The sequence below is a fragment of the Engraulis encrasicolus genome, chromosome 22 (genome assembly GCF_034702125.1).
Source record: "Engraulis encrasicolus isolate BLACKSEA-1 chromosome 22, IST_EnEncr_1.0, whole genome shotgun sequence".
Lineage (NCBI taxonomy): Eukaryota > Metazoa > Chordata > Actinopteri > Clupeiformes > Engraulidae > Engraulis > Engraulis encrasicolus.
The window spans coordinates 18,098,789-18,170,877 of record NC_085878.1 but is presented as its reverse complement, the minus strand read 5'-3'; the positions used below and the strand labels follow the sequence as shown (position 1 = coordinate 18,170,877).

The 72,089-nt window shown below is 43.3% G+C and overlaps 3 protein-coding genes across 5 annotated transcripts in view; 1 reads left to right on the top strand and 2 right to left on the bottom strand.

The window, feature by feature from the left end:
• Positions 1-21,398: 21,398 nt before the first annotated feature.
• LOC134439137 (dysbindin domain-containing protein 1-like) lies at positions 21,399-52,140 on the top strand. The gene is made up of 4 exons (XM_063188993.1): positions 21,399-21,490; positions 25,830-25,985; positions 39,043-39,180; positions 50,641-52,140. The coding sequence occupies exons 1-4, from the start codon at positions 21,460-21,462 to the stop codon at positions 50,817-50,819; spliced, it is 504 nt and encodes a 167-aa protein (XP_063045063.1). The 5' UTR covers positions 21,399-21,459; the 3' UTR covers positions 50,820-52,140.
• Positions 52,141-53,230: 1,090 nt separating this feature from the next.
• Positions 53,231-66,249, bottom strand: LOC134439136 (AFG3-like protein 1). Of its 2 annotated transcripts, XM_063188991.1 has the most exons (17): positions 65,927-66,249; positions 65,488-65,572; positions 65,319-65,387; positions 65,056-65,207; positions 64,540-64,689; positions 63,807-63,881; positions 63,529-63,653; positions 62,836-63,118; positions 62,426-62,563; positions 61,890-62,043; positions 60,074-60,181; positions 58,514-58,639; positions 57,675-57,785; positions 57,031-57,146; positions 56,090-56,290; positions 55,101-55,295; positions 53,231-54,431 (listed from the first exon to the last, which is right to left on the bottom strand). In XM_063188991.1, the coding sequence occupies exons 1-17, from the start codon at positions 66,044-66,046 to the stop codon at positions 54,198-54,200; spliced, it is 2,442 nt and encodes an 813-aa protein (XP_063045061.1). In that variant the 5' UTR covers positions 66,047-66,249; the 3' UTR covers positions 53,231-54,197. The 2 variants fall into 2 exon arrangements, with proteins under 2 accessions (XP_063045061.1, XP_063045062.1); XM_063188992.1 differs by lacking the exon at positions 65,319-65,387.
• Positions 66,250-68,874: 2,625 nt separating this feature from the next.
• The window catches only part of def8 (differentially expressed in FDCP 8 homolog), a 19,169-nt gene continuing 15,954 nt past the window's right edge, over positions 68,875-72,089 (bottom strand). For both annotated transcript variants that reach the window (XM_063188413.1, XM_063188414.1), the window contains one exon: positions 68,875-70,297. In XM_063188413.1, coding sequence (XP_063044483.1) covers positions 70,207-70,297 — 91 coding nt within the window. In that variant the 3' untranslated portion in view covers positions 68,875-70,206. The remainder of the gene's footprint in view (positions 70,298-72,089) is intronic.

Here is a 72,089-nt window from a genome sequence, read left to right as displayed (position 1 = left end):
GTCAACCTGCAGTATGCCTGCTTCTGAGGTTGTGCCCTCCTTTCCTGCTAACACACCTTCTGTGTAAAAAGCGCCCTCTATTGATACACTTTGTACATATCAAGTATGTTTTAACTCGCGGTTACAGTAAAAAGACTATCTCTCTATTAGTGGCTATAGTGAGGAGGGAACTGCCAGCCCCACCCTTGGACTTTAAGATATTTTGGAAAATAAATAGAATTTGTATAACCCTGGCACAACCAACAAACCTAACATTTGTTTGGCCCCTATAAGAACAGAAGTTGGATCTGGTTTCATAGAAGATTTCTTCTGGTATATCTTCAATTGTTGGCTGACTAAACAATTATTTGGGATTCAATGTTTTTGGGGGGCGGTTTGAGTGGTTTTGTTGGCCTATACCAGGGGTATTCAATTAAATGTCAGTGAGGGCTAGCTGTTCAAATTCCTCCCAGTAAAGGGGCCGAACTATACGTATGTATTATGGTTGCTGACTGTCAATGAAAAAAAATATGGGAGACTTCATTGAAGTGGAGGGTCTGGGGGTCCTCCCCCAGAAAGTTTTGCATTTCTTAGATGTAATTTCCTGCATTTTAACGTCCCATGTCCCGTTTCAGCACGGTATTGGAACCCATACTTTTATCTCTAAATTCTGAAAAACGATTCTGTATTTCAAGGGGCTTGTGGGGGGGCAGAACCTTGCTGTCCAAGGGTCCCAGGGCCGCTATTTGAATAGCCCTGGCCTATACCATGTTGCTGGTTTGCATCTGTTTGGGTTATCCCCTTTAAATGTCAATAACGACATTTGTTACCATTCTAAAGGGCTGTTATCAGTAATGGAAAGTTTAGGTGTTGCAGCAGCAATGTGCAAAGCCTGCAGAGGATCCTGTCTGTGTGCTATGACCCCATTCTTGGTTGCTGCAGGCACCCACCACTCAGGAAACAACACCCCACGTAGACTAACCATGACACAACATTTCCCCATCTGTTTCACAGCCAACAGAATTTGGCCACACAACCTGAGAAATTACTTTAAAATGTTAAAAATGTATTGGCGATGTTTACATACATGCAAATGTATGGTATAGGTATGATCAGATTAATACTCTGGTAAAAAAAAAATCGAACTGGAAATGGTGGTTGGATCGACACCATAGATGAGATTAGCGTATTCAAACACAGTCAAGCTAACATTTTAAATGTTTTCTAATGCTTTCATTGTGTGATGCTGTAATTCAGTGGTTCCCAAACTGGGGGACAGGACCCCCAGGGGGGGCACAGAGGTCCTACATGGGGGTCGCTAAGTGAAGGGAATGCAAAAGGAGGTCCCAGGAGAAAAAGTTTGGGAACCACTGCTGTAATTTATACCTGAAGCTCAAGCCTGTCAACATAACCTGACGGTAGAAGAGTTAGTGTGCACATGGTAGCAGTAGCATTGCAGTAAGTTAACTGAGAATGCAGGATGGATAATTGGCAGGCGGCAAGCAGTTGCTAATTCAAGATCAGGGCTTGTAGCCAGAGCCGCTGACTGTTTTGGCTGGGCCCGCAACGCAGCCATCCGATAGGCACCCCCACTCAATAAATACAACGTAACATGTAATATGGCGGAGTCCATATATACAACAATTGATGTATATATGGACTCCGCCATATTACATGTTCGTTGAATTCAAAAAGGAAAAAGGCAAAACAGTCCGAATATGTCCCCAACAAAATCCAAGGATTTATTGTCTACAAAAAGTATATTTACAGCAGTAGTAACCGATGCTATCTAGAACACTGGATACTACACAAAAAGCATAAGGTACACAAGCATTCAGAGCTCTGGAGATTTCCTGACCTAAATACCCCTGACCGATAACAAACGTTAATGCAGTTTAGGAGAGGTTAGGTAAAAAGAAAACTGCCCTTCATTTCCCTGCATGTGTATTTTATTTGTTGTCTGTGGATGGGTGCGGTTGTGGGTGTGTGCCTATGTGCCAATCGGATGCTATGAGGGTGTGTTTTGTCAGTAGATGGGTGTGTTCGTGGGCGTGTGTCTATGTGCAGATAAGCCTAGTCTGGGATGTCGTGTGGTTCCGGGGCGGCCATTTTGACTCGTCGTTCTTGATGGGTCATCTTCATCCTGTGGTCTTCCTCTGTGTCATCTTCATCATGTGATCTCCCTCTGTCCCCCTTCAGCCTGTGAACAACTGGGCATAATCCCCCATCCCCAAACATCAACCATTTCTATAGGGATTAGGGCCCCGGGTGGGGCTGGGCCGTCCTGGAAACATTAGGATTAGCTTGCTGAACCAAAGACAGTTGTTAATGTGCCGTCTACGCGGTCTCCCCAGACCCTAGTTGGAGACACCCCTGACCGTTTTCTCTCTGGGGGTGATTGGTGGCACGTTGAGAGTCTATTGAAACAGACATTGGTAATCAGTATGTTGAGTTGGAGGTGAGGGGCTTACTGGTGCCGTCTTGCCCAGGACTGTCTTGGAGAACATTAACATGATTGCCTTTGAACGAGAACTTAATGGTTCTTGAGCCGTCGGCTCCTGCGTAACCATCTGTGGACAACCTTTATTTAGTTATTTAGCTGCAAAAATGTTCTGGGCCTATTTGTTCGCCATATCCTGTTAATCAAATCATGTTCAGTCATCCTTGCAATTTTTCATCCTCACAACACATATTAGTAAACATTCAATCTTTATTGTCAACACACATATTAGTAATCATTATTATCAAACATTCTTATTAAATCAACTAACAAACCAAAAGTATCTCTAGTTATCTAAAAGCTAGTTTCTACTATTGTACAATATCTAACAATATAGTACACATGCAGTATAGTGTACGCAGTCCGCCGACTGTACAGTTTTCAATTAGACCAATGACCTGAGGACATGAAATACACTACTGTTGCCCGCCTTTCACGACCCTCAATGAACCCTATAAATAATGTCCTGTTGACAGATGGGTGCAATTGCAGTGGGAGAGGCGGTGGGGAGACTGAGCCAGTGTGTGGCCCTAGAACTGGATACTACCAAAATTAACATGGTACTACACTGTATATTCCTTCACACTTGGCACAGAATTCTATCCAAAATCAGTCACACCTCGAAAATTGTAAAAAGTAACCTCACTGCATGTGTCCCTGGCTGACAAGGGTCAGTGGTCAGTGAGGGAACTAAAAACTTTGGGAGAGGAGAGATGTCTGTACCAGTAGCCGGACGGGGACAGGCCAAGATGAAACCAATCGAAAAGACAGATCATATGGTCGGGTCAGGACCTCGGCAACCTGCGTCTCCATAGGGAATGAACTAGCCTGATTATCATCGACTTTCAAATATCTTCGAGACTTGGTTTGACCAAGAGCATAACAATTAACATTTCCCAAACAGCATTTCCCAAATGGCCTCCCTTGGTTTGATAATGACTGTTTGCTTCCCATCAAAGTGATAGGAGTTCCCGTATTTGCGGGAACTCAGAAAGTACTTGCATTGACTCTTGACCTGACTGGTAGCAATGCTGAAGCTGTTACGTCACTAGGAGGGCACGGCCTGCCTGGAAATGGACCTATATTCTAATTTCTCTTGAATGGACAGCATTCTGCCCAGTGATGGTCCGTGACTGGAGCATAGCTGATGATGCCACGTTGGAAACCAGAGGGGTGTGAATGCACATTGGAAATATGAAAATGTGTGAATGCTCACCCATCCCTCCAGTCAAGTGTTTTCAATCTGCAGCCTGGTCCCTGACCCCCTGTGACCTTCAACTTGAAGCCTGGTCCCCGTGACCGTCAACTTGAAACCTCTCCCCTCATTGCTCGCCCTCGCTGTCTCTCTATCTCTGTCACACTTTCTCTCTCCCCCTCACTCTGTCTACTGCTCTCCTCCTCCTTCTCCCTTCTGCCCACTCCTTCGCTAATGGCCAGTAGATTCTACCTTATATGAAGTTGTACCTTATATGATGGTGGCTACAGTGTAGCAGGTGAGTTAGACATTGTAGTATCTCATATGAAGGTGTCTACTCCCCCATGTTCCAATGTGTGCCATTTGTTTAGGTTGACATGACCTGTTTTATTTTACTATGTACAGTATGTCACAGTGCAAGCGCACACTGCAACAACCACAACTTCTCAAAACACTTGTGTTAGAAGCCGGAAACTCAAGACCCCACGTGGTTTCCTGACAAGACGTCACAAATTCACTGTGAGAGACAGCCCTTTCTTTACAAACTCAATTCAACTATCAGACTGAGAAACATCCGACCTTCTTCTCTAGTGGAGGTTTCAAAGCAGCAATATGGCATATGAACTGAGCTATCCGCCACCATATACGCCGCCAAACCAAGAGGTGCCGATTCAAGTCGTTTCTTTTGTGGAGCAAAGACCGAATTTTGTGAACATCCAATTGCCAAAAGACCACACTGTCTGGTCTGCATTCCATCTCTTCTGCTGTAACCCATTCTGCTTGGGAATTCTAGCCTTCTCATACTCCATTAGGGTAAGTGTCACAGAATGTGTCTGTGATTAATTTGGGCACACTGCTATTTCAGGAATATACCTCATTTTGCCATATCAATATCTTAACATAAAAAGAAAAGGCCAGAAATATGGCTGTGAGTTCTTATTGAACAGTAAACAGAATACAATACCTATAGGCTATAATGACACGTTCAAACCAGCAACTGCATCTGGACATCTACAGTACTGTATTTTATTGTGTTTCATGAAAAGTGAGACTTCATATTCATGTAATCCATGTTTTTATGTATTATTTTTATTTTTACAGGCACGAGACAGCTTAATTGCAGGGGACTATGAAGGGGCCAGACAATATGGATCCACTGCTAAACTGATCAACAGTGTTTCTCTTGCCATACTTCTGATCATAATTGTTTTATGGCTAGTTTTCTGGACTTTTATTGGAAAACATTACCCCTTTTAGTTTTCACCAATTTTGTGTTGATTGGGCATTAAATCACTACATATACATATTATTTTGTCACTGTTTTAATTTTGCTGTTTTGAGAACAATTATATGAAGATCTGCAATGCTGTACGACAGTATATGGGGTTTCAAACTCTCAGGTGTAATATGTAGTTGGTGAATAAAATAAATACACAATTAGAGAACCTTGAATACACCTATGTTTGTAACAATTCTCTATTTGTGACACATTATAAAGTCCTTTCATGACTCATGGACAATCACGGATTTCCCCCTGGGGATCAATAAAGTCAATCTACTCTACTCTACTGTACTCTACAATTAGATAGACAGACAGCCTGTGATCTTGCTGCCAGATGAATGCTTAAGATGGTCGTCTGCAGGTAAAAATGGCATTTAGCAAAAAACAAAAAAAGGTCAATTTTTGGCCATATAAATCAATATAATTGGGCGGGATTTAGTGCTTCCAGGCGGGTTTTGAGCATTTTTTTTGGGCTGGAAATCATCAGCCTCATCTGGAAACCCTGCTTGCTACCCAGTGTGTCAGTGTGCCTTGAGAGACACTGGGCCTCATGTTCATGGTAATTCAGAATTGACTCAATTTAATTCTGAAGAAAGCTTAGTTCCGTTTTGAAAGCACTACATAAACACTTCACAATTCAAAATCAAATGAAAGTTCAATGTAAGCTCGACTAAACGATTTAATTCTGAATTTAAAATGTCACGTAAACGTGGCCACTGTAGCTCAAGTATAGCTTGAGCTGAAGAGCAGGACATGTAAATGGGAGTTTTGGAAGCCTACCATACTTATAGCCTATAGGCCTAGGTTGAGAGAGGGACATAGGATCAGCCAGACGAATGGGGACTGTTGCAAAGAATGTTTGACTCAGCTGTCAATTGTGGGTCACTAAGCAATGGAGACTTCAGACTGAATTACAAAAAATCACAAAAACATGGCGGACACTTGTGAGGCTTGCAATGTGATAGTTTTTACTTTATTTTCTAATTATTGTGGCCACCACAGATGGATGGACAAATGAAAATGAAGTCATATGCCATAGCAGCACTCAAGGCTCGAACCGGCAACCTACCAGTCAACGCTCCAGCTCAGGCATGGGAGAGTTCTAACCAGAATGCATTGAAATGGCTAAGTGCACATGCACACTGCACAGCAAAATCAATAATGTGCCATCATGAACGTAACCATTCTCTTGTATATCCATGTACAGTGGTGCTCATATGTTTACATACCCCGGCAGAATATACGCTTTCTTGGCGATTTCTCACAAAATATGAAGGATTACACAAAACCTTTTTTTTTTTAAAGTGAAACAGGGCTGCAGATTAGCTCTGATCTCCAAAAAGTTGCGAGCACTGCCGATTTGTACTGTGCATGAAGGCATTTGGGTACATTTTCTATAGATCAGCGCGCCGTTGTGACGTCATACGTAACGTCATGACGTCATCTAGCGACTTTTCAGCGAGCCAATAGCGACTTTGGCTGATTTTCTTTAGGCGGCACAGGTGGAAAGGAGGAGCAGAAGTGCGGAACAGTGGAAACTTGTATAGGGGCGTGAGATGAGATGCTTATACACAGGTGACGTGAGTGAGTTGTTACCCAACCAGTTCATGGGCGCCTAACCTCGGATGCAGTCTGCAGACGAGCATCACCAGGGATAAGCAACTGCAGGGGTTGCAAGGTCCAACTGCATTCAAATTTATCCCGCGATAGTTTGACACCATGTGACATGTCACCTGGTCGGCGCAACATGACTGAAATTTGGTAAGTTGGACAGGAAATCTAACCATCATGCAACATTTTAAGCTATAATGCATTACTGTCTACACACGCATGTAGCCATTGTGGTATCTCGGTCGTAACTATTTCTGACGGTGGCGGAGTTACAATTATGCTGAAAAACAATAATTTTGCATTGAAAATGCACGTTTAAAAGTTGCCCTAAAAAGTCGCTATATGAGGTTTTTAGTCGCCAGGGACGTCAAAAGGTCGCTAAATTGGCAACACTGCTATGTGTGAAAGCTAAAAGCGCTTAAAGTACTAGTTGCAATACATATGTGATTGTCGTTGATATCAATACAAACAGACGAAAAGACGGTCTTTGAATTTAGCTGTAAGTAAGTTTATTTGAAGTGTGAAAATTGACTGGTTGGAGTCTATGGGACTTTCAAGGTTCCGGACCCCGAAAGTCTACTGCCCCAGTCACAACGGGAAAAGACTGAGTAGGCTATTAAGGGAAAAATGGTTAAGAGGACAAGACCGTAGTCATTCAGAGTGCAGACAAGGGAGGGGGTATTGTTATACTGGACAGCCATGCATATGAGGGTGAATAGCCAGTCAGCTTGATAACACCAATTTCTCCTAAAAGTTGACATAAAAAGTTGACCACAGCGAAGTTGAAAAGAAACCATCAAAGTCCTTTCCCATAAGTCACTTCACTCTGCGGCCATCTCGGTGACGCCTCAGGGCAGCTTTTTCAGATTAATAAAACCATGGGCATCTCAGAATGAATGGGAGAAAAAGGAATGGGATAACTGAGCCATACACAAATGATATGGTTGGAATCGCAATGAAAACCAGAGTATAATTGCTATCTAGGGTTGGCCATAAATAAAAGAGTGAAAATGTCAATTTCTTACTGCTAATTTTGACCTGCGTGTGCGCAGCACTTCACAACAAAACTCTGCTTCATGGTCAGTATAGGATTCAAGTGGCGCGGACTCTGTAGATACTCCATGTGAGTAGGATGTGAATCACACATGTCGTCTGCCACCAACCGGCAGCAAATATTCCGAAGGCACACCGATTAGGTTTGAGCAGTCGTAAAAGTTCATGTGTCGATGCGGCGAGATGATAAGATAAATGACAGCGTAGCTCAGCAAGCAATTGGCTCTTGTTGCCCAGACAGGCCATGTTTGCATGGATTTCCATGGATGCTTTCTTAAGTGTTTTGTCTCCTCCTACATAAAAATTTATCTGAAAACATTCACACGCATTTCGATTTAATGTCTACACCACAACCACATCAGCAAAGGTGAACATGCATTCATGATTGTTAACGCCCCACTGATACCTAGTCTATATATCAGGGCTATTCAAATGGCGGGCCTGGGACGGCAAGGTTCTGGCCCCCCACAAGCCCCTTGAAATATGGAATCGTTTTTCAGAATTTAGAGATAAAGGTATGGGTTCTGTATTGACTGAACGGGACACGGGACGTTAAAATGCAGGAAATTACATCTAAGAAATGCAAAACTTTCTGGGGGAGGACCCCCACACCCCCCACCTCAAATGAGATTTTCGCATTTTTTTCATTGACAGCCGGCAACCATAATACCCCACTGATACCTAGTCTATATATCAGGGCTATTCAAATGGCTGGCCTGGGACGGCAAGGTTCTGGCCCCCCACAAGCCCCTTGAAATATGGAATCGTTTTTCAGAATTTAGAGATAAAGGTATGGGTTCTGTATTGACTGAACGGGACACGGGACGTTAAAATGCAGGAAATTACATCTAAGAAATGCAAAACTTTCTGGGGGAGGACCCCCACACCCCCCACCTCAAATGAGATATCCTGCATTTTTTTCATTGACAGCCGGCAACCATAATACATATGTACTGTATAGTTTGGCCCCTTTACTGGGAGGAATTTGAAAACTGGCCCTCGTTGACATTTAATTGAATACCCCTGCTATATACACTCCCAAAAATATACAAAACATACACAGAAGTACCACCTGGATGGCCAATTGTAGTTGCCATAGACTCACTCCCGGAAAACATTTCTGCCTTCGTCGACTGATTCCTTCAACTTCTGGTCACCTCCTTCCCATGTTACATTACAGGCACAGTGTTCCTGAATATTATCATGCCTGTGAAAGAGTTGTTTTAGTCACCATGGACATCGAGTCACTATAGCATACATCAGTGGTTCCCAACCTTTTTCTTCAGGGACCCATGTTTTACCATTGTAAGCTTTGGTGACCCAACTGCGCGAGCGCCTGCATGAGAGGGAGTCACATGATACCCTCTGTTTCCTGTGAAAACTCATTTTTGTCATTTTATTCCTCAATTCGTCTTCGGTGAAATATAGAATAAATGTTTAATAGCACTAACACTTGGTTGCTTCTATGCATATATTAGCTAAATGCATTGTCATTTATTCACAATGGGCTATATATGATATTTAAAATGAAACCCCTTAAAATCAAGAGGGCTTCGCGACCCCCTGTGGATCTTTGGCGACCCACTGGTTGGGTCCCGACCCATAGGTTGGGAACCACTGGTATACATAAATGTACTGGGTCATCCCTATGTTCCCCGGGTCCTATGTTCCCTGCAACCGGGGAACTTAGGACCCTTTTTTTCAGAAAAAAGTTCTATGTTCCCCGCTGCTTACAAATAGACTGCCGCATGGCAAAGCGCAGGTTGTTGCACCTCTTGACAGGTTAGGTTTAGGGATAGTTTTGGTCAGGGCACAAATTTACAATTCAGAAACATTGCATTACTGACAGGTTAGGTTTAGTGATGGTTTTGGTAAGGGCACAATTTGAAAACTAGGAACAATACAATGCGGGGAACATAGAACCCTTTTTTAGAAAAAGGGTCCTAAGTTCCCCGATCCCATACAAAGACAGGGGAACATAGGGTAGCATGTAATTTTTCCGACGCCTCTTTGGTCCAACGCTACAATATTCCGAAAATTTCCCATTGATCCTACAGCCCACTAACTCGAAATAATTAAATGAAACCCTTTGCTCCGACAGCTCAATGTTCCGACCAATGGCTGTTTGGGGTTGGTCATCATCCCAGGTCGTATGTCCTGCTTTTCCCGGTGCCAAGTAGCCTAGACTTCAGCTGCATGCGCTGCGACGAGCCCATAGATGCCGTCTGAGTCGGTCTAGCTGTGCCCTTACCAAAACCACCCCTAAACATAACCTGTCATTAATGCAATGTTGCCAAGTTTTACAATTGTGTCCTACCCAAAACCATTCCTAACCCTAACCTGTCAGTAGGCTATTGCAATGTTTCTGAGTTTTAAATTTGTGCCTTGACCAAAACTTTCCCTAAACCTAACCTGTCACAGACAGCATGACCACTGCGCAGGCTGTCAGACTCAGAGATGACGGTGATCTAAAGCAGCTTTTGGTCGGAACATTGGACTGTCGGGACAAAGGGTTTCATTTTATTGGTAAAAAGTTATCTGAGACTAAGTGCTGTAGGATCAATGGGAAATGTTCGGAACATTGACGCATAGGACCAATGGGGCGTCTGAAAAAACGAGCAGACCCCGGAACATAGAACCCCACAGCTCCCAAATGTACCAGCACTTTTAAAACCAGCATTCCAGATGCAACCCCCCCCTACACAATGCACTGTGGATCTACAGTAATTGAAATCATCCTCAAGTTCAATTACTTCATATTTGTGTCGGATTTTTATCTACAGATTTCAGGGAGTAGCATGGGGTCAAAGATGCCCCTGACCTTTGCCTTTCTTCTGTGGGTCGTTTGAGCAGGAATCAGAGATGAACGCAACCCCCATCTTCAACACATTACCAACTGGAAAAGGTATTCTGTATGACTCGGCTGATCAGTTTGTGCGGACTTCTGTGGTACCTGGAAGATGACAGGTATGTGCGCTGGTTCTAAAAGTGTCAAATGTCTGGTCATTTTTTTTCATTGTATGTGCCCACACAATAACGAAATTCACTCAAAGCATTTTGATACACGTTATGAGCTTCAGAAAAGGTTGAACACTTGCCCGATATCGCCCACTGTCATAGATATCAGAGTAATTGGCTAACTTTGCGCAGCCCGCATGAAAAATTCTCGGTTTTCCCTATTGTCAACTTTCATTGGTCTTATGCAATATGTTCCAGAATGGTCAGAATTCCCCTTGAAGTATCTTGCTCAAGGACACATCGATGTGGTCAGGCAGAGCAGGGCTCGAACCTACAACTTTCCGAATACAGAATGGCTCCTCTACCACCTTAGGGACCACCGCCTGGTATAGTAATACAAACACACTCAAGTATTGTGAGTGTATTTTGGAAATGTATATTTCTGTGTTCAGCCGGATCACACCGCACTCTCGATTAAAAGGTGCCAAACATAAACAAAAACTGTGTAAAATTGAAAGAAAAATGTCTGCACACTTAAATCCCCTTTGTGTTCTTTTTAATAGGCGAAGCTTTCGGTCTACTGACCTTCCTCAGGGCTCCATGAAATGTATATTTCTACCTGTATGCTTTATCTCAATGTGTTGCTTGATCATGTCCATGAGTGTGGCTGTGTGTGGTCAGTTTAAATTGCACATTTGATGTACCGTATGTTCAGTGGTGTAGTCTACGTAGTAGTCTATAGTCTATACGGAGTATACCCACTTCTAATTTTCAGGGATTTCAGTATACCCACTTAAAATTAATTGATCCATTGTTTTGAATAGCACAAATATATACAGTATACCCACTTCAAAAAATGCTCAAATATACAGTATACCCACCATAAAAAAGTAGACTACACCACTGCGTATGTTACATGGTGAATTGACAACACCACCCATTTAGGACCCCTTCCCTGTGACATTTTGTCTCTTGTGACAAATACCTGCCAGGTCCACATCTGTGATCATCATTTGATAATTTTATACATGATTTCATCTTACAACATTCACCTGATCACAAGCCTACAAAGATAACAGGGTATGGCGAAATTTGCAAGAGCACACTGCAACCACCACAGCTTCTCAAAACTCTTGTGGTAGAAGCCGGAATCTCAAGACCCCACGTGGTTTCCTGACAAGACTTCAAGCCCTCACTGTGAGACACTGTTCTTTTTCTCTTTACAAACTACAGTATCAAACTGAGAAACATCTGACCTTCTTCTCCAGTGGAGGTTTGAAAACAGCAATATGGCATATATACCGAGCTATCCGCCACCCTATACCCCGCCAACCCAAGACGTGCCGATTCAAGTTGTTTCTTTCGTGGAGCAAAGACAGAATTTTGTGAACATCCAAATGCCAAAGGACCACACTGTCTGGTCTGCATTCCATCTCTTCTGCTGTAACCCATTCTGCTTGGGGCTTCTTGCCTTCTCATACTCCATAAGGGTAAGTATTACAGAATGTGTCTGTGATTCATTTTTCTTAAACGCACACTGCTATTTTAGGAAAATACGTAATTTTGCTATGTGCCACCATCAATCCCTTAACAGTAAAAAATAGAAATATGGCTGTGTTCTTATTGAGCAGTACAACAAACTACAGTACCTAGGCTATAATGACACCATGTTGAAACCAGCAACTGCATCTGGATTCCTACAGTACTGTAGTGTTTTTTGATGTTTCATGAAAATTGAGAGTTGAGTAATGCTGTAATTAATATTTACTTCTTTATTCATTGACAGGCGCGAGACAGTTTAATCGCAGGGGACTATGAGGGAGCCAGACGTTTTGGATCCACTGCGAAACGGATCAACAATATTTCTTTACTTCTAATTGTGATTGCTATAGGCCTATTTTTCTTTATTGGAATACGTTTCAGATCATGAAACAAGCGAAAAGGGAGTTTTTCCTCACCCCTGTTGCCACCAGGGGTCCCAGCTGAGTGCCCTATTCACTGTGACTATTATCACGTATACTGGGACAAACCCACAATTCTGTCTTGTTTCCTCTCTTGCCTATTCGTTCTCGTTGCTGTCTCTCTTTTCTACCTCGCTCCATTATTTTTCTATTTTAACGTTGTTGTTCATCCATTTGTTAAGCACTTTGAGTGGTATTCCTTGTATGATACTCTGCTATACTAATACAGTTTATTATCATTATTGGTGTTATTTTTTTCCATTTTGACATCGTATTGATTGGGCATTGAATTACTGCATCTACATATTCTGTCACTGTATTTGTTTGTTTTCTAAATTCTATATACAGTATGGTGTTTCAAACTGGTAAATGTAACATGTGGTTAGTGAATGAAATAAATACATAATTAGATAACCTTTAGTATACTGTATAAGCAAAGCTTTTAACACATCAAAATAAACAACTCATAAGAAAGAAAACATTTTGAGGTTTCCTATAGATACCGGCACAATGGCTTACACCAGACACTCAACCTGACACCAAAAGTATAAAGGCCTCCTACACATTTAAACACACAACCCACCAACTCTGTCTCTCTCTGTCTCTCTCTCTCTCTCTCTGTCTCTGTCTCTCTCTCTCTCTCTCTCTGTCTCTCTCTCTCTCTCTCTGTCTCTGTCTCTCTCTCTCTCTCTCTCTCTCACACACACACACACACGCACAGGTCGGTACTGTCAGCCAGCCACACTCCAATAGTGTGTAAAATGTGGCAATGATGAAGATAAGAAATGGCAAAGTGTGTGTGATTATTGTTTTGTTCTGAATGACAACAACAAACATTTTTTATCGACATGCTCGAGTTAGGAATGGCATTTGTGTCACAAAAACAAACGAGAAAAAACAAAATGCATCATGATTAACAACAAAATGCCACAGCATGCACTCCATTGTGGGATGACAGTCTGAATAATGGTGCTGTTTATGTCCTCTAGTTGTTCAGAGAAGTCTCAATTTTGGATGCCTGGTGGCCCAGGTGCTGAGCTGCTAGGAACACCTGAGACTAGATAGAAGGAAAGTAAGAAAGATTATATAGCTGTGTGGATATTAATGTTTAGAAAACACCAAGTTTGATTTACCGATTACACTACTATAGAAAAGGCACATACACCCAATATGCTACATTTACAACAAATCTGTGATGACTCAAAAGCAGACTTTGCCATTGAGTTGAACAATGAATGAAAATGCTCTATTTTGGACAAGGTTAAATTAAAACTAGGGCTGGCACTCGATTAAAACATTTAATCGAATTGGCCACAGACTGCGTTTTAATCACATTTAAGTATCTGACTTGAGAACAGTGAAACGTTTTTTTTTTTTTTACATGGATTTTGAATAATGACAATAGGCTTAATCAACAATATATTGTTAATTTTTAAAAGAAGAGAGAAATCTTCTACACCATCAGGCGTAATGCTGCCCTCCACTGGTCTAATCCAAAACTATGTAACTATATCGTAGTGCGATTAAAATGAGTACCGGTAATTTTTTTAATCGTGCTAATGTTTGTGTAATTAATTAATCGAAATGAAAAGTCCCAGCCCTAATTAAACCACATGAAAAATGCTAAATGAAAATGAGTAGAGAATATTTTGCATGCAATTGAAAAAGATGAAGAATAAACATACGTTTCCTCCTGAAGAAATCCAGCACAGCTGATATCCCAGAGCATGCTCTCTGGTTGTGAGATAAGTGTGAGGAAGAGGTCATGTGGCAGTGACAAATGGAATATGCATTTGTGACCAGACCTGTCAAAAGAAAAAAGTAAGTGGTCTATATAACATACAGTATGTGCATGATATTGAGTAGGTGTTAAACCAGTTATTGCACTGTAGGCCTACCTAATGAGGCATGCTGCGCTGTTACTGAAAAAAAAACTAAAAACCCGCCAACTTGCTCAGAATCAGCTGAAAGGCAGGTACAGTGGTGTACAATATCTGTTAACTAATAGGCTACTCGATTAATAACAGTGTAACAGGAATCAGCAGGGTTTGTCTCTGTGAGACTGTGACCAAATACATTCACAAATACACTCAATGATTCAGAGTGCATGGTTTCCTGCCTTGGATGGCTAAATCCAATATTGGTCATCTGGGCACACAAATTCCCAAATAAACTTGGATTTGGGGTAATGTAAATGGTTGTGTGTGTCATGTCTCATTTGTGCCACTCATAATACACAATAAATGTAAGTTTGAAAAACTCACTCTAGTACGCCTTGAATATTGCAGTCTGGCTAAAGCCACTCTTGTCTGTAAAGAAAGAAAAAGCCTTAGCAGTATATCAGACAGCATAAGAATTATTATTTGGTAAAGTGTATATCAAAATGACGATGATAGAATTTAACATTAAAGCTTTATGCACTTACATTACTGTCCAACAATGTTCCAAACACCAAAATGAAAAGACCCTTAAACATGAAAATTCAGATGGTTATTTACAACTGAAGAGTTCAGATGCAAAACCCCCTAAGTGCCTTTTCAGAAAATAATCTTATTTCATTGTTATTTAATACAAAGCTAACAAAACTGCATATTTTTTTATTTTATTTATGTAATATAACTATTTATATGTATTATCAAGTACATGAATGTAAAACAAACCAACAACGTGGTTCTCTAAAAATATATAAGTGCAGGTCTTCAGAAATGGAGTTAGGGGGTTTTGCATCTGAGCTCTTCAACTGGACACATAAATCTGTGAAAATGGGGTAGGACATGGTACAGTGACGCTCTATTCAGAGTCTCCACTACAAATTAAACAAAGGTCTTTGAATAAATGCCTCTGAAAAATACCTTAGCATCTTTACCTTTTTGACTGGTCTCCAATATAATACAACACAAGATACGTTATAATATACTGTAGGAGTATTGGACAACTATCTATATAAAATATCAATTTCATTTCCATTATTGTGACGAGTGTGGGCGAGTGTAGATCAGGGGTGGGGAACCATTTTCATTTGAGGGGCCACTTCCAAGTCCTCCAAGGGCCGTACTATGAACACAAATCAGGATTTCCTCCTGCACTATAGGCCTATTGAGGGCGGCCACCTTTACATCAGACCCCACCCTCACTTGGTCCCCTGAAAGTATACGAAATGGCATTGGTATCAAAGTAGCCTCACAAATCAATGACGAATACAATTTCATAGTAAATGATCTATCCATCCAATTACTACTATCAATGCATTTTTGCCAACATTTATTTAGAAATGAAACAAAATAAATAGGATTCACACCATTAATAACACAAGTGTAAGTGTAGATTACTTTGGCAATTTGAAGGCTTGCACATCAGAACATGCCTATTCGTTTGCTAAACTGACTTCAAGTGACGTGTGAACAAGTGAGCAGCACACCAAAGACGTCAGTGGAACACAGATCTTGTGCTGTGCTCCCTCATCAAAGTCTTCCCATAGGAATAGCCAAACACAGGAACAAGTCAAGTTGCAGAAATGTATATGCAAAACGGATCTACGTTTGTACACTGTTTCTCCCCACAAAGTTAACAGGTTGATAATGTGGGGGACTGCTCGTTTTTCCGACGCCCCTTTGGTCCGATGTGTCAATATTCCGAAAATGTCCCAGTGATCCTACAGCACTTAGTCTTACAGACCTTTTACCCGATAAAATGAAACCCTTTGTCCCGACAGTCCAATGTTCTGACCAAACGCTGCTTTAGTTTAGATTACCGTCATCTCTGATATGCGCAGTGGTCATGCAGCTGTCTGTGACAGGTTAGGTTTAGGGAAAGTTTTGGTCAAGGCACAAATTTAAAACTCAGAAACATTGCAATACTGACAGGTTAGGCTTTGGAATGGTTTTGGATAGGGCACAATCGTACAACTTGGAAACATTGCATTAAGGTTAGGTTTAGGGGTGGTTTTGGTAAGGGCACAGCTTAACCAACCCAAGCAGCAAATTAACGTGCCCAACACGTTTTTTTAACGTTTATTTTTGGTGAGTGACACGTTCAGAATTGGTTCAGAATTGCGTTCAGATACGGTTAATTTATAGGTTCCCGATTATGTGCTCAGCACGTTCTGAAAAGGTTATTTTTTTGTGTCCAACACGTTCTCTAAACGTTTCAAAATGGTGTCAAACAACATGTTCGGAAAAACACGTCCACGGACGTACAAATAAGGTGTACATTTGGGTTTTATTACGTGTTCAACACCTATTTTTGACACCAAAAATAAAACCTGCCGCAGCGCCATATGGGCTTGCTTTTTCTGTTAGGGGCTTAAAATTTGGCCTATGCTTTATCCTATAGCATTTATGAGGCCATTACCATTATTACTACTGTTATTATTATAGCCTTAGTTAGCCTAGTTATGCAAAAGAAGAAAAGCACATGTGTAAGGCCGGCCGCACACTAGCTCCGACAGCACTGCGGCGCACTTTTGCTTCTGACANAATTCGGACCCCCAAACCCAATTTCACCCGAACATAGCATTGATAGGGCTTCCGCACACCGGCTCCGACAAGGTGCTGAGCACTGCTCAGCTAAAATTCGATTCCATTGTTTTCAATAGAACCACGCACACTGGCGCCGATGTCCGCGGACATTCGCGGATGTCGGATAGCAATTAGAGACAAGTTCTATTTTGTCGGCGCCGCCCATTGACTATCAATGCAATGTTCGTGTGAAATTGGGTTTGGGGGTCCGAATTCTGTCGGAAGCAAAAGTGCGCCGCAGTGCTGTCGGAGCTAGTGTGCGGCCGGCCTTACACATGTGCTTTTCTTCTTTTGCATAACTAGGCTAACTAAGGCTATAATAATAACAGTAGAACTTGTCTCTAATTGCTATCCGACATCCGCGAATGTCCGCGGACATCGGCGCCAGTGTGCGTGGTTCTATTGAAAACAATGGAATCGAATTTTAGCTGAGCAGTGCTCAGCACTTTGTCGGAGCCCGTGTGCGGAAGCCCTAATGCATGTATTTATTTAAAAAAACAAAAAAAAAAACAAGCTGCCACTTAGACTTAAGGGGCTGGAGTGCAGTCTGTGTCTGGACTTTCTGTTGTCAATGTTGAAGAGGACGCTAGCGTTGGCTTCACCTGAAACATGAAAAGAAGAACTTATTCAACAAGTGATGCTCATGACAAATATCGTAATGGGCCGCAGCTGCATGAGCCCACTCTAAAAATCATGCTTTACTGGTCGCGAGGATTTCACTGTAATGTTCGTTGGGTTCCAGGGATTTGTGTATGAAATATGAAACAAAATCTTACCAACATACTTCTATGTCTTCTCAACTTATTAATAAAATAATAGCCTACAGAGGTGGCACCTGTAGTAATCTTAAATAATAGTCTACAGTACAATACAATGTCCGTAACGGTAGGCTAGAAGTATGGAAACCACGTTTCATGAAGTCATTCATTCATTCATTTAGTCTAAAAGCCCCCATTGTTTTTTAATGAGTAAATGTTATTAGCGAAATGCTAATGACAACTCACCGGAGTTTCACGTTTGAAGTTTCACGTTTGAAGTTTCACGTCGTCGATCCAGAAAGAGAAAATGTCAAAAGGAGGGTTGATAGTTGGTAGTAAAGAGGATGCGGGTAAAGTCAAAGAACGTGAAAATATGAAAGATGAAGGATAAAATAGTTAAAATTTTACGGAGAAATCAAGAGGGTGAAGGTCTGTCAGGTCAGGGCGTCGGAAAAATGACATAAGGTGTTAGCATTTGCGCTAAGCGGGATGTATACACGCTAAGCGTTTATAGCGTTGCATATTAATAGCACTGTTTTAAAAGTTCTCCCTTGCCCTCTCCCTGCGCGCGACGCAACTTCTCATCATGTTATGATTGCGGGCTAATGTGCATATTCTTAGCTAAGGTCACAGATGGTCATATTTGAAACACAATTTTACTAACGGTAGGGACACATACACGCGAATTTGCGAACTTTGCCATTCATTCCTATGAGAGAGGCGAAGGCAAGCGATGGCAAGTGAAAGCAAGCGAACAGGAGCGAAGCGAAGCAAAATTATTAAAGAAAGTTTAATGTTATGCAAATGAGGAGCGAATTCGCCTGCCGCGGCCCAATCAATTCAACAACATAACTGTTCCATTCCATTTGGTTCGCCGCGACGACTTGATGACGGTTGGATTTCGCCTCTCTTCGCTTCGCTTGCTTCGCCTCCTGTGTCCCTACCGTAGAACTAATTATTCTGTTGTGGTTATAAAATGATGCCATGCCCGTTTTCTATTGTGTTTATCAGTGTGACTGATCATATTTTAAACATGAATGCTGCAGTGCAGTGCGTGTCTGTTTATGAAGGGAAACTTTTGCTTTGTTAGTGTCCTCTGCTATTGTTAGTACCTGCATCATCTGAAGAATATTTTACTGAATTCCTGGGGCTTCTGGTGTCTTCCTCTATTTTTCTCCTATCCTTCATTTTCTGCCCTCCTGGTTTGAACGACTGCTTCTTCAGACACCTTGGCAAATTGGCACGAGCTGCGTTAAGTTGAAGCCGTTTTTTTCTTTCTCGTAATGACCGACCAAACCATTTGTGCACTGGGGGTTGGGGAGGTGGGGGTTCTTGATCCTTTTTTAAGGGCAGGAAAGGCAAAATATCTGCATAATTTTTAAAAAGCCTTTAATTTAACATGGCAAATTCAGTTTAAAAGCACATGGGCCTACGCGTTGCGGCCATGTGCTTTTAAACTGAATTTGCCATGTTAAATTAAAGGCTTTTAAAATATTTTTCTCAAATCTCAGAGTGCCTCTGCTTTTTCTACACTTCACCTACACTTCACCCGGTACAGATGAGCACCTGAGTAATACTACCCTGCAAAGTCTCCTGAGCGCTTTAAGCCCTTTAGTGTCTTCTATCTGCATAATTTATTTAATGCAAATATAGTGCATTCTCCCTCTCTCAAAAAACAACATATTTTGAAATTAAATAGAACCATTAATCACAGACTTAATGAGGGCCCAGTTCTGGGCCCCCCTTATCCCAGGGCCCGGGCCTGGAAGCACCTTTTATCTCACTTGGCTGTCTTTCCTGAGAGATGTTTCTCGGCAGTGAGCAAAGATGTCCTTCATTGATTTGGAGAGCTATATCGTCATCGTATGAAAAGACTCCTGTGTTGACACACAATTACACCATCTACTGTAAATGTCACTTAAAGGGGGAATTCCAGCAAATATTAACATTCAGTATTGTTCACTCTATGATTCATCACTACCCGCAGATGCTTCTTTTTATCTGTCCGTTCCAAGATTCTGGCCAACTAATGGGTGCATGGGTTTATTTATATATTATTTTTCTGAATATTATTCAAAAGTTATGCAGTAGACACCTGCACATGCCAGGAGACTTTGCCATCCTAGAAAAAATCTTTGTGACAGAGGCTTGATTTCCTAATTCTCCTGAAGCAGCGTCATACATATGCTTGACACTTGCACTGTTATGTTGTGTTGTTAGCAGTATAGGCCTACCCTTGAGACCTTTGTGGTACCACAGTTAGCTGTCTACACTTCCATCTAGTTTTGAAAGATGTGACTGAGGGGGCCTGATGAGTTACTTGCAGTAACTGTCATGTTTTTATTTTCCACCAGAGGGCAGTATATACCAAATAAGGATTGACCACTGCTCCTCTTTTTTTTTAACTCCTAAGCAACCTGCAATGGAATTTGAACTTCTCCCATACGGGGCTTCTAATTTACAGCTACTTCTTTTGCTCGGCTGTACATTTCACTGCCCGTCTGTTGACTTATGACTTCAGCGCCATAATGGACTTTTCCATTTGATTGAACAGAGACCTATGAAATCAGTGTTGAGCGCCTTGAAACTGACTGACTGGCAGTTTATTGAGAGAAAACATGCAGAGGGTTGACAGTAGTGGATCCAAAGCACAGGCGTCTGTCTTTACCAAGAAACAGGGAACAAGCAGTAATAAGTCCTTCCATTGAGTTCCACTTCCCCTCTCCATTCTTTTCCCCAGTTTAATGCCCTAGTACCACCACCACCATCACCATCAGTTCCACTATCCAACCATCCATGCCCCCTCCCCTTCCTCACTCCATCTGGGCGTTGTGCCAGTGCACTCCCTCCGCGTGCTCCCCCTCTGTGTGTCTGCCTCTCTCCCCTTTCTCTAGAGCTCTCTGGATTCGGTATTCGCCAATCTCATTTACAATGCACTGCTTACCGAGCAAAGTAGCCCTGTACTACTATGTGTAGGCTAATGATGTCGCTCTGCCCCCCACCCCTTTCCCTGCCGCTCACACTAACACACAGCCTCCCCCTTTCTATTTTACAATCACTAGCATTCTCTCTCTCTCTCTCTCTCTCTCTCTCTCTCTCTCTCTCTCTCTCTCTCTCTCTCTCTCTCTCTCTCACACACACACACACACACACACACACACACACACACACACACACACACACACATCCCATACTCATGCTCTCACTTTTTCAGTCAGTCAGTCAGACAGCCGGGACACGGTGAGCGCAGCATGTTGAGGTAGATTGCATGAAGGAGGAGTGACTGTAAGGGATCATCAGCCAGTGAGGCAAGGCGGAAAAACACAACATAACACCAAACCAAAAGGAAACGGGGACAGTTGTGCTCTGTGTGTGGACCTACACTTCGCTGTGAAGAGGAGGAGGAGGGGAGAGGAAGGGAAGCTAGGGGGAGTTGATCCTTACACATACACTCACACAGAGACAAACAAGACACTCACACACTTTCTCTCTCTCTCTGTCTCCCCTTCTCTCCCTCTCTGTATTTCTCTCTCTCCCTCCCTCCCTATATTTTTTTCTCCTTCTCTCCCATCTGTGTGCGTTGTTCCTCCACTCCCATGCTGCTGCTCTAGCGAGCGACACAGCGCTCTCATCTCGCTCGTCTGGATGGAGGCACAGGGAGGGGCAGGCAGCCCAGGTAAGCAAGCAGCCGACACTCACCACTCACCATTCGCTATCTATACCCTGCAACCTGGCAACTGTTTCATAGTGTCATTTTTATTGTGTCTGTATATTTATGGCTTTGGTCACAAGAAGGTGCATGGATTTATTTTGACATTTTATTTGGAGTTAATATTGTGCAACCTGTCAGCTTTTTTATTATTTGTGTCTGTGGTCTCAAGATGGTGGATGAATTTCATGCAAGGAGCTCAATTTTCTTTTTACACTTTTAAATTTGACTTCCGTCATACATTTCATTAGATACAATTCCAATCATACAATGTAAAGGGCAAGGTTGATTTTGACATGTTAGGGGTTAGAATTGTGTTGGACAGTGAGACTTACAGTAGTTGTGACATGGTCATTCCGTGTCTTTGTGAAACTTGTGTTGGACAAAGATAAGCCTGGGAAGGCAGATTAAGGAGAGCACATGTGTGCAGGAGGAAGTACAAGAGTAATCTGTTTGCTGTATAAAAAGAAGGATGCATTTTAGTCATGGCTTTGATGTCACACATTTGTCCCAGCCAGCCGTCATATATTTATGCCATTGAAAACCATGTCCAAGACACGTCCTTAAGATATGATCATCTCCAGGTAGGCTAAAGTAGCTGTCCCCTTCCCCATGCAAAGCAGGGGTGCATTTCTCAAAACCATAGTTGCTCACTACATTACCTACTTTATTGTTTGCAATACAATTTCCCATTGGCAACCACTCAAGTTGCTAACTGGCTAACAACTACACTTTTGAGAAACACACCCCCAGGTCATTAAGCCAACACAAGTGTTTGTCACAGAGGCAGGCTAACTACAAATTGCTGTTGCTTCTGCCTGCGAGACTGCCATTGATTTTATTGAGCAGAGATGTTAAGTTTGTAGAAAGGCACGATGGTAAATGCAATTACTGTGATGGTCCTGACCAGAAAGGGCTGATTCAGAGAGAGAGAGAGAGAGAGAGAGAGAGAGAGAGAGAGAGAGAGAGAGAGAGAGAGATGCCGCAAGCAAACTAGTAGGGACTTTGGTGGTGCGTGCGCTGGCCTGAAAGGAAAGTCTCTGGAAGTTGAACTCAGTGTTTGTGTGCGTGCCTGTCATAACCATCTATCAATCGTACTTCAGAGTGGCATGCAATCATGCCCCATGCACGCACATCTTATCTGTTTCCCAGTCAGAAATACTTCTTGCAGAACTCTGGCAAGGTTGAGGCTTGACCCTTAGTTCAATGTGCCCGATTTCCCTTCTTCATACTTAACAGGCCGTCAAATTTGAAAGACTGATAATGTGATACTCATAGCTCTTGAGAGTTTTTCATGTGACAGCTAGGAAAAAATGAGAGATTCTGAAGTGTAGTGTACTCAGTACTGTGCATTCCTGATTGGTTAACATACTTCAGCAAGTCACAAGGGTAGATTGAAATTGATGAAGATGAACACTTATTATATTGTTTGACGTGAACATGCAACAAATGTTAAAACCAAAACCCTTAACAAGTATTGTATTGCGATCATACGCGGAAACATTTAGTACAGTAACACTAGTTTGATCAGGTCAAACATTGTTCCTGTATCATTGTACATTTTGGGTGTGTTTAATGTGTTTCCAAACCTATAGCCAACAAACGTGCTAGAATGTCGTGCAATCATTTGCTCCTGGACCAGCACAACAGACTGGGTGTGAAGTGCATAATACATAGTGCATAAAGCTTCATCAATGTACAGTCATCCATAACTGCACTGTTGATTGGAGGAGCAAGCAGGCCCTGCTTCTTCATTCTCCTGTTTTGATTGCTGCCCAATAAACAGATCAATACTTCCACAGTCAGCTGTGTAGTCAGTGTAGGCTACCCTCCGCGCCTGAACCCTCCTTTGTATTCACTATGTACACATTGCATTTAAAGGGCGTCACACATCAAATTTAAGACAATGCGAAAATTGATATTGATACACGCACGCATCTGTTCGCATGGCACTGACACGGGAATGAAATCTCTCTCTCTCTCTCTCTCTCTCTCTCTCTCTCTCTCTTTACACCTTACACCGGAATGGAATGAAATCTCTCTCTCTCTCTCGCACTCTCTCCTGTTTATCTCTGGAAAAAACATGCCTGGTTTTGTGAGAAAAAAGGACACTGTGATCTTTACGTGTCCATGTTTACACAGTGAATGTTTGAGCAGTTGATAAAGGCCGGGAATCTGTCCAGTCTGGCTTTTCACAGGCCCTTTATTATTACGCTATTGATCACAGCTGAGGGCAAGGCAACAATCACATCACATGCAGTTGGTTCGACTCCAAAATCATGGCCCTGTGTAATAGCTGAACCAGCTGTTCTCTGTATCTCTGCAACCCATGGTTGCCAAATCTGACCAGATAAACAGCACCCAGCCCCAGACCCGTCCAGCCTCTTCCAATTCACATCAATCAGTTGACTCGTCTCCCCATATAAAAACACACTAATAGATTTCATCCTGTGCGCTTCTAGGTTCAGAGACTATCTTTGATCTCATTTTGAAAGTGTTGTGGAGACCTTTAGGAATGTGTGATGTGCTGGCTGATTAATTTAATTAATTAATTAATTATTTTATTAATTAATGAAATTTGCCCTTTCATCTAAGTTCTTGCTAATTTATAAAAAGTACTGAGCAGTGGAAAGGCAATGAACTCGCCTGCAATGCGGCTGACCCGGGTTTGATTCCCAAGTCCTTTGCCGACCCCCCCAAAAAAAATAAAGTCGAAAAAGACCCCCCCAATTTTTTTTTTTTTTTAAGTATACGTGTAGATGTCCAATGAATGATATTACTGTAATCAGAATGAAATACCTTATGAAAGATGCTACAAAGCTCCAAAAGCTACAGAGCTACTTTTGAAAAACTAAAATGTCTGCAGGCAGTTTTATAGTGTGGTTTCAAACTGACGTCAGCAAATTAAGTCTATTCTGGGGAAGACCCTATGACCCAAGTCTCTTACCTCAACATAAACAAAGACATCCGTAGACAACACCCGCCTGTGGAATGCCTCAAGCATGACATTAAGTTATAGTTGCGCCTCAACAGCTACATAGCGTGATCCTCTAAATTTCTCAAAACAATGCTTTGCTGGACTTCATTGTAGCAGTCTGTAATGTAGCCCATTTTAGACCTGGCATTTGTTTGAGAGAGAGAGAGAGAGAGAGAGAGAGAGAGAGAGAGAGAGAGAGAGAGAGAGAGAGAGAGAGAGAGAGTGTGTGTGTGTGTGTATGTGTGTGTGCGTGCGTGCGTGCGTGCGTGCATGTGTGTGTGTGTGTCTGTGTGTGTGTGTGTGTGTGTGTGTGTGTGTGTGTGTGTGTGTGTGTGTGTGTGTGTGTGCGCGTGCATGTGTGTGTGTGTATGTGCCCTGTAAAACATAAAGTATGGTTTAAACTTACAAAAGTTAGTGTGCGTGCTGCCTGACTTTTGTAAGTTGAGCAAGTTTACTATTTGAACTTACAAGTGTCAGACAACAAGGACAGTACAATGTGTAAGTTTAAATCATGCTTCATGTTTTACAGTAAAATGTTTGTGTGTGTGTGTGTGTGTGTGTGTTTGTGTGCGTGTGCGTGTGCGTGTGCGTGTGCGTGTGTGTGTGTGTGTGTGTGTGTGTGTGTGTGTGTGTGTGTGTGTGTGTGTGTGTGTGTGTGTGTGTTCATTAGTGCCTGTGAGCCTGTGCAATGCTGGAAGAAAAAAACGTCACCGATATTACTTTGCATAATCTTCAGAGAGGCACATACTACAACTGCAAAAAATGTCCTCTATCCAAACGGAATGCAAAGGAGAAGAAAGACTTTCACGGGAAGGCACCATATGGTCCTCAGTGAACACACAACAATCCATACAGTACATCAATAATGTATAGCTGGTACTGTCCCTCGTGTTATGCAGACAGGGACAATGAGATATCTGTTTGTCTATCTCTTTAGCTTGCTAATTTCCCTTTTTGTAGACAATGGGTCAGAACAGGGTTGAAAAACAGCTGTTGAGACCAGGCCTATGACAATTACATCAGAATAGATGGTTGTAACTAAGGCATGTGTGTGGAAGATTGATAAAATCGTGGGGAAGGAAACACATTAAAGATTAGTTCAGCTATACAGCCCATGACAGACTACATATTTCCTTGTAAACCTTCAGCCATTTTCCACTTTGCGCCTCTGGCAGACTGTGGCCGTTAGAGCCTATGGCTTCAGTTATTTCAGGCTGAGGATTGAGCTGGCTAGATTTGTGATGGTCGTAGCTGTGACAGAAAACACAGAGACACATGCCAGTGGAGTACAGTATATCACTTGACACTTCCTCTTCATCCCACCAACAGAGCCAAACAAAGACATCCAAAAACTGCTGAAGCCCTCCTGCTCAGGGGAGCTGTCCAAAGAGCCTCCCCAGCACCCGCACCACCACGCTGGGGGAGAGGAGGGGAGCCTGCTCCTGGGGCACAACTCCAGCTTTCTGCACGTCACCGAGCGAAGACGTGAGTACACTGTGGTTTCCAGGAATTTGGGGTTGTTGGGAGGTTGCTTGGTGTAATGATGGGGAATGTGTAGCATCATGGCCTTGCCATATGTAAACTTCCGCTTCACATTTCCGTCCATGTTATGTTAGAGTCTTCATGGACAAGGTGATGTCATCAGACAACATTGGTCATCAGACCCATCAACAAAGGGGGGACGAGGGAGGGGTGGGAACAAGGACACATTACGTATGAGCAGATTACACGTCACGGCTGAACATTACTGATTGAATGAAATCACATGCATGTTTGAACCTCCAACATAATTCACCTTTCCCATCGATAGTCATTCCTCAATTCTGCTGCTCTCTTTATGAATTAAATTAGTATGAGGGGATGGACCTTGTAATGGTGGGAGCATGATGGGTTTTACTGTTGGCAGTGTGGTTGGGCAATGAGATGTTGGTGATGGGTATGGGCAGCATTGGTAAGGACAAAGTGGTGTCGAGAACGGATTTGTCACCTAAAGGTTCCTTGGACGGCTTTTATGTTCCTGGGATAACTTTAAGGGGTTCCTCCTCATTGGCAAACTGTAGGTCCTTTGAGGAACCTTTATTTTCTGTGTGGTTTGAATAGGGGGCTGAGTAAAGGTTGTTGAAATGGAGCTGGACCACAACGATGTCTCATATTGTATTTGTCGATGATTGATAGCCCACAGCACTCCAGGGTTTTCTGTGCTTAAACATGTTGCCGGCATTTTGTGGGAGATTTATTTCTGAACGTAGACGTCGTATTGTTTTATGATTTTCGGTATGAACACACACACACACACACACACACACACACACACACACACACACACACACACACACACACACACACACACACACACACACACACACACACACACACACACACACACACACACACACACACACCTGCAACTGTGGCAGCAAAGGACGTCATATGTCAACTTCATTATTTACGGGTCTGGAAGGGACACTCATTCAACCCTATAACATCAGCTGAGAAGATTATGGAACTAATAAACTACTATATGCAGACATTCCACTCGGTAACTTCTCCCTGTCCAGTCATGTCATGGTCATGATCTAGTCCTTTGGCCATCCAAGCATCTATCCTCTTCTCGTTTGTCCTCTCGGTGACATGGCGTATCTGGTACATGTTTGTCATGGCCAGCCAGGGATACAATGTTCTCTCCTCAAATTGGTCAATCTCCTGAGGGGTGAGTCATTCGAGGAGCGAAAAAAAAAAAATTGGTGCATCCAAAAAACCTGCTGGACAAATAGCACTGAGAGTGACTCTGTCTGTCTCTCTCTATCTCTATCTCTCTCTCTCTCTCTCTCTCTCTCTCTCTCTCTCTCTCTCTCTCTCTCTCTCTCTCTCTCTCTCTCTCTCTCTCTCTCCCCGTTCTCTCTCTCTGTCTCTCTCTCTCTGTCTCTCTCTATCTGTCTGTCTCTCTCTCTCCCCCGTGCTTCGTCTCTCGGCCCAGGGGCCTCAAAAGCGTGATTGTGTCCAGCAGCAGAGAAGCTCTCTCTTGTCACTGTGGCGCTGCCGAGACCAAAGGCTCCTGTCACACAAGGCCACCATTATCTCCCCGGGCCCTCTGAACACACAGCCAGGGCACAGACAAGACAAGACAAGGCAGAAGAGCCAGGGCCTGTGTTCATTGGCCAAGGCACAGAGCTCTGTGCTAGCACCCGCCGCCATCACCAGCTCCAGCTGAGGCAACACTTGTAGTCCGTTCAAGGTTCAGTGCATTAGTAAAAATCCCCATTTCTCAGCCTCATGTCTTGGTCTGAAGATTTCATTGTCACTATTGTAGTGGGATGTAATTCCTTGGGGACCGTACAGGCTGGGAGCCCACACGCAGTCGCATGTTTCCTTTTGATTAGCTGTAGTTGAACAAGAGTAGGCTACTTGTCAAACTCGTGCTCAAGAGAGAAGTGTTTTGAGAGTTGCTAGTGTAGCAGCGAGCTCATTATTACAGTTCACAATTATGGATGATGTATTTGTTCTTTTAAGTATTTTTGGGCCTTTGCCTTTATTTGGATGGGAGGGACAGTAGAGGGAGACAGGAAGCAGAGAAAGATTAGCCTGATTATCATGACTTTCAAATCTCTTCGAGACTTGGTCAGACCAAGAGCATGACAGCTAACGTTCTTAAACTTCATGGTTGACCCACCTCCCTTGGTTTGCTACTGGTCCAAGGCAGAAAAGGCTTAGCCAAAGAACCCCTTGGCTGTAAGGCGACCCGGGGGCGACCAGAATGACTTTGAACTTCAACTTGATCTTCATTCCGCAATTGTTTAAAATCCAGGTGGTGTAATAAACCCAGGAACATTATATATCATTGGAAAGCTTAGAACCTCAGGAACACACCTAGCACTACTATAAAGGGATTTGAACATATTTCATGTGCATTATTATCAATTTATTACACAATGTCACCTTTCAAATTTGAACCCCAAAGCACCCCCCGCCTGATGTCTCCCTACCTTCCTAGGATGAGTGGACATCCAAACATGAACATATCCTTATCATCATGGTCTCAAAATGTCTGTTACAATCCAAGGTTTATGAAAGTGTATTCTTTTTTACTCTATTTCAACCAGAAGTTGTACAACTCCACTCAAACTAAACCACTTTATTGTGGAAAAAACGATCATGTTTTTTTTCTCAAGAATTGTGCTGTTTTTGCCTACACTTCAATATATTTCATATGATCAATGGTATTCCACATGATCCCCAGACCCTGCTGATTACATGGGCACCACTGGAGTGGCTCTGTGACATTCCTACCCTGAAAGACAAGCCTTAGAAGAGAAGTAGGCAGGTCCTGTTTTATGCAGCTTTGTGTTGGCTCATTTGCTTTGAATGACTGCAGCTCCCTCAAAGCAAGAGCTAGAAACTCCATTCAAAGACTGAATGATAGTCTTGGGTCCACGTTTTCAAATGAGTCATATAGCTCTTCTGTGTTACACCCAGGGACAGAGGAATCTCAAATCTGCTCAAGAATGCCCCTTTCTTCCCATGTTTTACTGTACATAGTGCACAGTACTGTACAGCACTGTACAGTAACACCTCTGTAATACTACCCAAAAGGCATATCCAACTAAGTCCAAGTTCTAAGTCATGACTGTAGAACACCTCAAGTGGTAACCTTTCATTTGAGACCATCATGAGGCTTCTAGCTCAAACTGTTCTTGAACAATGAGACCTTATTTGTGGGGTGCATTTTGACTAATCAAAAGGTCTACAATAAAACATATGGCACAACGCATGTGCATATGCACACATAATTGTCTTGAGAAAGGTCATATATAGCTGTAACAAGATCCCCTTTGACAAACAGCTTCTGTAGACCTGTGAGTAAGTATCAAATGTGTTTCCAAGGCCAAATATATCAGCTAAACTGCTGAAATGTAGTAATTTCCAAGAGTTTCTAAATCCGCCTGTCAGAAGAAAAGACGTTCAAACCCCTGTAAGTCCTTGGCAAGTACATCACAACATGTTCCTGTCACTTCCTGTGGATTCTACAGTGTCTCTTCTTTCAAATGGTACCAGCCACTTCATGATAGGTCAAAGTATGCAGGAACAGGAACCATTTAAGTAGACATTGTGCAAAACCTAAAAAAAAAACTCAAAAATAGCCCCGAAGGTTAAGGGGATTTATATAATTATTAAACCAAACATTTTCTTAGTCCCAATAGAATGTCCCTGCTTAAACCACTTCACTGCCACCCAGGACCGTTGGAGATGCTCAAAGTTTGATTGATTCCTGACAAAGTAGGTGGAGTTCCCCTGCCAGGGGGGAATTCAGATTGTACCTGAACAAGCTCTTTTCCTGAGCAAGTGTAGCAGAGCCGAAGGTGTCAAGGCGTCATTACGGGGGGGCGGAACCTGAGTAGAGAAAGGTGGGGTAGGGCTGGAAAAGGATTAGTTAACAGTAGCTGATAACTGAGTGCTGAGATTGCCATGTGAGCGAGGTGCCCCCTGGCTTGGGCTAAAGAACACTGTACAGTATGTGTTTTGTGGATTTATGTCTTGGCCTGCTACCACACACGCACGCGCACACAAACACGCAAGCACGCACGCACGCACGCACGCACGCACGCACGCACGCATGCACGCACGCACGCACGCACGCACGCACGCACGCACGCACACAAACACACACACACACACACACACACACACACACACACACACACACACACACACACACACACACACACACACACACACACACACACACACACACAGGGCTGGGGGCGGTTGTTTGTGACCTCCTCATGAATCCTTTACTACTCTTCATGTTGGGTCGTCTTTTTTCCTGTGAGCCCATTTGCATCATTATTGGCCTATTACTGTACATCATTTAGGCCACGTTACTGATGATGATGAAATGACTCATGACTCCTTCATGACATTTATTGTTAGTTTGAAACTGCAGAACAACTCCCAATTGGAGCTATGGCTGCTAAAATAATTGTGCGTCAGCCATGTTAATGTTACAAAGCCCATTCCTGCTTTTTCTCCATCCACATCTCATTATACTAAAATGGAAGGATACAGTCACTACACCACAGACCCACATATACTGTACGCAACACACGCACGCACGCACGCACGCACGCACGCACGCAAACACACACGCAAACACACACGCAAACACACACGCAAACACACACACACACACACACACACACACACACACACACACACACACACACACACACACACACACACACACACACACACACACACACACACACACACACACAATCCCAGCATAGTCCAGCCTGCCTCTTGAACTGGCTCTTCAAGTCCATGAGCCTGTGGTTCTGGCAGACGTATAGCGGTGCCATATTTGACCCCTTCAGCTACTGATTTTTCTACTTGGTGAAAATCAGGCAAAATCATTCATTTACATTTCTGTCAATAATGCCATCTGTATATTTAGGCTAGACAGCTTTATGTTTGACACGACATTATCGCCATTTATTAATACCAATTTCCATAAAACAACTGATTCATTCATGCTCAGTTTAGAAACAGTTAAGCTGAGACAGACATAACAGAAGCTCACAAGACAGAGAGACGGTTTGTCACGCTTGCCCTGGGCAGGCATCATTTTGATATAAGCTTATCAGGCAAAAGAATAATAGACGCTATGAATTCAACATTTTAGTGTGGAAAATGTGTATTTCATTCAGTCCATTCGGTGTGCAGGTGGTATTTTAATGGGGGGAATAGCAGCCCCTCTGCATAACTTACAGATATAGCTTCAAGGGAAAAACGTGTTACCGATCAATAATTCAAAGAGCAGTGGCGTGTAGAGAGAGGAGGGGTGGTGGAAGGGTCAAACGATAATCAGAGTAAGGAGGGATGCGGGAGAGAGAGAGAAGGAGGGAAGGAAGGAAGGAGGAATGGATGGAAGAAAGGAGAGAAGGAGATATGTGGACGACATAGTTGTTTAGAGCCATGTATCTGAAGCACATGGTAAGATTTGGCCCTGATCCCTTATCGTGCAGATTTTCTGCCTTGCACAGCCCACCCCCCCCTCCACCAGCAGCAGCCCACCCCTTACACATTTGCATCCCAGCCTCCTGCACCTGCTCTCTCTCTCTCTTCCTCCCACTCCCCTCTCTGTCTCTTCCTCCCTCTCCCCCTCTCTCTCTTTCCCTTTTCCTCTCCTCTCCTCCTTTCCTCCCTATCTATCTCGCCTCACGCCTCTCTCCATTTTTCCTTCTCATTCCATGTCTCTCTCTCTCTCTTGCTCTCTCTCTTCTTTCTCACTCACTGTCTGTCTGCCTGTCTCTGTTCCTCTCTCCCTCTCCCTCTCTGTTTCAGTTTCTCTCTCTCTCTCTCCATCTCTCTCTCTCTCTCTCTCTCTCTCTCTCTGTCTCTCGCTCTCTCTCTCTCTGTCTCTCTCTTTCTATCTCTGTCTCTCTCTCTCTCTCTGTCTCTCTCTCTCTCTCTCTCTCTCTCTCTCCCCTTTCCCTCTGTTCCTGTCTCCCTTTCTTCCTCCCTCCTCCCACCCAGGCTGTCAGCTCGAGCCTCTGAGAGATGCGGAGACAGAGCCGTAGGCGAGTGTTTTCCTACCTCCCAGGGGGCTGGGAGTCACTAAGGAGCGTACTGATATACCTACTCCTCTCCTCTCCTCTCCTCTCCTCTCCTCTCCTCTCTTCTCTTCTCTTCTCCTCTCCTCTGTCCTCTCCTCTCCTCTGTCCTCTCCTCTCCTCTCCTCTCCTCTCCTTTCCACTCCTCTCCTCTCCTCTCCTCTCCCCTCATCTCCTCTCTTCTCTTCTCTTCTCTTCTCCTCTCCTCTCCCCTGTCCTCTCATCTCCTCTCCTCCTCCCCTCTCCTCTCCTCTCCTCTCCTCTCCCCTTCATCACACAGCTGCAGGCGTTCATGTGTAAGTCGGCGCAAAATCAGAAACAATAGTGGGAGCGGCCTAGTCCGTTGTTGGGTCCAAGTGGAGCATCTAATTTTCACAAATTTACACAGGGAGAGAGAGAGAGAGAGAGAGAGAGAGAGAGAGAGAGAGAGAGAGAGAGAGAGAGAGAGAGAGAGACAGAGACAGAGAGAGAGATTGGTTGAAAGACTCTTTCTCATTGGAGCTGTTGTTCCACCAGTATCCATTGGTGCATTGGTGTTTAACAAGAGAATTTTCTAAATGATGCATGTCTTGAAGACCTTTGACTTTGTTGCACACTACACATAGCCTGATAAACCAGACTAAATGTGGATGTCTAATTTAGTCTGGCCTCGATGCATAATACATCCGAAGATTGTTGATGAGAACAACCTTCCCTCAAAACCATGCCCGCTTTGATTCAAAACACATCTTTGCGTTGTAATTGGTTTGCCAGATTCATGGCATTCTGGCTTCATTGAATCATTATGCGAGGCCAGACCCACCCGTAGACAAAACATTTTGCCGTCCAGCGGGTGGCGCTGGTTCACCAGGCTACACTACACATGTACAATAGAATAACTGGTAACGATAGTCGAGTTTCCTCAGTACAAATGATAGTGGTGTCATTGATACAGCAGTCTTTGTAGGTCATCATTGATGCATTCGCTTGCACGCTGCGTTGTATGATTAAGATGCCAAGTGTGACAGAAATGACAGTGACAGTAACTGCAAATGTTTGTTGTATGTCCATAATTGATATGGTGGGTCAGTGACGCTTTTGCGACACTTGCATACCTATCCTATATGCTCTGCTATACTAGGAATATATCCGCCATTGTGGAAGCTCAATCTAGAGAATCGGATGAAGTGGTTGGGTAGCCCCCTTAATGTTCGCCGATCCACTAGTGGAGCGCTGTGATAGTCACAAAAAAACGTAACTACCACACCACCACTATGGTAATATGATGATATAATGGTAATACTGTACATTACAACTTGGTCATTGCCATTCTGGTAACAGCTAATTTATCACAAGGGCCATGCCTTACTGGGTTAATGAGCGAGACTGCGGGAGGCTCAGCCAGGGCTGTCAGGAAATCCACCAGCCAGCCTCCAGCAGAGAGCCAAAGAGCTTTCACGTCCTCATCACGGTAATTAATATCTAATCACCAAAAGCAGCCATAAGAGGGCTGCAATATTCACTAATCAGCCTTCCTGACCTTCAGTAATGCAGGGGATGACCACGGCTGCCTGCCCCAGGTGGAATTATGAGAGAGAGAGAGTGTGCGTGTGTGTGTGTGTGTGTGTGTGTGTGTGTGTGTGTGTGTGTGTGTGTGTGTGTGTGTGTGTGTGTGTGGGTGTGGGTGTGGGGGTGCATGTGTGCACCCGTGCATGCGTGTGTGTGTGTGTGTACAAAAAAACCAACAGTGTGTCTCTGCATGTGTGGTTTTTCTACATTGTCAGTTTGTTAGCAGAAGAGGCCATGTTTTAATGAAAGATAAAAGGAGGGGTTGTCACCGCATTAGCAACAGGGCACATCAGCGCAAGGGAAAAAGGTGAGCAAGTGTGCCTCAAGCCCTCCAACCTCATCACCACCACCCCTCACCCCACTCACTAACCCCCCTTCCCCCTGGGCGGAGACAGCTCATTAGGGCTGACTTCAAAAGACACCCAGCGCCACCACAGCAACAGTCTTGTCTGTCGCCCTGCCTACCTGTCTCTCCCTCCTTTCCCCAATGCAGAGGCAGAGGGTAACAGACTGACTGTCTGTGTGTCTTCAAAGCCTTCTCATATTAGCAAAAGAGGGCTAGAGGTGGGTGGGATGGCTCGTAGGTTGAAGTGAGATAAAGAGGAGAGAACCAAAGAGGGAGAGAGTCTGGTGACAGGTGTGGTGGCGTGAAAAAAAAACAGAAAACATTGAACCTGTTGTGGTTTCAAGCTTCCACTTCAAGCCACTTCACTTGTTGAATACACTGTGAGAAAAACACATTTTCTTTGTTGAGAATCATTTCCCACTCTGCATGTCAGTGGTAAGATTGTGTGTTTACCTCTCTTGTCATGACTTTACAGTCCAGTCCTGGGCATTGTAGGAACAGCTTCTAATGAACCCACACACGTCTTGGATAGTGTAATTCTTGAGTTAGAAACAAGCACAATTTCTTTGTTCAAAACCATCATTACACACTTTGTGTGTGGTTGTCAGATGGCACACTGAAATTACACACCCAATCTTGGATAGTCTAACTCTTGTATTAGACAAACACGATTTCTTTGTTGAAAAATCAACATTGCATGCAGACAGCGGTGTAGTCTACTTTTTTGAAGTGGGTATACTGTATATTCTATCATTTTTGGAAGTGGGTATGCTGTATATATTTATGCTATTCTAAATAATGGATCAATCAATTTTAAGTGGGTACGCTGAAGCCCCTAAAATTTAGAAGTGGGTATACTCCGTATACCTGCGTTCTATGTAGACTTACACCACTGCATGCAGACAAGTCAGTGGTAAGATTGAATACATTATTTCCTCCTCTCGTAATGACTCCGTAGTCCTGGGGCCTCATGTCCAAAGACTTCTGTAGATTTCCTACTGAATCTTTGCATAATTGAAAATCTGAAAGGATACATTTTCACCTAAAATTTAGAATGTACAGTATCAGTCCATGCAGAAACATGTTGATTCACGTGGTATGTCCAATTTCACATGAAATTTAGTAAATGTGCACTTTTCATGTTAAGTCAGAATTAGTACATCTGAAAATGTGTGTGAAAAGTTACTCACAAAGCATTTTTGTGCGTAAACAGAACACCCATGGGCATGGGATCAGCTTTCTGACAGCCCCGCGCAGTCTTGGATACAGTATACGGTAACTCACGAGCATTCTGCTGCTCAGCAGGTGGGACCTCTAATAATAACACACATGAATGTCTGTGCAGCCTGCTGTACCCTCTCTGCATGTACTCGGCACATTTTGCTGTGTTAATTGCTATGACCACTTGGCTCAACGTGGAGACGACATCAGGGAGGCCACCACACACCGAATGTCGTGTTTACGAAAAAATATTATTAACCCGTTAAGACACAGCATTACAAATTTGTTGTTTCTAGAATGGGCATGACCAAAGTCATGGTGCATTACTAAAGGTCCTGTGTTTGGTCATAGTAGTGTTGTACTGGTAATTTACTTTTAATCAGTGGCGGAACAATTGCACCCAGGGCCCCAGGGCAGAACACTTATAGGGGCCCCTACACGGCCTGCCAAAGTCACAATGGGGCCCCCACCACCAATGCAAAAGTGCCCTGGGCCCTGGGGCAAATGCCCTGCTCGCCCTCCCTATTGCTCCGCCTCTGCTTTTAATGGCTATTACAGCGTTCCACTAGTGGAATGGCGTGCATTATGGTGCTACGAATGCATGATCAAACACAGTCCGTAAGTCTGGCTAGCCGAATGCTTTGGAGCAAATTAGCATTGTCAAATTGAGGCTTTTTCTGTATTTACAGGTTAGGTTAGGGATGGCTTTGGTCTGGGCACAGCTTAGCCTTTGTTTGTTTTGTAGCTGAATTTGGTATGGACTGCGTGGAAATGGTATTTCGCCCCATAGAGCTGTGGGAACATTAGAAATGTGGTAAGATGAAGGGGAAATGGAGAGAGCAACAAAGAGAGACCCTGGCCAAGCCTGCTGTGGCCAAGCCAGAACCAGAATGAGAGAGGCACAACATAATTCAACTTCACTTTTCTCATGGGTCCTAATCTCCATAGTGTTGATTTAACACTTGTGTTCAGGATAGGAGCCAGCTTCACCTAAACAATTTTTACTTCTGTTAGAGCATTTACCAAAAGAAAGAAACTATAGCAAACTAAAATATAGAGAAAAAGGTAGCATCCACACAAAGAAAATGTACCGTGGTGTCATGTGGAAGCCCAGTCACTTTGCAGCACGACGCCTCAGAGAGGCAAGTAGTGAAGCTATCATCATCATCTCTCTGAGGCTGTGCCAGATGCCCTGCTAACCCCATTTCTGGCTGATGGAGCCGGTGCTGTAGTGGGGTGGTGTGTGGTGCGCAATGCCTGCCTGCCTGCCTGCCCCTCCTGCCTGCCTGCCCCTCCTGCCTGCCTGCCTGCCCCTCCTGCCTGCCTGCCCCTCCTGCCTGCCTGCCTGCCTGCCCCTCCTGCCTGCCTGCCCCTCCTGCCTGCCTGCCCCTCCTGCCTGCCTGCCTGCCTGCCTGCCCCTCCTGCCTGCCTGCCTGCCTGCCCCTCCTGCCTGCCTGCCCCTCCTGCCTGCCTGCCCCTCCTGCCTGCCTGCCTGCCTGCCTGCCCCTCCTGCCTGCCTGCCTGCCCCTCCTGCCTGCCTGCCTGCCCCTCCTGCCTGCCTGCCCCTCCTGCCTGCCTGCCTGCCCCTCCTGCCTGCCTGCCCCTCCTGCCTGCCTGCCTGCCTGCCCCTCCTGCCTGCCTGCCCCTCCTGCCTGCCTGCCTGCCTGCCTGCCTGCCTGCCTGCCCCTCCTGCCTGCCTGCCTGCCTGCGGCTATGGGAAACACTCGGCTCAGTGTGGTATGCATTGAAGGCAGCCCCGTCTCGGCCTCCATTGTCTGTGAGCTGAACTCACACGGGGAGGCTACAACTCAGACATGACATCTCTCTCTACCCCACGCACGCACGCACGCACGCACGCACGCACGCACGCACGCACGCACGCACGCACGCACGCACGCACGCACGCACGCACGCACACACACAGTATATGTACAGAACAGAGAGAAAAAGAGAGGCAGGGAGAGGCAGAGATACACACACACACACACACACACACACACACACACACACACACACAAATATACCGGTAATGCACGCAGACTCATAAGGTGCATGTTCACACACAGACAAAAATACAAAATACATTCTCTCTCTCTCTACCTCTCTCTTTCTCTTTCTCTCTCTCTCTCTCTCTCTCTCTCTCTCTCTCTCTCTCTCTTATGCGCACACGCACACACACACACAAATGATGGACACACACACACGCACAGTACAGTATAAGCGCACGCACACAAACTCACATTCATGCTTGGGCATGTGCGCACACACTCAAGCTGCCTCCCAGCTCTTCTAGCTTCTCTCTGTCTCTGTGTCGCAGCAGGGATCCAAAGCTTCAAATGAGTCCTGGAAATAGAAGGGAAGCAAATAACAAACAAATTTGTGACACTGATATGGTTGATGTTGAACTAACAGCAGAAAAAAATGTTTTTCTCTCCGGAAATGTAATATGAAGGAGATGATTGCATCAGGACGTTGAGTTCCCAAGCGTCACTAACATTCCCACTATTTAAACAAATTGTGGCAATTCTGCATAATAACAAATGATCAGATCATTATAAAATGTTTGAAGGCAACAGAAAGTAATCTTTAGATGTGAAACTAGATGATTCCTCTCTGCTCACAGTACAATCTGCAACAATATTAAGGGCTGCATTTCTCAATCGGAAACGAGGATAGCTTTATGATGCTTTATTGAACTGTATTGACTGCGAAACAGTGAGACGCTGAAGATGGGTTAGGCCGAACCATTTCTCTTGTCTCTTTGTCATGCTACCCCAATAAATAATTATAAGGACTGTCGTCGGGAGTGCAGCTTCCAGCAACTGTGCTGATCCAGTTGCCTCCGCCTGAGGACTTTTTAAATAAAAACAATTTTGAGTTGAGCACACTTCTTGTAAAAAAAAACAGTGAGACTTGTCTTTTGTGCTATATGAAACAGTGGCAACAGAGGTGTGAATCTCAGGTTCACGTCCCCGAAGTGCCAATCGGTCAGTTCCTTTTTTTGGAGTATTTGCACACGTCGTAGGTCTTTTGGCCTTGTCATTTTCAGAAGTGACAGTGACAGTGTCATTGCTGTAGTCTGTATTTGCAGTGTTTGACTTATTTCAGTAATGACCTTTGGTGTTGCCCTGTCCAGTCTTTTCACCTGTTTTACTCTGCACTTGTGTCCGAAATGATGTGCTACTAGACTCACCTTTGATTAGGGGTTAATCAGTGTGCAAACCTTTATTTTAATGTGTCTGCTTACGCAACGGAATTCTCTTTTCTAACTGGCTGATGGGGTGGCCATTAATCCCTGAGAACTAGTGTCAAGCGTGCAACGCGCATAGAACCTTCGCTTGGATTGCCGATGATATCTAAGGAAATCATGCACATCATCTATGGAAAATTAAATAATCACGTTGGGATACCAAACGAAGATTCTAGACGCATCTAAGTTAGATGCCTGCATAGCGACGTTCACTATCTTGCTCACAAAATGTTGGTGCAGTTGACATTGTTCCTACAACTTTACAGACAGTAAGAGAGTAAAAAAAGTACCGTACCATAACGGCATCTAAGTGGGATAACGGCCTTCGAGGTCGATCGGTCATAAGAGGTTAATGGCCGTTATCCCTTACATAATATAATATAATATAATATAATATAATATAATATAATATAATATAATATAATATAATATAATATAATGTCTTCTCTATATATTCCACAGAGCCACTCACATTTGTCACTACCCAGTCCATATTTGCGGAGTTGGATTTATTTCAGCAATGACCTTTGACCTTATCTCGTCTTGTCCTGTCTATTCCATCCACAGAGCCCCTCAGTAGCGTGTCCTCTCTGGAGGTGCACTTTGACCTCCTGGACCTGACCGAGCTCACAGACATGTCCGACCAGGAGCTGGCCGAGGTCTTTGCCGACTCTGATGAGGAGAACCACAACGAGTCACCAGGAAGTAAGTACAGCCATGCGGGCAGCTGTGGCCTAGTGGTTAGTAGTTCTCAACCTTTTTTGAACAAACGCCCCCTTGGCCTCATCACAAGTCTCTCAACGCCCCCTTGACCCCATCATAAGCCTGACAACGCCCCCCTTAGTATTCAAAAATGAAATGGACTAATGGACTAATGACAACTAAGCGCCTCCCCTCTCAGCTGTATCCTTCTCAACGCCCCCCTAGAGCTCCCCAACGCCCCCTGGGGGGGCTGCACTGCCCCCGTCGAGAAACACTAGGTTAGAGGATGGGTGTGTGAATCCCACCCTAACCAGTCTGATGACTTTCTGTGGTGTGTGCAGTGCCCTTGAGACACGCCTAACACACATGGCTCCAGCGACTGTAACCATTACCCTGTACAACAGTTGGAGTCGTTGCTTTGTATAAAAGTGTCATCTAAGTGTAAAGTGCATCCAGACAGACAGAAGAAAAGATTGCTTAAAGTGTGCATGAAATCATATGCTGTGTATCTACTATAGAAGTCAATGGACATTTCAGTTGAGGTTAAAACCATCTATTTACTACTCATACCACAAAGAGCAAGGATGGGTTGCATACTGAAAAACAAACACAAGGTCTAAAAGTATATATTTTTAATTTAGAACAGAGCAGATGTTTAGCTTGTGGCTTTTCTCAATGTTCTGTGCTGTGCTGTGACGTCCCCTCCCCATCTATTTACAGTACCACCACATGCTGCTCTACACTGTGTAGAGCAATGCATCTTTTTAATCAAATTGAACTTTAATTCGATTTCCCCGTATTTCTCAGGGTGTTTTGTAGAGTGTGGCTGTAAAGAGCACATTGGCAAGGAAAATTCAATCTTTGGCTTATCTTTCCCTAGTCCTATTTTAAAATAAGATGAAGCTTGGTGCAGAGTTATAGAAGATGGGGCTGTGAGGCCCAATGTATTATGTATAATGAGCAAACTAACAAACTGACCTTGAGCACACCAGTTCATAATACCCCTGATTTATTGGATTTGTTATGTGATGAACAGGATATACAGTATGTAATATGTTCACACGATGTATGGAATTCTTGGTGAGTGCCAGTAGGTGTTTACAGAGCAGGTATGTTGATGTGCACAGTGGCTACGTTTACATGACACAATTAATTCAGAATCAACTCACTTTAATTCTGACTTCACGTGAACACCTCACAATTTGGAATTAAATGAAAGATCAAAGTAAACTCAACGGAACTATTTAATTCGGAATTATTAATTCGGAATTAAAAATGTCATGTAAACGTAGCAAACATGGCAGCAGTGGCATAGATGTGTAGCAGTGCAGTGGGCAGAGGAGATGCTTTCTCCTGGCAACCAGTCTCAAATGGGCAGGCTCAAGTTAGGGGAAGAATGTATAATGGAGCTGAGGAGCAGGAAGCAACCATAAAGTAGCCAGAGCTCAGATGCAATCTACAGCACTAGACTGCTGAGAGTGGACAACCTGGTTTGGAATCAATGATGCAAGTCCATGCCATCTTTGAGCAAGCATGCCATCAGAAAAAGTTGGAGATCCATGTTGAGGAAATGAGTTTACTGCATGCGTTTCATGTTTTGTGACAGTTTTATGTGTTGCTGTGATGATAGCATTATTCATGTAGTGGCCTACGTAGTGGGTCAGGCATACATTGCAATAAACAGTATGTGAAATGAAAAAACTAGAACGTAAGCACTTCAGTACTAATTACATGGACACATTTTCAGGATTAACTATTAGAATTGGATTCATCATAATTACTTCAGCATTACACACTCTATTAGAAAGTGTCAGATGAGACATTTCACAGGTGGCTAGAGAGCGTTGCCAGGAATATCACTAAGTCAATTACTCCCCATTGACTGGAATCACTGGTGCGGCAGCCTAGCAATTGCTGAGAGACTTATGAGGCCTGAAATACCACAGCCTTTTGTTGCCATAATAATGGGAAAGTGCATTAGCTTTCCAGCGGTAGTTGTTAAATCCAGGCAGCAGGTAAGACTAAACAGCGCACCCGTCGTCGTGACTCAGAATACTAAGCAACTATATCTAGAGTACTTAAGGTCAGTACCACAAGCTCAATCAGTGGCACACATCTTTGTAATATAATTAGTCTCCCATTTATAGTCAAGACCTCTCCTTCTTTAGAGGTATGTTGACTCTAATTGAGAAGACAGTGCTCCCTTTCAGGATGGTGAATAGCTATGTCTTTAATGACTGGTGGAGGGGGGGAATGGAGCATATGTTGCCAGATTTGTCTGACCATTTCCAGCCCAAACGGTCCTCAAAACCCGCCTGGAGGCGCTTAATACTGCCCAATTTCAACAAATTCTATTGATTTCTATGGCCATAGAACTACACAAAAAATGCCAAATGGCCGTTTTTACAATTTTTACCCGCCTACGGCCATGCCAAGCGTGGGTAACCATCCAATCTGGCAACATTGCTCCTCGTAAGGACAAGAATGAATGCAGAATAAGCAAGCCAACACAGAAAAAAGTGTGGCAAATGGTTGTGGACTGCTTATCCTCCCCCACTGCTGTTTAAATGGAGAATCTTCTGTACTAATAGCAACCTGCCTCAGAGGAGGAGGTGTTTAAGATGAACCCAACAACAAGGACACATCAACTGTGGATCTATCTGGCAGCTACATTGATCAAAGAGGCAGAAATAAACATCAAAGGGCAAAAAATGCACATAAGCAAAGGCCTGTTCCCTATTTACAGCTGTTTTATAAGAAAAAGATTTTCTTTGGAGAAGTATGCTGTGTACAGTCAATATTTGCACATTTGCATGGCTCAGAAAAAAATGCTTGCATACAGTATTCATGAAACGCCTACATGTCATTTACATTATAATGTAATGAACACTTAGGTGGTCTGCTGGGTTTTTTTTTCGAAGACACTGAGGAAACATGACCTTTGACCGGAGTCAAAGGTCACATACTGTGCTGTTGACCAGGCTGTTGGCCGTGCATGCCTTTCAGACATATTCTTAGCTACGGCTGAGGGTTGCCACGTGTCATTTTTATAAATGTGTGAATCACAGCGTGTCACTGTGACGTTTCCAAGGAGATGCCAGTTACCCAGCAACAGTGGCGGTTGGCACTCTACCCTCTCTCTGCACCCTTTGACCCCAGTAGTACCGCCATCACTACCCGAGCCCCTCCCTATCTCCCTGAGCACTACTTGGCATCTGCTGCCAACCTCTGCTGCTCTCCGCCCTCGTCATCCAAGGTTGCTATTGTGCCGTCAGGTCGCCGCCTCTTTAATTACCCTTCCAACCCCTTTTTGGCCCCTCTCCCCACCCATATAATTAAGCCACTGTCAGAGGAGCGTATGTGCGATTTGACCTGCTGCATGTGTCGCACTGGGACAAGCGGCAGAAGCTGTAGCTGTATTTTCTTTTGCTCCTGTAGTTGCTCACAGTCTCACAGACTGTGTGAAGAATTTTAATGCATACGTGGCTACAAGGCTACGCATTGCTATGCTTCCTCTGCCATTATGCAAAAATAAAAACTCATCTTCTCAATTTTTATACTTGACGACCATTGCATCCAGGTAGTGGTACTTATACGTTGCTGTGGAGAGCGCGTGTTAGCTTGCGCTGCTCTGGTCGACTATATAACTGAACCTTTTAAACACTCCAAATGAACTGGTCCCTGAGCTCCAGTGAAGGTGATTATCCTCACAGCACGGCCACACCTAACCGACCACATAAAAGTGAACCGCCAGCTGCCTGCCTCTGTGTGGAGAGCCAGTCCATAAAACTCACATTAATTTTAAAAGGGGCCATCGAACGAGCCACCACCAGTCGAGCAGAAATGGATTTATATGAATGCCACCACTGGCAGTGAGTAATCTGGCCATAAAACTACAACAACTGTGACTGACTGTGATAACCATGCCATGTCCTGTGACCTATGTTTTCTGAGTCCCATATTCCCTGGTCAGCCTTTGGTTGTCTATTTCTGTTTGAAAGTGTAATTTTATCATTTCTATTTGGGCACCGGAGACTGTTTCACCCTGCCTACAGAAGACCAGAGATCATCACTAACCCTCACCTGATTTTTGACACTGGTTCTATGTTCCTATGGTCCCCAGTCAAAGTGAACATAGAACCCGGGGAATATAAAGATGACCTTCTACAAGCGGATTCCAAAAAAGTTGGGACACTTTGTATTTTGTGAATAAAATCAAAATGCTGGCATTTTCAAAACATCCAATATGTTAATAAGGTAGAGCATTATGTACAGACAACGTATCAGTTGTTAATGTCAAGCAGAATTATTGTTTTGAGGTAATTATGTGATCATTTAAAATTTGACCCATGCAACAAAATTCAAAAAAGTTGGGACAGGGCCAAAACATGTTGTAATAGTTGGATAATTCTAAAAATAACACAAGGAAGAATATTTTAACAGGAACTATATTGACTGTCAACATGAATGCACAAATAAAATACCATCACAGAGAGGCTGTGGCACTCAGTAGCGAAGATTTTGAGGTACTAATTACTTATCTATTACACAGAAAGATAGAATTATCAAAATTGCAGGCATATAAGGCTTATTTCCGTAATATAGAGTTCTGTGTAATCATTGCAGGAGTTATGAGATCATGACATACTCGTCGTCAATAAGCAAACAATGACACTCCAACAATGACAGCTCTCGAAAAAATGACCATAAACACAACACTTGATTAATGTACATGATGCAGACATTAAACAGTGTTGCATGCAGAAAAGCTAATTCTAGATGAACATAGGAGACATGTGAAACTGTCCTCTGATTACAGAATGGAAAATATTTCATCCTTTTTTAAAATCATGGAGTCATGCACCCTCCAGGTCATATAGAAAATGAATACTTAACCTTGATTTAGTGGGCAGTCTGAAAGACAGCATATATGATGGTAAGGGGGTGCAGAGGTGCCTTGGTTATGGTCTTCTTACTCATGTAGAGCATTATCATGAATGTTGAATGATATACACAGACTTTAAACAGCATACATAGCTACCAAGGCATTATATTTTTGAGCACCGCCTTTAGATATTGCCCCATAATGGTGGCAAATTTCAATCTCTACTATGTTCCAACAGTGTGGTTCCATCATAAGAGTAAACAGGTCACAAAATTGTTTTCTGGCATTAAGGATATGCCACATATTAAGCATAACAAAAAGGTAAACAAGTTGAAGAACACACCTATCAGTTGAGCTGCTGAAATCATGTCTTGGACATCAAAATATCTAATTTTTGAATACAATTATGCCATCAGTCAAAGTATTTAACTGTTCAGTCTCATCCCTTGTGTTGTGTTTAGTCTTATCCAATATAAAAAGCATTTTATTGGCCCTGTCCCAATTTTTTTTTTTTTTTAATTTGTTGCAAGGGTGAAATTTTAAATGATCACATAATTACCTCAAAACAATAATTCTGCTTGACTTTAACAACTGATATGTTGTCTGTACATAATGCTCTACCTTATTAACACATTGAATGTTTTGAAAATGCCAGCATTTTGATTTTATTCACAAAATACAAAGTGTCCCAACTTTTTTGGAATCCGCTTTGTAGAAAACAATCCTGCCTTGCCAATATTAACTACAATACCACTGAGAAAAAGACATCAAGTTTATTCAGTAGTTCATATGAAATCCTTTCCGGCGAAACAGTTCAGCAGTCTGATTGAACTGATCAAACCTGCAAAATATCAACTCTTTAAACCTTGTGATGTTCACTCCTCTTTTGTGTTCATTTTTGTTTACTTTTGCTTGTTCTTCAGCTGGCCCCCATTTCAGCAGAGCTGTCCAATGGCAGAGAGTGATGGAGCCCATTAGGCTATCGGCAAATGCCCCCTGGCTGCACTATCTTCTCCAGTCTAATGCAGACTACTTTAATAGCCCCTGTACCCAGCTGAGGGAGAGAGAGAGAGAGAGAGAAAGAAAGAGAGAGAGAGAGAGAGAGAGAGAGAGAGAGAGAGAGAGAGAGAGATTCTCAACACATCCCTAAACACAAATCCCTCTCCTTTATCCTCTATGTTTTCCTCCTTTAATATAAGCCCCTGTGAATCAGAACGCTGGCTTCTACTGCACAAAGCTCAACTAGGGGGATGGAGAGACTGGAGTCAGTGTGTGTGCGTGTGCGTGTGCATGTGCGTGTGCGTGCATGCGCGTGCGTGTGCGCGCGTGCGTGTCTTTGTATCTCTGCCTCTCTGTTTCTGTCGGTCTCTCTGTCTCTGTACATATACTGTGTGTGTGCGTGTGTGTGTGTGCGTGCATGTTGTATGTGTGTGAGAGAGGAGGTTACTCAGTGTCACTAGCAATCAGGGAGGCTTCATCCTAAAGCAGCCCGTCTGAGTGGAGAGTGCGGGAGGGGAGAGAGAGGGGGGCTTCCCCTGGGCTTCACTGTTCCACATTCTTTTCTACTCTCTTGACTTGGCTCCCAGTCAAGAATAGTACGCTACACAACCATTTTAAACACAGATTTATGAATTCAGAATGCAAGCATTGCCTTTTTTTCTATATCACCATCGCGCGCTCTCTCTCTCTCTCTCTCTCTCTCTCTCTCTCTCTCTCTCTCTCCTCTCTGCCTTAGTCCATCTCTTTCTGTACGTCTATTTATCTATACAGTATGTCCATCTCTATCCTGAGTTCAGCTGTGGATTTCCAACTACTGAGTGGGTTTTCAAAGGTGTGCTGGTGTCCCTGCATGCAGCTGAGGCCGGCAGACAAAGAGCCGACAGCATCAAGCTGTTCTGCAGCTGCCGGCCGCCACACCTCACCCAGCTCCTCACCCCAGACCGTTAGCTTCAATATCCCTTTGTGTTCGGCATGGAGGGATTTATAATGTGAAACACACACTAGGATGAATTATGATTATTAAGATACAGTACAGTCACAAATATATGATGGAACCATGGAGTGATCTTAAGTCTGTGTGTGTGCGTGTGTGTGTCCGTGTCCATTTGCGTGTGCGTGTGCGCGTGCGTGCGCGTGCGTGTGTGTGTGTCATATTCTCTGTGCGTGTGTGCACACATGTTTGTATTAGTGTGTATATGTTTGGTGCAGCTGTTTCTTGACCTTGGGTCATTAGGTCATCAGAATTCTTAATACTCAAATTCCAGATGAGGCGCAGGAGGATTCCCAGATGTATTCTGCCTGGTCTAAATCTCTTGTCTCACTGCATGTTCAGGACATTGTTTCTAATCATTCCAAACGCATCAGCAAAATAATATCCTCCAGCTCCTAGTGACGTAATGTCAAGCGGGGGTCAGACCGGGGACGGATGGGATTGACAGAGAGAGAGAGAGAGAGAGAGAGAGAGAGAGAGAGAGATGAAGGGGATGAAGAAATGCTTCATAAGAGCATTTGATATAGGCCTAAAAGTAAATACATTATTTAGGGCAGTGCTCTTTTAAAAACAGCAGACATAGCCATTCTAAATATTAGCTCAGTGCCAGTGTCTGCATCAACTAAAATTTGTGTAAAAAACAGCTCATGTTTTCCCACAGAAGTTATTTTAAAGTTGTTTACGTCTTGTTTGTACAACAGATGAGGAAAACAAACAGCGTAATGAAATATTTAACTTTGGAGGTAAAAGGTTAATTGCACAAAGTTTATTGTTTTTCTTCCTGCTCTGTACTGTTGCTTATGCAATCATATGAATTTGGAAATCAATCATCTTCAACTACCACAAGATCCTCACTAGAAGGTTCATATTTCGGAAATTGCTGTTTTATTTTCTTTGTATTACTATGTCAATAAATCTAACCTCAAAGCACTTATGGTATGATAGGACATTGCATCAATTACATTTTATCCAGGAGGTTTTCGAGGGACTAGAGGATGATGCTGATGGATTGAGTCAAATATATCCGAATGCTGTCAGTATTGGATTCAGACTGATTGTAATTGTAGTCCGACTCTGGTGGAGGAGAAAGGAGGAGAGGTGGGTCAGGAGTGTTCTTTCAGTCAGGACTTGGGAGTCTGACTACTAGGCGAAGAAGCACGGAGAGGAGAAGAGCAGAAAGGAGGAGAAGAGAGGAAGCGAGAGGTGCATGAGGAGTGTGAATGGAGGGAGTTATCTGGGCTCGAATGGAGGAGGAAGAGGGGGAGAGGAGAGGAGCGGAGGAGAGGATGAGAGGCGGGTCAGGAGTGAATGACTGGAGGAAGGTGTCTGGGCTTTTATGGTGTCACAGGGCAAGGAAGAGAAAAGAGGGAAGGAGGAGAGGAGAGAAAGAGAGGAGAGGAGAGGAGAGGCGGGTCATGATGAGTGACTGGAGGGAGGCATCTGGTACAGTATCTCATGGCGTGACAGGGAGAGGAGGAGAGGAGGAGAGGGAGAAGGGAGTGAGTGACTGGAGGGAGGTGTCTGGGCTCTCTGATGGTGTGATCTCTGGCTATCCCCGTCCTGCTGGGGCACAGCTGCTGCCACCATCCATATTCATGCGTCTATCAGTCAGATGGAGACGCCACACACACACACACACACACACACACACACACACACACACACACACACACACACACACACACACACACACACACACACACACACACACACACACCAATACAGTACATTCAAACAAAGACATACTAGATACATCCGGACACACACACAGACAAACATACACATGCACACACACATAAATACCTACTGCACACTCACACATGGATGCACACATGTACACAGCAATAAATCATAAACACAAAGACATACACACACAGACACACATACACAAGCACACACGAGTGCACACTCGCATTCACATGCATGGAGCACTGCAAAGGCGCCACACACACATGAACACACACATGTCATACCCCCATGCTGGCCAGCTCCAGTCTGCCAGACTTCTTGTCGCTATGCTGCTCACGACCTCACCAACTGGTGTTCCTATGTGAGGGCGCCAATCCAAACAGAGTACACACTCACACGCACGCACGCACGCAGACACACTCTCTCTTTCCCTCTTTCATACAGTACACACACATGCACACATACGCATGCACACACTCTTGAACACCCTCCCCAACACACACTTAAACAACCACACACTCACCCATACAAACAGCATGACAGATTGCTAGATTGGTCCCAAACAGAGAAATAATTAGTTTGGAGCTCATGGAAAGCTTTGTTTGCATGGCGGGAGGCTGGAACAGGAGGGACAAGGTCTCTTGGCCAGATGAACAAGTCTCTTTAACTCATTAAAATGGAGCCAGGGTCCCCATCAGTCTCTACAGATCAATGAGAGAGAGGGAGAGAGAGAGAGAGACAGAGAGAGAGAGAGAGAGAGAGAGAGAGAGAGAGAGAGAGAGAGAGAGAGAGAGAGAGAGAGAGAGAGAGAGAGAGAGAGAGAGAAATGTGCCTCAAAAAGAGTGACTCCATGGCTACAGATTGCTCTTTGATTTATAAGGGTGGCATTTAAGAGTAGACTGGGTGTGAAGTAGTTGAAGATTGAGTGTGTGATGCAGCGAGGACTACATAACTACTAAACGAACAGGAATGCAAGCACTGGTGTGCTTGAAACTGCAGAACTGCACAGTACGTACAGAATGGTATTAGTAAAATGTTCTTGATTACAGCTGTGAGCCACGGATGACATTTAAATGGCCTGAAGTGCAGTCCAAGGTATAGAATCAAGTTGGTGACTTCGACATGCCAGTTGTATGTGTAAGACCTAATGGTAATGCTATGAACAAGACAAAAAAGAACCTTTCAATTAAATGCAGTTTGTCTTGGGTAACTTGATGGGCGCTGTAAATATGTAGGTATTTTGTGAGCCAAGAAAGCACGTCACGGTATAGACTATGTAGGGAGTTTTCCTAAAGGTGCGCTGTGTAGGATGGCCAGGGTAGGTAGGGGCCTGTTGAATATGTTGCTCATTGAACCAATGTACCAATTGGTTTTGCAGCTAAAATGTCTTTTTCTGGAAATTAAAAATGGTGGACGTGTAGGAGATTCACCTTTTAATGTATGAAAAGTCCAATTTTACAGTCCCGGTGAATACTAAGAATTTGATAGTGATGAGGAGTATTCGTGAAAAAGATAACTTATGTGAATGCATGAATTCTGGATAAAAATATTACAGTCTATCTTAAAAAATCAACGGCTGAAAACCATTAAATGAACTTTAACAAGGTACACACCAGTGCTACTTTCCCTAAACGATGCTGCTAGTCCTCACATTCTCCAAGCATGATGTGCATTTAACCCACCATCATTTTCTTATTTGAAACGGGAGCTTTAAGCGCCATCTGGTGGTAGGACTAAAATGTTGAAATACTGAAATGTGCACCGTGAACTGAGGCGTTGTTTGAGCTCCATGCCTATATGTAATCGTTGTTTGGTGGTTGTGTGTGTGTGTGTGTGTGTGTGTGTGTGTGTGTGTGTGTGTGTGTGTGTGTGTGTGTGTGTGTGTGTGTGTGTGTGTGTGTGTGTGTGTGTGTGTGTGTGTGTGTGTGTGTGTGTGTGTGTGTGTGTGTGTGTGTGTGTGTGTGTGAAAGGAAGAGGACAAACAGATCACTATTTGTTGTTAAATAATTCCATTCCTTTCCACATAAATCAGTTGCACACACACACACACACACACACACACACACACACACACACACACACACACACACACACACACACACACACACACACACACACACACACACACACACACAAATGTATCCTTACTACCTCATAGGAATAAATGGCTTTAATGGCTCGAGATGCAGTCATTTGTCATTTTCTAATCATCTGATTATCTAGTATTATTGCCATGAGTAGGATGGATGGTGGAGACGCATGCACACAGCACAGTGCTCTTGCACTCCAAGAGAGCAATGTATGGATGTCCCCAAGGCTAGTAATCATTAGAACAAAGAAAAATCAAAGCAGATCACACCGACACTTCCCCTCAGTCGTTAACTTGTCGGCCCTCTCATCCTTGAGCCATCAGTCTTCTAATCAGTCTTTATAGCTTAGTGCACACAGAGCTTCTCTCTCTCTCTCTCTCTCTCTCTCTCTCTCTCTCTCTCTCTCTCTCTCTCTCTCTCTCTCTCTCTGTTTCTTTCTTTCTCATCTCTGTCTCCCTCTTTTTGGTCTCTTTCCCTCTGTATGTCTTCCTCGCTTATTCTGTATCTCTCACACCATAAAAATAGTTGCCAACCTTTATTTATATTTAGACTGTATTTATTTTAAAGGAATACACCACTCCAGACACCCTTTTGATTTTGAACACAAAGCCAAAACTGTATGTGTTAAAATTAAGTTTGATTCGTGTATGCACCCTGTCAGACTTTGTGGAGGGTATAACAAATCCACTGATCATAATGATATTTATTTTGTAACATTTACTCTATGACTGTTCTGTATTTATTTCTTAATTATTTTATAGTACATAACCCCCCTTCCTTCCTGTCCTCCCTCTTCCTACCTCTGCCAGGTCACCACCACCACCCGCACCACCTCCACCGCAGCGGCTACATGCGCTCCCCCTCGTGGACCCGCTGCAGCAAGGGGGAGCCAGCGGCGCGTGACAAGAAGCACCACAGTGACTCAGACAGCACCTCCTCCTCCTCCACAGAGCCCTACCTGAAGATGGAGCGACCCAAACAGCCCTGAGAGAGGGCCCACAGGGGGATGGAGACGGACACAGACTTGGGGGACTGAACAAGTTCGTACAACCAGAGCCTCCAACCAGAGCCCCCAAAGCTGACTCCAAAATACTGACCGGATAAAAAAGAAAGACATCAAACTATAATGGTGCTACAAACAAAAGACTGCTTATCTTGCTGTGCACTTACAATGTAGAAAAGAATGGAGAAAACATTAACTGAGATGCGATTGTGGGTGAAGCATAACACATAAACAAATCCATATGCCTACATCACTGAAACCATTATGTTTACATCTCACAGTCCTGTCCCCGTGCCCATATTTACATACTTACCTTGGATTCGGAGTGAGGGCTCAGTGGGTGTAAAATCAAGATCTAGAGTGGAAGAGATGAAATATTGGATATGGATATCGGCCATAGTATGCACAAGCACACAGGGTGCAACATGGGTCAGCCCTCAGGCATCTGGTGAGAGCTGACTTGGGTGAGGTTTGATCAATGAGAAAAGAGTAAAACCGGCACCTTTTGTCTTGAGATACTGTAGTTATTCATTTATATTTCAGTAAGTCAACAGCCTTTTTGAGATTTTCTCAAGTCCCAAGGCTTACACACTTGAAATATTGTTTTCCCCACACAGCCACAGCATGTAGACATATCTAGAGTGTGTGGATTTGCCTCCCTTTTTTACTTTGGATTTTTCTTTTCTCACGACTAGCACCCTGCCGAGAACACTTCAGAGTGTGCATTTCATCCTGCCATGCAAAGCAACTTGAAATGTGTCATGACAGGAGATATATTTATAGCTATATGGTTTTCATGTGATGCCATGCATTTTCAAGGTCCATCATTAAATCATCCATACTGACTAAAACACCCATGCATTGTGCATCCTCTCCACCTATAAGCATTTTCCAGTTGAAGTCACTGTCTTGGAATTAGAGTGAGAAAAGTAGTTGGACTTAGTTATTTCCAGCCAAATACACAAAATTACATGATGCTGTGCTAAAGGAAAAAAACCTGAAAGTGCAAGACAAGTCATACACAGCCATAGTAGGTCAGCACAAGAAAGCCTTTGGTGGTGGTTGTATACTGTAATAAAGTGAACATCATTGACATGCTCATAGTTCAGGTATTCCAATACTGCTGCCACATATAAACTGATCCAGCTGAACCCATTAAGTACAGCCCTTTAAATGTATCATTCCATCAACAACATTTAATGCGGCACCCATTCCCACTACTTCACGATGATCTGTTTTATTTTTAATTTTTAAATAAACTATTAAAGATAACCTGTGTAAAGCAAAATAACGAGGTTGTATGAGAGTCCCTTTCAGCGCACATTATTCTTTTCTCTTCACATACGCGCCCCTCTCTTAGATACGGCTGTTTATACTGAGGGGGGTTATATCGTCTCAGCTTTCTGTGACCTTATAGAAAAAGCCAGCAGGGGGCCATTCCGCTGACCTATATAGTGGGCTCCTGCCAGGGTAAATTGAGGTGCGGGCACAGAACAGTCCTTGGCAACAACTGGGATTCCCACATCAAAATTGCAAAGCGATGATATACGTGCGCCTTAAACAGATGTGTCCCCGTGGAGAACACATGCACATGCGAGTGAGTGAGTGGCAATGTAAACATAGGCTCGTGAACAACGCGTGTACACTGCCTGGTCTTCATTAACAGGTGCCATCACTGTTTTAACAGTCAAGACTAGAGTTTTAACAGGAAAAGTAACATGTTGATGTTTAAATTGAATTGGAGTTGATATTCATATCTCCAATGGTGTGGTCAACTTGGTTGGAACATGACACTGCTTATTACAGTAATGTGTTGGTGATTTGTTTTGTGGGAGTAAATGACATGAACATTACCGACATCATTACTAAATATTCAGTAAACAGTATCCCTCTCCACCTGCTAAAAAAAGAAACTATTGTGAGACCGCTGTGTGTAAAGACATTACATGTTTTGTAATCGCCCCAACCAAGGATTACCACCATTGAGCGACATAACAGAGTAGCCAATGCATAAGTGAAAAGTGAAAGCCCATTGGGAAACTCCAACTCCCATTGTCATTGTGACACAGCACTCCAGAGCACACAAGTGAACACTGCACACTGCACACAACGAAATTGCATTTATGCCTCACCCGTGCAAGGGGGCAGCCCTCAGTGGCGCCCCATGGGGAGCAGTGCGGTGAGACGGTACCATGCTCAGGGTACCTCAGTCATGGAGGAGGATGGGGGAGAGCACTGGTTGATTACTCCATAAGAATGCCAATCCAAACGTGAAACACTGTGGTATTAGATATGCTTGTGTAAGAGTTGGTGCAGACAAAATAATTTCAACTCATTCTTTTTTTATTCTGCCAAAAAAACCCTGTTGATGTCAGAAACACACACACTTACAAAAATGAACAAAAATCTTCACAACTTTACTTTTACACTTCATCATCTTTTTTATGTACAAACGGCTGTGGAAATTTCTGGTACAACATGATCAGTAACAATAGCTTTTAAAGCATGACTTACAGTTAAAGCAAAATAACGCTTTCCGTCAGGAAGGCAAAATGCATTGGATGAGAAAAGCCTGTGTTTGCTTTAAAAATGTAATAAAAGGATTAAAATGTTCATCGTGTCAGCAAGGATGTCTGTCCACAAAGCAGACACATAAAGAGGCACGAATTTACACAAACATGCCAACATGCTCACACACACACACACACGCACGCACTCACGCACGTACACACAGCTTAACATGATGCCAATGTACACACTCCAACAACACTGCATATGGCACCACTGTCTTCAGAGTGCATACACAGTTGACTGCTCATTCTTCTCTTTGAATGTTCTATATGGCCTGTTCTATATAACAGTCTTCAATATCAATCAATGAATCATATTCATTACAGGTCTTCACAATGTTGGACTTATCACGTCTTCAAGTTTCACATACAGTGGTGTTACCACTTCCCACTGGCCGTGCGATGACATTCACAACAGGACGGTAAAAAAACGGCACGACAATAACCACAATCCATCTCAAAAGTCCAGAGCCCATGATTTAAAATAAGGACTTCATATCAACTATTTCATCATCACCGGGCCAAGATGGAAGGATACAAGTACACTTCAGAAATAGCAGCCCATATTGCACATTCCAGGTCAGTGGAACTGAAGCGCCTCGTCTCCGTCTATGTTGGCTTTGAAACCAAAGCCGCTTAGCACCGTGTCTAATGTGCAGCGAGTGGGTGCAGCACGGGGGAAATACAGTACAGTTCACAGTCTACAGACATGCACGGCTCCCATTCAATCCTGCTGCTTGGGAGTAGGCCAGTAGGTCTTGAGGGTCCCGCCCCAGACCTTCCTTTCCTTTGCTTACTTGCTCGACAAGTACACAGCCTCCTTCAGCTGTTGCGGGGGGTCGTCCGAGTCCTGTCTCTCCTGGTTCCAGTTCTTTAAGCCGGCAGGGAGGCTTGTGTCCTCCTCCAAAGTGCCCGTGCCCTCAACAAACTCCTCGTACGTGGACTTCTCCTCGAAGGGCCTCGGCCCCAGCAGCTCCAGCATGTCAGCTTTGTCCAGGACCTCCCGCTCCAAAAGACGCTTACCCACCTGGGGAAGCACAGAGCAGTTCGCAACAATCATTCATCATGACACATCAATATCCGAATTGTGAAAAATGCATTTTCTTTTTTTTCTTTATTGAATTTGAGTTCACCATTATGATTTTCATTTTTTGTTACATGAATGCCTAAATTTTCCCAACTTAATATGCAACAATGTACAGTATAAAATCAAATGCCAAATGGCCAACGTTGAATGCTTCACTACTTGGCTTCTGATTTTTGAACTGCTCTTACCATTTCCACCTACAACACATACCATCAATGGATAAATTAAAAATGATTCTTCACTACTATACGTGGCATAGTAATGTAATACAACATTATCCAGTACTGAACTATGCGGTACGTTTCTTTTCATAACTTACTAGGGGTGTAAATCACAGCCTCCAGGACGATACGATACGGTATCAATTTCTCAAAGCAGGGATTTGATTATTTTCGATACTTAAGAATTCTCCACGATACGATACGATTCGATTTTTCCAATTACTTTTCTACTTCTATTATGTTATGGAGCAAGGGCATTGGACAGGGGCCACAAATTCAATTATTTTCCTTACTTAAGAATGCCCCACGATAAGATACGATGAAATCATCGGCTGTAGGATCGATGCATCGCTACATTTGGATTATTATTTACACCCCTGTGACTTACCATCTCTACCAGGTGTCGTTTGTCGGTGACTAGCTGCCGCGTCTTGGTGAGGGCCAGGTCGATGAGTTGCCGCACCTCCTGGTCGATGAGCTGGGCGGTGGCCTCGCTGTACGGCTTCTCTGACACCAGCTCCCCTGGCTGCGGCAGGTTATAGGACATCTGGCCCACCGCATCATTCATGCCAAACTGTACCACCTGCATGAAAAAAAACGGGGGAAAAAATGAATTGTGAGAAACTGCAAGAGGGCATTTAAGGTATAGGCCTATACAGTAACTGAGTGTTTTCAGAAGCTCAGTTGTTAACTCCTGGTGGGCTGGGCTGAGTTAGTCAGTGAAAGGTGAAATGCTACATTATGTAAAGGATATAATATGTATTATTTGAAACTTCCCAATATACAGTAAATACCTTATATGACTGGTTTGTACAGCAACTTTAGAATTTACATTTGCAAAACAAAATCTCCCTTAGAGAAACCATATAATGGTTATTAGAAGATAAATTTAGGTAAATCATTGCTAGTAGAGTGAGTCATATTGGTTAAGGTATGTTTGCAGACTGACAGAGATAAGAGTCTGTGTGTGCATGTGTGTAGGAGAGAGGTCGTGGCTATGCTTTACCTAAAGCTTGTACAGCCATTGTTTTGTAGACAGCGAGCGTGTGTGTGCGTCTCTGTGTTGGGGGGGGGGCGCATGTCCGGTCTAAAGGGTCATTAGGATCTACAGGGTCATTGGGTTCTTCTGAGGTCAGAGGACCAGGGGTGGGGAGAGCGAGCGAGAGAGACAGAGAGAGAGAGAGAGAGAGAGAGAGAGAGAGAGAGAGAGAGAGAGAGAGAGAGAGAGAGAGAGAGAGAGAAAGCATGCCTGTGAGTGTGGTGGGGGAGAAGTGTACGGTATATTGCCTAGGGGAGGGAGAGTGTCTCTGACTGTCTGTTAATTCTCCAGGGTCGCTGAGTTGCTTGTGGGGTCAGACAGCCCGCAGTATGTCTCACCTGTGCATAGGCAGACTGGGTGACCTTCCTCAGGTCGTCCTGGGCACCAGTGGTGATCCTCCCAAAGAACACCTGCTCCGCGACACGGCCGCCCAGCATCATGCACATCCTGTCAAAAAGCTGCTCGCGCGTGAACAGGTACTGCTCCTTAGGGAGGTACTGCGCATAGCCCAGGCCTTTCCCTCTGGGAATGATGGAAACCTGCAGGGAAAACAAGAAGAAACAGACACAAAATCTATGAAATTATGGTTGAAGTTAAGTGGTTAGGTAAGATGATGTACTGATGCACTTAGGACAGGTTAGGATAGGTTACAATATAGTATAATTTGCGCGTGCTGTGGACTTTTTGTGCATTTGCACTTTCATTTTTTTGTGACGTCTTGTCTATGCATGGGACAGTGAGAAACATCAGTTCAATTCCTTAATATGTCTAGTACTGGTACATGTGAAGAATTTGACAATAAAGCTGCCGTTGACTGGAAAAAAACCTATGGGAATCCATTTACTTCACCCTTGACCTGAACTCTTATATAATCCATGTCTGCGGTACGTAACCGCTCTCACAATTAACATGCAGCATATGCGTAGATACAGCCTATCTCAGGGTATACATTAACAAGTTTGGAGACTCTAAAAAAAGACAGCATTTAGGTCATTGAGCCAACGACCTTGTGGAGCACTGATATGCAGTAACTGTAGACGACATTAAGAGCTGAGGACTATGTTCAGTGTAGGATAGTGTCAGCGTTGGTAAAGGGATGACTTTTTAACTGTTTGTAACAACCATGATTCACAGTAATTTCACAGACATTTTAGAGGGGTTTAGTCGAGTGAAGTGCAATAAAATGACTTTTTAATTTTTTAAATCATCTGTGATTTCGTTAGACGGTCAGTTTTCCTTAAAAGAAGAAAAGAGTTTGGAGGCAGGAACTTGTCTGAACCTTGAGGAGGGGGTCGGCATGCTCCAGGAACCAGCCCACCACTGCGTGGCCCGCCTCATGGTAGGCCACCGTGGTCTTCTCGGTGGGCTGAAGCACCTGGGTCTTCTTCTCCAGCCCTGAACATGATGGGTAAACACACTTAATGCACGGGAGGGACGGACCTTGTGGTCCTTGAACTTAAACTTGCATGTACTGTACCAATTTCCCCACTACGCTCATCTATAGCAATATATACAACCACAGGAACTGCGAATTTTGGGTTGCACAGGTTTGATTGAGGAAACCGAAGATTAGACATGTCTCAGCTCAGTATGATCAGTGTAGAGGACAGCAATTTCATCTTTACCTTAAGAGGGTGGTACTAACATTCATACTAACTTCATTTGAAATTAAATTAATTATTTATGTGTTTATTTAGATATATTACACTAGCATTGAAATGGGTAAGCTCCAAAACAAATATCTGAGGAGCTCCATAGCTTACAAATGTTTGCCAACACACTGTGTGGTGCACAGTGATCTGCCATCTGTATATGTTGTCCAGTATTTCTGACTGAGTGGTGTTATCTCATCAGAGCGGAGTTATCTGAAGGTCCATGTACATTAATAGGCCTCTATATAAACCAATTTGAGACATGGCTTACCTCCAATGACTCTGTCGATGGCCTGCTCAAAGTGCCTTGCCTTGATGGACTTGTGGAGATGCCTGGCAGCGATGAGAGCTGCTTCATTGCACACATTAGCGATGTCAGCACCTACAAACACAAACAAGCAGATTATCGATTAAATACATACGCTGCAATGAACTACGCCACTGAACTGTGCCCTTCCTTTCTTTTCTCATCTCCAACTATAAACATGTTGAAACAAGCACATGATCGATTAAATACATGCGTACGCTGTAAGGCTACTCCACTGAACTGTGCCTCATCTCCAACTATAACATTTGGAGAAATACAAGCTTGAGTTTGATACATCCTTGCATTTGTTACTCATGTCTGCAGTTTGATCATCTGCATACAAGGTACAACTTTCAGTCCATTATCCTAACAACTGTCCTCGACCTGTGCTTGTGGTCTCGTGCGTTGCTGATGCCCAACCTCCATGGAGAAAACCTCAGTTTTCCCCGCAGTCAGCCTAAGTCTCCTCGACTTTTTGAGGACTTTTCCCCCATTCAACAGCCCGATTGCAAATGGGAAAATGATATTCGAATTGCGTTTTTGCGAGATATTGCATTAAACGTCTGTTGTCAGTGATGTCTTGCGACGACATCACACGGCCACAAGCATGAGGGAGGAGGGGAGTTAGGAAGATGGAAAGAACCCGTTGTGTGATATTGTTGATTGACGGGTAATGAGAGTGCAGTGCAGATGTAATAAATTCCTAATGTGTTTTTTCTCTGTGGTGGTGTTGCATGTTGGGTTTGTGTTCTTCTCTCTTGGTTTAGCTAAGTCTGTGCACAGAACCAGCGGTTGATATTCACCAGTAAAGCCGGGGGTTAAAGCAGCGAGCTTCCTGGAGAGGTCATCTGGGTCTATGCTAAGGTCCAGTCTCAACGGGCGCAGGTGCACCTTAAAGATGGATGCCCTGCCTTTGATGTCCGGAGCGCCTGGAAGACAGAGGGAGAGAACACAAAGGCAATGGATCAGGACAGGCGTCTGGGTGTGATAATTGAGCAGAGGCTTTTGAAATGCAAAGACCAGGCTAGGTTGATGGGGACATGACGTCGTAGTCCACCCTTTTTTGTTTTTCACCTTTTTACAGTATTTACAAGCATTATTCATGAATCATTTTCTTCTCAGAGTTTTCAGTATTTAGATTATTGGTATCAGAATTATTAGCATACTTGAGTATAATCACTGGAAGAAGATGGGAGCATTAGCATCAAGCCACAAGTGATCTCAGCACGGGATTAAATAGCTGTTTTGCACTCTGGTAAATTTTACATTCATATTTTAAAGTAGTTTATACGTACATTTGATGATGTTTTGTTTGCTCCCATAGACGTGCATTGCTACGCTTAATTTGGCTATACTGTTAAACCAGGCAATGTAAACACAGGCGAAAAATCCTATGTATTCTCATATTTTACTGGGACTTATCTACATATGAGCAATTTCATGAAATGAGGTGGACTACTCCTTTAACACACGCCCAAAACATTTACTACCATAGTACTACACCACTATAACCTTATGCTATAACTATAGCCTTTAGTAATACATTACAACTTGGTTTTGTAATTCATAACATGGGTGGGGTCATCCTGGGACAAGAGATTACATGAAATAAATGATGGAAGTCCGCAACACTGTTAATGCTCCCAGTGATTTATTTGCACGATGTTTCGGACCTTCGTCCTTTCTCAAGTGCAACTGCACTTGAGAAAGGACGAAGGTCCGAAACGTCGTGCAAATAAATCACTGGGAGCATTAACAGTGTTGCGGACTTCCATCATTTATTTCAGTTAATCTATTTTGTCCAGCACCTGTACCACTGATGTGCCAGCATTCTCCACCTACAAGAGATTACATCACAGTGTAATAACAACTGACAGCTAGCAGAGCCCCTCACTCACACATCGCAGGCCCATGTTACATAATCTGGCCTAAAAATAGAGAGGGGAAACTCACTAAATCTTTTTCCATGTCAGCTCGGACATCTGGCTTGTTGCTATGAATAACACCTCAAGACAACTTTCATAACAATTATGCAAGTTTGTGATTTCCATTTCATAATTGACTGATTAAGACAGGAACGCCTGTGTCCAATGTAACCACTGATGCTATTTGGCCATTCACATATCCCACTTTGTATATCAACAGTAGAGAAAGCAGGATATAGTCCTATGGTTACTTACTGTGTCCACCTTGCCAGAGATATTTCAACAATGCAAGCAGCACATGCCCCAATAATCTTCTTTTGTCGAAGCTGACTAAGGACTTGTGGCAGTCAGTCAAAATGGTTTACTGGAGGTGTTGTGTAATCCCAAAGCTTGGCAAACTTAGAGTAGGTGTAGTTTGTTGTTGCCGGGGATACCCACCGATGTAGATCTGCCTGTCAAATCGTCCAGGCCTCATAAGAGCAGGATCCAGGACATCCACACGATTGGTTCCTGCCAAGACCACCACGTTGGTGCTGGGTTTGAAACCTGTAATAACCGTTAAAAAGGAAAAAAATAAACAAATACAATCCCCATGGAACCTTTTGTATTAATTCATTTCATAGATTTGATATAATATACTTGATAGATCTTGGCGTGAAAGAGATTTTCAAAAGTGAAAACACTGTAGGTACACTGTGGACATCTGATGTGTTTACAAAGTTACAAAGTTGCTTACATAATACAAAGGCAAAAATGTACTGTTCATGAAAAACACACATGTCATTTATTAGCAACTGGGTTTACTCAACGACATCTAAAAAGGTGTTAAGTAAATGGCTGCGATACTAATTAATTCACAGCTAAGCGTTTGAAATGAAAGGGCGCGCTGCACTGCGTTATCAAATGATCAAAATCCTGATTGACTGGAGTTACACACTAATTCACAGCTGAGTGTTTGAAATAAAAGGGTGCGCTGTATTATCAAATGATCAAAATCCTGATTGACAAGAGTTAAGATTAACATGTAAAGAATTTATAATCCTAGAACATTACTTAAGGACCGAATGACTCTTTCCTTCAGGGACTCATGAAAACTAGGGTACTTCGTCCGGACGTGCCTACGTCACTTGTGATGCGCGTCCTCGTTGCCGAACTTCAGTGGACACTGCACTGGGACTCACTAGTCTTCTATACACATCTATGAGTATAACACCACAGGTGCTACCACAGATGCTCAACTGTTCCATGCAGCCATAGAATGTCCCCTTCTCTCTTCATAAGCACGAGAAACAGCTTGAGGAAAGAATGTACCTGGCTACCTTCCATCTGACACCTCCTCAGTATTGCCAATCTCTCTGGTGCGATACATATGCCATCCTCCACCCTATTTAACATACAGCAGCCACCAGGGCCACTAACAGCCTTAACTGGGCCCAGGACAATATCACCTGAAAGGGCCATCTTCTCAATGCATGCAATGTGTTGAAGACCCAATTCTGGACCCCCTCTCTATTTCCTGGGCCAGGGACAATATATGTACTTGTTTGCCTGCCCCCCTATATGTGGGCCTGGCAGCCAGCCACTGCTGAGCAATGATTTGTACATGAACTCAATCACACAAACTGCCAACATGCCAAACTCTGAAATTAACACCTGCCGGCAAGCCAAGGCTTGCATTAGGGTACAACTCAGAGGTTGCATCAAGTTAGAGAACCTGTGCACATGGATGTGAACTATAATAGCTGCATAGCCCAACTCAGTTGTATGCCTTAACTCCATTGAACTCTTCCATACATTAGACTTGTCATCAAGGCTGATTACCCTAAGACACTACTGAGAATAGAGGGTATCAGGATCAAGAAGACACAAAGACCATGATAGACCGAGACTACACCAAGACCAAGACTGAGACAAAAAGAACGAAGGCTAGTGTTTTTGATTGGATGAAGGGCTCCTTCTGACTCACACCAAATACATAGTATTATGTCAGTGATTGGTTGCATTTGAGAGGTCACATTTGATAGGTGTGAGAAGTGAAATAACAATATAGAATGTTGTATTATCAACTGTTGGGTTTTGTGTCATGGATATTGTTAGCTGCAAATCTCAATCTCAGACAGCAAGAGCAAGACAAAAAAACAACAACAAAAACAGCAGAGACCGAGACCGAGACCAAGACGGAGAAAAAGTGGTCTTAAACCAGCCTCAAGAACAAGACCAGTTTCAAGAAGACATCCAACTCCTCCATACGTACCGTCCATCTCCACCAGCAGCTGGTTCAGTGTGTTCTCCTGCTCGCTCTGGCCGCCAAAGTCCCCCCTGCCCCGCTTCCTGCCGATAGCGTCGATCTCATCGATGAAGAGGATACATGGAGCATTCTTCCTGGCCATGTTGAACATGTCTCTCACCTATGGAGGCAAGCCAAAGCTTCATGAAACTATAAAAATAAATGACCATATTAGATACAATTTGATGTAACATTAAATGACTTCATACCTGATGAGTATAGTGAAGCTAAATGAAACTCAGCCTGAGACTACTGATTTCATGTTATAGACAAATTTCTTGACATTGAATGAAACTGAATTGAATGAAAAAATATTTCATACTCTCAGGTTATATACCATTAATGAAGTGTGAAAATCATAATGTTTTAACAATGTAAATTCAGAGGTGGCTGAGCCCTAGGACAAATGTTTTCTATTCGCAAGCAGACAGTGCCGATTACATAGATAACAGTTAACGGACAAATAAACTGTTGTGTTACATGAAAGGTGATTCGAGTCTCACCCTAGCTGGCCCAACTCCAACAAACACCTCTTGAAACTCGGAGCCACTGACTGTGATGAAGGGCACGTTGGCTTCCCCCGCCATGGCTTTGGCCAGGAGAGTCTTCCCAGTCCCTGGGGGTCCTGATAAGACGGCACCCTGAGGAGTGGAGGGGGCAGAGCAAACAGCAACATCATCTCCTGGGAGTCCCACTCATGTTTATGTATGGTGGGATCAAGCACCACATGCTGAGGCAAGGACTGCTGGTAACTTTCCACTCTTTCAAGAAGTGAAAAAAGTGGAAAAAGTGCAAGTTGTTCATCTACTTGGGTCTTCAAGAACCCATAATCTTAATAATTGTGTTGAGGATAATGATAGTAATAATGAAATTTTAGATTTCAGTGTAAACAGTGTTTAAAAAAGTGCTGTACCTTGGGGATTTTGGCTCCTAAGTCCTGGTACTGCTTGGGATTTTTCAAGAAGTTCACAAACTCCATGATCTCCACTTTGGCCTCCTCACAGCCTGCCACATCCTTGAACCTCGTGCTGATGTTGCCCTTGATCATCTTGGCTTTGGATTCGCTCATGCTGGTGGGGTTGTTCCTGGCCCCGCCTCCACCACCGCCGCCGCCTCCCATCATTGGTCCTCGTCGGAGAGCGAAGAGCAGAAAGCCAACCAGAAGCGCCGTAGGGAGGATGCTCATCAGGAAAGACCTAAACACAGGAAAGAGGGGCGTAAACACAAGCATGCCCTTTTAATAACAGGCTCTCAAGACTTTCCAAGACCTTCACTAAGCCAAGCGGATATGCCGCTGATGGTTAGATTGCTTCTGGTGCGTCACACTCAGCTGGAACAATAAACAATGTACTGTGACTGGGCAGATATTTTTGGCGACCAACCAAATGTTTTCAAGGGCTGAGAAAGGCAGTGTTTTAATCATAAAATAAAAACATTTTAACTTCATAGAAGATAAACACCTTGGTATTTTCCAAACTTTGAAAGACCACAATCTCCACCACCACAAGTTCCAACTGGGCTATTTACAATGTTTGTGCAAACAAACTTTGTTGAATTCATTGATGAGACACATTGTAAATTTTGCAGCGTATGAACATGGCCGTACCCATCGCTCTCTGAGGTGTAGAAGACAGGCACTTTACGGAGGGGCTCCAGCCCCATCTCCTGTTGAGCCATCTCCAGATTACGCTCAAACGTCTCCACACTTCCAATGTTGAACCACACGTAATTCTGCCCACGCACACACACACACACAAACACGCAGACACACACACACACAGTACAACTATTTGTTGGGTTGACAGTCACACTGTAGTCTATGTTTGTCAGCAGTGCATATTTCCACACAGGAAGAGAGTTTCATAGAGAACTGAAGTCACTCACCACATCAGAAGTGTTGACTCCTGGTGCTGGGATCACCCTGACATACTGCTTATTAATCACTTCCAGACGGTCCACCTGGAATAATAGTGCATCACATCAATTATCAAGTGATCAAATCAAATCAAATTTTGACCAAATCAAAATATGTTAACAGGAGATTGTCTTGATGTTGATGTTAGACACAATTTTACATATGACACCATAATACACAATAGTGTTTAAGCATTTACAGTACATGGTGTGCAATTATATGTATATCCTTCTAAGTACACGCTTCAAAGCACCAGGTCCTTGCATGATGTATCATCTTAAATATGCTGTTGCATTGCTGCTCACGCTACCCTTGACTTGTCAGTACCCGGTGATGCTGCATTTTTCGGCTCAGGCCTTTCCAAGATCTGAGCTATTCTAATGGGGGGCAGATTTTGTTTACATTAAAAACCTTCTTTTAACATAGGCCCATTCCAAATATTTTCCCAAAGGGTATCGCTGTTTTTTATTTGTCTGCTGATGTTGCACAACCTTTTGGATGTTTGTGGGAATAAATCAAGATGTTTTTTTGAAATGTAAACAAACTCTGCCTCCATTACAATGACAAGGATCTCAGAAAAGGCTGAAGAAAAATCTCAGGTACTGACAAGTCCAGGGTAGTGTGAGCATTTCAACTGCATGTTGAAATTGACTGAAGTTATCCTTTAAGCACGCGCTCCTAAAACATAGTGCAGATCCTCACCAGTCCTTCTGTGAGGTAGTAGTTCACGAAATCTTTCCAGGAGATCTCTCTACCCGTCTCCCTTAAGTGCAGGTAGATAAACGTAGACAGCATTCCCGCTGCTGCGATTCCCACATGCTGGAAGTACTTCTTGTCCCATGGAAATTCACCCTATCCACCAATACAGAGTGGGGAACAATGGGAATACAATGTGAGTGGGCAGTGCTTAAGATGTGCTGTTGTCATGCGTTAAGGATCACAGAAAGCTGACTGCATTTTTCCAAGTAGCACTGCTAAAGTACAGACACTGAAGCACTGAGATGGAAGACTTGGGTGCGACACATACACACACACACACACACACACACACACACACACACAGGTGAAATAGGCCGGCTAAAAATTCACTAACAAGCAGATCCGTGTGGAGAATGTGGGTTAAGCCTGGCATCAGTTACAGCCAGTTTTGAAAGAAAGGCCTTTGGCGTTGGCAAGCCGGGAGCAGGGACAGGTGTGTGTGTATGGAACAGAACATACCCTCTGCATGCGGGCCCACCAGCTGTCATCTCTTCCTCCCTCGTCTCCTCCTCCTCCTCCTTGCCCACCACCGCCTCCTTCACTGCTTTCTCTACCTCCACCGTGCACCTTCCTTCTAACTTCATTTGGTAAGGGATCCGTGGAATCAACATCTTAAATAAAAGAGCACAGCTTTTCAAATTAACATTTCAAATGTTGTATAACAGTGTAAGCACACATGTATTATCTGCAAAGACGACTAGCTTATTGTTTAGGTGGCATACTTTTGGGTTCTTCACATGACTTCATGACATCTGCATCTTCACTTTTTTTTGGGAAATACTTCTCAAACCCTGAGAACAAGTAATAACGCGTAAGACAGCTATTGTTGATAGTGTTGAACACAGTAAGTGTATGTCTTTGAACGGTATAGAATCAGTGTCCCAAACCTACCTCTGGGGGGCTTTACTGAGAACGCTCTGAAGAGCACTGCCACTTCTTGTCGTCCAAACAAGAGGCTCCTTTTCAAACCTATGTTCTGTTCCAAAACATCACAATAATGGAAAGTTAATAAGTTAAAATAAAATAGTTTATTTTCCCTTATGTCACCACCATCCAGTGCAATCATGCTGCGATAGAGAGCGTGTATGCTACAGCAGTTCGAAAAATTAGGGGGGAGGGTCAAGTTGCAAGTTTTGTAACAACATCGTAGCGAACATAAATGAATGGGTAGGTTATTTAACTGCAATCGACTACAATGTTGCAGTACCATCCCATGCATGCATTGCAATACTTAAAACTCTACAATATCGTACATTTTGTTTTTGGTTATTCTTGTTTTGCCTGTATCTACATCTTAACAATAACAATGAACAACAGCGCATAGACTTACCGTCCCCGTCGCCCCACAATACTTCAATGCAGCGAATGCATTTGGGTTTTTTCCTCCGCAATTTGCTCCAAATTTGATGGGTCCAGTGGCCGTCAGAAGCAGTCCAAACATTCGAACCATGGTTGCACAGGATGTACAGTAGCACTGAAGTGTTAATCGGAATGTTGAGCTGCAACAATTTAGGTCGTGCGGAAGAGAAAAGTTATTGTGTTGCTGTAGCACTGCATAATCAGAGAGACGCCATGAAAACTAGTTATGTATAGTACAAAAATCCACACAGCAATGACATGGACAAAGGCAGTGGCTCTGGATATTTTGCTTCAGACGACAGTGCACGATTGGCTGAGAGTATACTTATAATGAAACGGGGCGTTGCTTATGAAAACAAATATCACGTGTCTCCCTCGCTGTATGGCTAGCTCAGAGCCATCTAATAACAGAGTTGCGCAAACCGGGGACCAGGAAGTCGGTTGGTGATGTGATTCGCGTAGATTAAAATGTTTCTTAACAGTAAACTTCTGTTCGTTGGAAACTAACACAGAACCATCACATACCAAACAAAGATTAAGTACAAACGAATTACATGACCTTTACCACATTTTCTGTGTTATACCGCCACCTCCTGGAACTAAGTAACTTCTAATAGAACTAAAGTCAATGGGGATTTCCATGTTAACTCTCCGTGGGGCTCCATGAGAGCCGCCATTGCTGTGGAAAGATTGGTCCATAGAGGTCTATGGGAGTGGCGTAACTCTTATTAGATGGCTCTGGGCTAGCTAGGCTAACGTTACATACGGGTGGGCGTGGCAGTCAGTGCTGAATTCGATGATACAGAACCACAGACCTGTATTAACCTAGACTGGCAATGCCCCTCGAAATTTTCGGATTTCTCAGAGCCTCAGAATCGTAGACCACCATCTTAGTGGAGACTCCCGTAATTACGTAATGACGTCATGCACCGATGGGTTTTAAAAAAAATATTTTTTTGCAACACTGGTTCACTGACCAGGCCATGTGTAACGTCTTTAGAACAATAGCTCTAGCATAAATTAATGTTCTAGAAAAGTCTCGCTCTCAAGTGGCTCGTTATTTTCACAGCTGCAATGTGCTGTGCCGTGTTGTTGCTAGGTTACCTTCAGCGTCCTTGGGGGGGGGGGGTATTAATAATAGCACAGTTACCGGTAGCTTCACTGAAAACGTACGGCTTATTTAAGAAATATACATACCAATATACACCGTTGTCATTACATCTGAGTTAAGTACATAAAATAAGCTTTACACACGTAAGCATGGCCGATTCAGTGTCACAAATATCCACAAACCTGCATAAGCGGCAACGAAAACAGTCGGCTTCGGGGTTGCCAGATAACAGTGATTATTTTCGTCCATTTTTACCCACAGACCGCCTTCCTCAACGGCCCCGATTGGGCGGGAAACCGCCCTATCTGGCAAGACCGCTCAGCTTCAGGCTCTCTAATAAAACGTTTGGAGGTAGTGAGGGTTATTTCATTATTGGAGTGAGAATTTAGACGTTACGACTTGTCAAAATCTTACAAAAAATGATTGAAACCCACTTTGATAACGTTGTAATCACCGTTTGAAATCGTATGCATTCCTATGGCACACAGCTGCGATAGTCTCCACTAGGCGGGGCTACGTCTGTGGGAGGAGCCCACAGGGCGCGAAAAAGGCAAAGATGGCTGCGCCCGGTCAATCCGAAAAGCTGCCACTGGCTAGAACCGCCCATTGCCAGTCTAGGTTAATACAGGTCTGTGTACAGAACATCATGTTCTTCTCAGCTTGTGGAGACCTTTCCCATACGACCTATATATCCATTCACACACATAGAGTTCTTCAGCGGAAGCGGAAGCATGTAGTAGATTGTAGTCTTTCATGTTAGCATTTAAGGACGTCCTGGTTCCTATCGGCTTCCGGCCTCCATTGGGAATGAATAGGGGTAAATTTCAAATAAGCTCCGAGTGCAAGCACGCGCTTAGCGAACCCCCGCAAACTGTCGAGGGTGTTAAAAATAGGCTGTAGGTATGACATGGTTGATCATTTTGTGTCAAACTTCGACATAAATACGATGTTGCGTCCATATGCTAAACCCGGAAGCTTTTGGCGACTACAGAAGCAGCGCCTGTAGGGACTCACTAGTTCGACGCCCTTTCGGTACTTACCGCTTATGTCATACGACCCTAAACCTAACCCTAACCTTAACCCTAAACCTAACCCTAAACCTAACCCTAACCTTAACCCTAACCCTAACCTTAACCCTAAACCTAACCCTAACCTTAAATCGCTTGTTTGAAATGTTTGATTACCATGTGAAATCACGAGAGGGCGTCAAACTAGTGAATCTCGGTTCCATGGCGATTTTTTACATTGCAAAACGCCATAGAGATTCAGGTTTGGCAAAAATATAAGTTGCACGGCAACAACAAACATTAGCGTGTCCCCGCATCCCTTTCTCATTAGTGGAACGGATCGTATCATCATGTTGGTGTATTCACATGTTAAATCATGACGATTATAATTCAATATTGCTAACCCCTTTCTGATCATTAAAACTTCCGAACTACATACTTTCCTTTGGTTGCCATGGGTACAGCCATCCGCACGTACATGTTAGATACGAGATTCACTAGTTTGACGCCCTCTCGTGATTTCACATGGTAATCAAACATTTCAAACAAGCGATTTAAGGTTAGGGTTAGGTTTAGGGTTAAGGTTAGGGTTAGGGTTAAGGTTAGGGTTAGGGTTAAGGTTAGGGTTAGGTTTAGGGTTAGGTTTAGGGTTAAGGTTAGGGTTAGGGTCGTATGACGTAAGCGGTAAGTACCAAAAGGGCGTTGAACTAGTGAGTCCCCCATGGAACCGGTAGTCCAAACGCCGCATACAAGTTGACGTCAACGCTGAAGAGCTCTATTGTATACACAGAAACAACTCGCTTGAAGAAACAGCAGTTTTTAATGTATTCATGCAAGATCTTATGCTGATACAATACATAAACATTTCAGAAAACAATGTTGACAAGATCTTTCAAGTCATCATGTCTACACATAATTTTGTAGATTACATAATTATTAGGACAATACCTTGACTTCACCTTTTCTGTCATGCTGAAACATAACACAGCAAATATATATATACTTTATTTTAAAACAAATAAAAGTACATCTTGTTTACATACTGTCAATAAAAGACCATTGGGCATCATCACCATACTACTGTAAGGTTTTATAATTCTTATAAATACTATTTTTAGTGAAGAAGTTATAAAACCTCAGAAAGTCAAAAACAACACTCATATCATCATACATACACAGAATTAGTCTGAACGTGGGAATTGTTGTACTTTTTAAGTGTCTTTGATAGGCAAGCTCTCAGTCCCTCAAAAATACTTCACCTGATAATAAAAGGCCAATAAAGGCAGATTCCATTTGCTGCTCCTGGACAATAATATTATACAGTATGTATTAAGACTGTACATAAGGACATGGGGTATCGAAAGGGTAAACGACTATGCCATGTGTCTGCGAATAGTAGTAGACCCATAACCATAACCTGCTATAACGGGATTTGGTAAGACAATGGCAGTTCATATTTGAAACCAATCCAATTGAAAATCAATATTAACATAACTCCATACATCAAACTAGTAGCCGGTCATTGACAATATTGTTTGGTTGCTACACTTGTGTTGTTGCAAAGTTATTGTGTCAGATTGGCACTGGCAAAGTAGACAATTCATTCAGAAAGCTACTGTAAGAGCAGTTAGTATGTTTCTCCAAGTTACACCACTAGACCAGAAGTTATACCAGATCAGTATTCCTGACATGTAGTGCATTACAAAAGAAACAGAAACAGCATGGATAACAGTTCATGTAAATATGTTTGCATGACCAGACACAGGAAATCAGAGGTGTCAAAAGTAACAAGTGAAAAAAAGAAACACAGTTTCCTCCCAACTCAAGTAACATATCTGAGTAACCAGTAGACCTGTGTACTTGTCTTACGATCAGCTACCTCTGCACTGGTTGGATCAAGTTGGTGGTGGGTCCTTGTTAGATTTTCAGCGTTTTTCAGTAACAACACAGTTTATATATCTCATTAGGTACAATGGAGTAAATGATGTGACGCCTATGTAATGCCATGTGCTAGTGTTGTTACTCCACAAAAGTACTTTTACTTTTGACACCTCTGCAGGAAAGGTACTTCAATGTAGTGCAAATTAGGAATGTGTAACTGTACAAGTCAAGCAGATGTAAGTGTTTACAAGTTCACACAGTATCGGCATCGAAAGGCTCCTGCTTGCGCTCGGTCATTCGGGCACATCGCGGACACGTTGTAGAGTTGTCATAGTAACAATCCCTGAAATCACAAAGACAAAAAGTTTTTGAGTTGTAACATTATCCAGGTAGTTCACATGGTCCAAAAAGAGGTAAATTATTACTTCTGTTCCATCTTTCGAATAAGGTTCATGAGATAAATATTAAAATACAGTATAAAAGCTTATTGCATTATAATGATCATTGGGTGATTCCTATGCCACAACAAGAATTGATAACAAGTAATCAATGGAGTTACCAAAAATGTTAATAACATTTATATAAAATTTTCGTTTTCCTAATCCTAATAAGCATTCACACAAGAGTAGCATGAAAATTCTGAAAATTGATTTCTTGATAAAAACGCCTTATTAGAAGTCTTTGTCCTTCCAATTCACAACACAATACACCTTATTTGTGCCCCATGCTTGTTGACTTAAACTAAGGCCAAGCAAGCAGGTTAAGCTTTTTTCATTGTGCTTTAAAGCTCAGGGTATCAAACAATTACGTGAGCAAAACTTTGAAATGCCAAGCATTTACAAAACAGATGAATATTCAGACACACAGTAAGGCACATGTAATAAACTCAGTAAGATCATCTTGTTGGTTTACAACAAGTGTGTGGGCTACTTTCGACACTGAAGAGTGTGGCAATGGCCAAGTTTAAATGTTTATACTTAGAAATTAATAATTCCAAATTAAATTATTCAGAATTAAAATTATTGTCAGTGGAGTTTAGATGAAGCACTTCATCTTATTGTATATTAACGTCTGGGTATCAGAAAGCATTTCGATTGGACAGAGGTTGCACACGCTGGGTCTGCGTCGTTGCCTCTTGCATCTGCAGCGGAATTAACGTACACGATAGACTTACTCACTTAACCCCATCACGCCATTCGCACATAGGAACACGATACAGGAAGAAAGTTATTCAGAATTAACAATGGAATAAACCACCCACTTAATTCGGAATAATGTTAATTCTGAGTAGTGTGTTTACATTATGAGAAAAGTGTTTACATTATGTTTTCAAAGCAGAATTTTGATTCATTCGGAATTAAATGTCCCATGTAAACAAGACGATTGTTGCTTTGTTGTGCCTGAAGTACATGACTGGCCAGAAGTCTGTGTGTATTGGGGTCTTAGTTTCTTAATTACCTAAGGCATAAAAACATTTGATGCTGAATTTGTCCCAAATGAAAGAAGGACCGCTAATGATGTGATGCAAGTTTACTAAAATAGGCAGGCCAGCGTGTAAAAGCTTAAGTCCTTATACTTTTTCCTCCTCCTTGTGCATGTCACAAAGACCAAGCACAATGTGAACTGAAAAAAAACGTTGCTCTAATTAGGATGAACTGGTTTAGTGAATTGGCTGAGGCAAGCATGTGGCAGGACTTTTACTTTCAAGACTGGAATGTCCACCACTGACTTCAGAGCTACGAGGAGAGAAGTAGAGTACAGAGAAGACTCCTTCACAAACACACTGAGGTCACTTGTTTACGCTCTCTATGGGAGGCCACTTCCAGAGTAACTGGCTCGTATGACTGAAGGATCATTGGAAGTGAGACTCCAAGCCTGCTGACCTGCTAACCTTTTTCTGACCATTTGTTTTGTTCTGACATGCCCTAGTTGAGCCGATTCCCATACAGAATTTTGACCCAGAATTGACCACAGCACAAGTTGAAGAAATCTGACAAAATCTGAACAGTGTTAGGCACACCTGACTGCATCAGGTAATGCCTCATTCCCAGACACTTTTGCTGAGGAAATTGTAAACAGATCGACAGCTCATCTAAATTTACCCACTAACTAAACATCTGTGCAATTTTGACGAT

Excerpts from the sequence above, each read along its gene's own strand:
- LOC134439137 (XM_063188993.1), top strand. The coding sequence starts at position 21,460 with ATGGAGGCACAGGGAGGGGCAGGCAGCCCAG. Across the intron at positions 25,986-39,042 it reads GCACGTCACCGAGCGAAGAC|AGCCCCTCAGTAGCGTGTCC; the intron begins GTGAGTACACTG and ends TTCCATCCACAG. Across the intron at positions 39,181-50,640 it reads CCACAACGAGTCACCAGGAA|GTCACCACCACCACCCGCAC; the intron begins GTAAGTACAGCC and ends TACCTCTGCCAG.
- LOC134439136 (XM_063188991.1), bottom strand. The coding sequence starts at position 66,046 with ATGGTTCGAATGTTTGGACTGCTTCTGACGGCCACTGGACCCATCAAA. Across the intron at positions 58,640-60,073 it reads TGACAGGCAGATCTACATCG|GCGCTCCGGACATCAAAGGC; the intron begins GTGGGTATCCCC and ends TCTGTCTTCCAG. Across the intron at positions 56,291-57,030 it reads ATGCCGACCCCCTCCTCAAG|GTTTCCATCATTCCCAGAGG; the intron begins GTTCAGACAAGT and ends TTTTCCCTGCAG.